The sequence below is a fragment of the Gymnodraco acuticeps genome, unplaced genomic scaffold (assembly GCF_902827175.1).
Source record: "Gymnodraco acuticeps unplaced genomic scaffold, fGymAcu1.1, whole genome shotgun sequence".
Taxonomy (NCBI): domain Eukaryota; kingdom Metazoa; phylum Chordata; class Actinopteri; order Perciformes; family Bathydraconidae; genus Gymnodraco; species Gymnodraco acuticeps.
Genome location: NW_022992285.1, coordinates 266,819 through 327,550, shown reverse-complemented (window position 1 = coordinate 327,550; position 60,732 = coordinate 266,819). Strand labels below are relative to the sequence as shown.

General features: G+C 40.5%; 2 protein-coding genes across 2 annotated transcripts; one reads left to right on the top strand and one right to left on the bottom strand.

Moving 5' to 3' along the window:
- Nucleotides 1-1,853: 1,853 nt before the first annotated feature.
- Nucleotides 1,854-31,750, bottom strand: pcbp4 (poly(rC) binding protein 4). The gene is given in 15 exon segments (XM_034207602.1): nucleotides 1,854-2,826; nucleotides 5,037-5,206; nucleotides 8,304-8,353; nucleotides 8,852-8,927; nucleotides 9,008-9,064; nucleotides 10,786-10,857; nucleotides 12,181-12,255; nucleotides 13,396-13,524; nucleotides 14,855-14,884; nucleotides 14,886-14,987; nucleotides 17,900-18,016; nucleotides 19,453-19,485; nucleotides 20,814-20,837; nucleotides 20,993-21,182; nucleotides 31,406-31,750. Coding segments are annotated over 14 exon segments (1,389 nt in total). The 5' UTR covers nucleotides 21,101-21,182; nucleotides 31,406-31,750; the 3' UTR covers nucleotides 1,854-2,480.
- Nucleotides 31,751-45,805: 14,055 nt separating this feature from the next.
- Nucleotides 45,806-59,671, top strand: LOC117540773 (dystroglycan-like). Its single transcript, XM_034207613.1, has 3 exons — nucleotides 45,806-46,085; nucleotides 54,116-54,682; nucleotides 55,755-59,671. The coding sequence occupies exons 2-3, from the start codon at nucleotides 54,260-54,262 to the stop codon at nucleotides 58,059-58,061; spliced, it is 2,730 nt and encodes a 909-aa protein (XP_034063504.1). The 5' UTR covers nucleotides 45,806-46,085; nucleotides 54,116-54,259; the 3' UTR covers nucleotides 58,062-59,671.
- The last annotated feature ends 1,061 nt before the right edge of the window (nucleotides 59,672-60,732 follow it).

Genomic DNA, 60,732 nt, shown 5'->3' with positions numbered 1-60,732 from the left:
TGCTCTCATTGGGTCGTTTCCTGCAGCAGGCAGCTGATTCAGGCAAAAAGCTCTAAACATATATATATATATATATATATATATATATATATATATATATATATATATATATATATATATATATATATATATATAAGAGGGTGAATAACTGGACTAACATTCACCAGGTGGCTATTAAAACAAAAAGGTAAACAAATAAATATGTGTTTTAACGCATTAATAGTATTATTATGAATGCATTAACATGTAAGCAGCTCTTCCTGGCTAGCTACAAATAAAAAGTAACTGGAGCAGTGAAATCATTGTTTACTAAAAAGTAACTAGATTACATCTAAATTAATATATACAATATAGCCGTATAGGAAATGGAGTTTAAAGAGGCCAAAAATGAAACATCTTAATTGTAGAGAAGTAAACTACTTACTTTGATTTTTGCTGCATTTCACCACTGTTGTGCTTAAAGTGTGTGTGAGAGAGAGAGTAACCACATCTCGCACAACCCTTGGGTCCACCACAGAAGAAGAACAATGTTTAAAAAAAGAGAGAACTTGTCAGTGCAGTGACAGCTCAGGACCCTGCCCCCGCCCCCCCCCCCCCCCCCAAGCACAAGCCTCAGACTGTCACTAACGTTACTTTGATATTTAAATGCAGCATTTCCTTTAATGTGATATATGATAATGCAGCGTTAGTTTAGGGGGATGTTTTATATAAATAAATAAATGTGGTCTATATAACAAATGTGAGGTTATATTAACAGATCTTCCAGCAAATATCCTGATCATGGATCTGCTTCACTGTCTGTTGACACCATCTTAGTAATGAGAAGTGATGTGTGGCCTGCAGGTGGCACAAGTGACCCATTAATAACTCCTGTAGGATGATAAGAAAGAATCCGTATCTAATCTGTTTGGAAATAAAGCACTGAAAATTTCATCAAAGTAGAATAGCTGAAGGTGAATAATTATATTTGAGCTTATTTAGCAGCATTAGGGCTGTTTATTATATTTTCTTTGCCGTTCAAATGTTGAAGTGTCAGAGTGAGAAGACAGATAAATACAAACGGCCTTTCACGACAAAAGATGAAAGAAGAATTTCAAGACTTCTCCGTGTTTTAGCCTTGCAGCTCGTTGGACTCCAGTTGAATAACACTGAAGTTGTATGCATGCAGCTGTGGCTTTTTTCCCTCTGAAATGTCTTTGGTAACAATGAGGAGTGTGCACTCTCCGTGTCTTGCATATCCATGATGCAGTCACAGAAAAAAAGAGAAGTTAGGATGAAAGGATCCTCGCTGCCTCGCTGTGATGATGCTGTGGCGCATGCTGATGCAGATACTGGATTTCATTTTTACGGCATTACTGTCTTCTCTCCCTCTCTTTTAATGCTCCTTATCTTTTTTAATCGCAAACTCCCACCCTATTTTGTCTTCAGGGACAGTGAGTGAGTTGTGTATAGTATGCTCTCCACACTGGATCTGTTTTTGTGCACCTCCATGCATGTTGATACTATGGAATGGATACTGTGGAATGCGGGCAGAGCTCTTCCCCCTTCTGGGGTTGCATCGTGTCATTGTGCTGTTATTGTTTGGGGCACAAGGGCACAGTAATGTGAAAAGCATCTCTCATCAATTATAGCAAGTGGAATGACAAGCTGCCGTCCAGCCTCTGTTTGGAAGAAAATAAAAAATAACTAGGATCTGGCACCGCATCTCTTTGTGTCCACAGTGTTATTGTGCTGCAACATTAATTTGACACAAGTTCAAGGGCTGTGTCTACTCTCTGAATGTCTGTGAAGCGAATGAACAGATGGGCAGCCTTTTGTGCACCAGTGTGCAACAAATAAGACAAAGACAAATACATCAGGAAAAAAAAGACTTTTAATAAATGAAACAATACTAATAAATAAAGATTAAACAAGTTGCACATTCAAAATAAAATCCAACAAAATTAACATAACACTGAACAGTAAAGTACAGTACCATAGCACAGATTAATAAAAAACAAAAATTCCCAACCCCCCCAGACATTTACAAATGTTCATCAAAACTTCAAGAAGCAAACATAGACATTGTAGAAAAGCATCATACAGTAGAGCATTTTTCATCTGAGTATAATTTACAAATGTATTGAAGGATAAATACTTAAAAGCTGATATCTAACATGAAATACACATGTGAAAACTGGGATTTAAACATGTGTTTCTCAGGTGAGGTTCCAGCCCTTTTTTTTGTGTGATCAATAACAGTGATGAGGTGGCGATGAAAGCAGTCCATCAATTCATGGGAAACTCACAAATGATCTATAACCGTAAATAACTTTTAAAAGCTTTATCCACATCTCCATTGGTCTCTTCTCTGGTGGTGCATCAAAGAACAAAAGTCAAGAGCATCTCTGCCAGCGGATATGGCTACATCAGGCGTTTTGTGGAAGAACACTGCAGCTGTCCTTCATCTGACTCTTCAGACACGGAACCCAGAGGCTGCATCAGTAAGGAGCAAACTTCTGTCTCTCTGGCTTTTTGATGCAGTTGGCTGAGGAGATTTTGGCGGTGTAGGCGGCCAGAGTAGAGTGGGAGGGTGCTGCGGAGACGGCTACAGTGGGGCCGGGGCTGGATAGAGTCAGAAAGGGTACAGACTTCATCCCCAACAGGCCGGAGAGCGGCATGGCACCGTATGGGTTACCCAGCATATGAGCCTGAGTCAGGGCGCCCATGGTGGCCAGGGTGGGTGCGGGGGAGGCAGCTGGGGAGGCTTGCTGGGTGAAGGCCATGTTGAGGTCGACTGGCGCTGCCATGCCGGCTGCCTGGGCTGTGGATTTGGCTGTCTCTAAACTATAAGGGCAGAAATAGGAGTAGGGAGGACAGGGAGACATGTAGAAATGAGAGAGAATGAAGATTAGAGGATTATACTGTTGCTACAACACTGGCTGAAGCTCCTGGAAATGTTTGAAGGGGGAAAACCTCCAATTGTACACATCAGTCTTGGTCATGGGGAGTCTTACTGCATATGTGAAAGAAGCTGAATAGAGCCTTTTGTCGCTTAAAAGGGAGAACATCTAATAAATTGCCCCAAATGATGTCACATGAGTGTTGGTTAGGGCTGGAAACTTCAAGTTTGAAGGACAAATGTGGCATTAGAAAAAAAGTGAGTTTATCAAACCTCTACAGCCCCCTCCTCATCTCTGCTTGAGGCTAGAGGCTCAAGACACATTAGTAACGGCTAGCATATGTCCAACCCATGCAGGTATAAAGAGGTCCACAAACTGTTGCCTAAAAAGTTTTATTTTGGGTGTTGAAGGCGCCGTCATGTCTTGACAAGAAACTAAATTAGTTGAATGTCAAATAAGATTTCTCTGGTCTGCTGCAGAGATTTTAAAGCTTAAGATTTAATTTAAAACATTGTGAGTCAGGCAGTTAACAAAAATAACAAAAGTGGAATGCTAAATCAGTGAAGTGTACTCGATTTAGCATTGTACACCAGTCAAACTTAAAAAATGGGACCCATGGAAAGCCTATTGGAAATTTAAAAATAATATCGCCTAGCATGTAGCGTAGCCTGTATTAGAAAAGATAAGCACCCTCTTTCACAGTTGCTTCATTAAAAGGATGAATGCAGTATAATTGAAATATTGATAAATAAATCATAAACAATATTCTGAAATTCTGCATGACTACTTTTATACTACTTGTACTTGTATATTATGATGTGAATACTTGTACTTTTTAACTATTTAATAAACGCATAAATGAACCGCTCCACCCTGCTAGCACGTTAGGTGACATTCAAACATGGCATCCACAATGTTACTTTGTGCGCGATTGATGTGGCTAAATGCTCATTCCTAATGGCACCTGGATCCTCCAGATTATAATGTTTTCACTCAGGAACCTTTACCTGCAGTGAGGTGTGTTGACATACTGGGCTGGTCTGTTTGAATAGGCCAACAAACTGATAAATTAATCCTGGAGCAGATTGAGGAGGAGTTAGCGGTGCACACAACTCCCATTCAGGTGAGTTCAACAAGGAGAACTCAGTCGTGTTTTGTGTAGGCCTTCTGAAGATTGTTTATAAACCGTGCAGCTCTCTTTTGCTCTATGTGTTGGTGCGGCACATAGAGTTTAAGACATCTATGTGCTGTCTGCTTGGTGATGTTTTATACTATTATGCGAGTGTCAGGTTGTTTATAAATGTGCTTTAATAATGAAGTTCGTATCACCCCTGCCATTGTGTTCATAACTATTTTATTTATTGGATCATTTTTGTTTAATTGTCTCAAATGTTGTCTTCTTTTATGTTTGTGTAATTGTGTGCACAGGCTGGAAAACGCCAAAGTATTGTATCAGGGTTACATAAATCATAAATTGCCACAATCTCCCCAGCTGTGTAATTTAGGAGGCATATTTATTTTTCTACAGGGTTTATTCCCACGTGAAGTAATAGAGTAGTCAGTCAGAACCTGATTTGATGAATAGTTCAAATTAATGACAGTGAATTGCCTCCTTTGACTCTCTAATAGCAAGGACTCGTAATTACCAAGGGAAGTTCTATGAAGCCTGGTCTCATTGTAATAACAGAAGAAAGAAACATAATATGCAGTAAATATTCTTTTTACTGTGAAAATGTGCTGCACCATTTATGTATTTTCACCTTTTTATTATTATTTTCTGACCAATTGTATTCGTATTGACTACTTACTGTATAAGTGCAGATTATTCTGTCACCTGTTCTTCAATGATTTACTCTAAGACTTAATTTCGCATAGCATTAATATGATCTCTACATATTGGGAAAGTTAATTAAGAAAAAGATGCCAGAGCTGCGATGTTAAAACTGAATTCCAACAAGACACTGCTTTTCTGTCTTACAATACACCCAGGCTCCTTGTCATTCCCCTGAGTCCAATTACCAGCTGCACAGGATATACCTCATTATCACTTATGACTCTACACAGCGTGACCTTTGATCCTTTTAAACCAATGTCTTTCTCTCAGGGCTGCACATGTAGTGATTCATTATGAGATGGCTGTACACTGGGCCTTACCAGGAGGTAATGAGGTACTGGGCCAAGTTGATGCTGACCGGTGTTCCTGTGATGGTGACATGACGGTCACTCGTCCCGTCCAGCTGGCTGCCAATCTTTATCTGGGCTCCCGACACCTGCCTGATCTCGTTGATCTTAGTGCCCTGACGGCCGATGATCGAGCCGATCAGCTGTAAAAGAACAGAGGCAAAGATGGATAAGTTAATTTGAGGGGAAAAGAGATATGCCTTACTAGATAATAGTTCAATAAGACATACTGATAGCGGCTTTTTGTTATTGTAGTTGAAATGCCGATGAAATTGATTCAGACGAAAAGGCCAAAAGCAAAAACACTCGAACAATAAAGAGTGTGTGCTGTTGTTGGTCTGGAATAATGCAGACCACTTCGAATATTGCATTACATTGTCTTCAGTGGATTGGTCATCCATCATTCATGTCAAAAGCGCTTTTTTTCCCCCGGAGTCTCCCTTAATTGCTACTGCGTGAGCACCGGTAAAAGAGACGAGGGGAGGCACATTTGCCTCTCATTAATCTGAGTGGCTAAAAGGTTATTGATTCCTCAGAGTGGTGATGACTTCCCAAACAAATCACTTCCCAAACACATGCCAGCTAGATGCATCTCCTCACTAATGGAAAACATAATGGGAAAATGATTCAAATATATAACATACAGTGGGCTTCAGCTATCTCTCTGCTGAAAGTAGATTAGACGATGACATGAGTTTTATTGCATTCCCAAATACATTATCACTTTTGTTCTGGTTTCATTACGCAACCCCCGTCTATGAGCGACAATAGATGTTGAACAGGGCCAAAGCTCGGGGGCTGCGTATCAGCTCAAGTTGAGGGTGTCAGGGCTCAGTGACATGGTTAGGCTGCCAGATATATAGTGAGTGGGACAGACAGTGATGGAGTACTTGTAGTATGCATGTGTGCTGGCAGCTTAGCAGGGACTGACGTAGGTAGGAATACACAACACACACACAAACATGGTGCTGCACTCGACCCTGGATTTCACATTCCTTTCCTGAGAAGTAAGCAGCCTGTTCCACAATGTCTGATTTGTCACACAGCGACCTGGTTGGTCCGCCTGGCTATTATTGGCTCAGCAGTTATCCGTGGGGGGTGGGGGGGGAGCAGCCAGCCTAAAGAGCAACTCTAGAGACAATGGCCACAACACACCTCAAATCACAGATAACGTGTCCCTCCCACTGAGACCAAGAATCTCCACAGGACTCTGGCCTTTTACACCAGCTGTCAATAGACACCAGCTGTCAACAGCTCACCCACTTTGGTGTGCATGACCTCAGACAACAGCATTCCTGTCTCAACAACCTTAAAACAATGCACCCAGACCTAAATGACACAGGAGACACCGCAGGTATGCTTGCAGTGTTGATTATTTTTTCACGAGCATTTTAATACCATTATTGCTGCACTATATTCCTAGGCTTCAACTAAAAGTGGCCAACATATTGTTTAGTTCCTGCTGAGGCAGTCTTTTGAAAGGACACAGGAAGAGCGATGGGATGGTTAGGGCAAAGCCATTTCTCTTCCGGCTAAATCTTCCTCGCGCAGAAGTACTGTACATACTGCTGACTTGGTGTAAGCAATTTCTCAATGCATCTGTGTGTGTGTGTGTGTGTGTGTGTGTGTGTGTGTGCGCACAAGTCTCCTTCTGCGTTTGGTGTGAGCACAGAGCAGGATTGTGTGGCCGGCCTGAGGGGGGACGGAGGGCTGAGGAGACTCAGTCATGGTTATAAGTCCTCTCTTCTGGAACAATGGCTGGGGCTTACAGCTGTCCCTGTCACATATAGCGCTGGAGTCCCTCATTTCCCTCATGCATTGTGCCACTGGATATGTGGGGGTTTGCTAGGTTAAAAAAGCCTTCAGACATTTTAGAAATGCTGTTGAAGGGTCGTGGCTATATTCTATACAGTACAGTGAAAATCTAATCAATCAATCCTTTCTTATTTTCTCTCTATTGCACAACATAGGCAGCAAAGTAAAACAATTATTTAGTCTGGGATATTTCTTTACCAATATGTGTAATTGAAGTAGTGTTTTGAAGTGAATTCCAAGACAGTTTAAAAGATAAGAACAAAATCAAAATTGAACAAATCAATGAAAAGACCTACAAAAATATGAAAACACACCAGTGAGATACACTGTTGCACTGGGTTACATATCTTAGCTGTAGTTTATTTTTGAGTCATTCCCACACACACCATCCTGCTGCTGTAAATACTCAGGCGGGTATAAATCTGCAGTTGAAAAATAGTCCCAGCAAATGCGTTATTCAGTCTACTCCAGGTTGAGAAATGTTCACTAAAAACGACAGGGCCTGGCTGTTTTAGGAAATTCCGTAGCCTTTTAAAAAAATGATACCCTAGTCTGTGACCTGATTTTAAAGATTTACATCCTCGTTAGGAAGTAATAAGCTTGAGGCAGTCATTGAGAAACACATTTTCACAGGATTTGTTGACGGTGATAAAAAATACAGAATAAATGCCAGCCTTATCCTTAATTTTCTTTGCAGCATTAATTCTTATGGATTAATGTGGTTATGTTTTTATACTTGATATAATGCCTGCACATTACTTCCTAAATCCTAAATGCTTTCATTATACATTTCTCTTAAAAGAGAGCTTTCTTTCATTTTTTACCAAATAAAACCATTAGGATGCAAATTATTACAATTAATAGACAAATGCTCTCTGTCCAAACCAAGCAAATGCAAAGCTAGTGCTCATCGGAAGGGAAATGTAGTCCGTCTTTATTTTGAAGTACATTTCTGCATCGTGATTTCTTCTCTCAGATTTGAGAGACGTTTCATCAAACCCTGGCGGAGGCTAAGTGAAGAGGAAAAGGATCTTTGTCTGTTTTCTTATTGGCTGTTTTGACAGCAGACAGCCTCTAAGTAGGTCAGGGAACATGAGAGGATTTACTGAGCACTCATGGGAGTCAATCTAAGACACTGCAACTGCAGCACAGACAATAATGCAAAAGGATCCATATCAGCTCAGAATCCCTTTAACCTTGGGTTAGTCTGAGGTTAGAATAATGAGGATAATTAGTAAGTTGCCAACATGTCTCTCATCTCTTTGAAGTCACATCCGCCATCTTTGCAGTTGCAGCAACCGCATCCAAAGTCACCTGCTCCTGCGCTGTGTTCATGTGAGAGGAGCGCTGATTTGCTCTTGTTTTTCTCGTTGTTCAGATGGGAAAATACGAAAACAGAAATAATAAAAACTTGCTTCTGCTTACATCATTGGGAATAAGCAGCTCCTGAGATGTCTGAGAGTTGGAGTCCATCCCTGATGAGAGAAAATGCAGGCGTCGAATTAATACAATTGACATATCATGCATTTTAATATTCATTCAACTCCTTTTTGGTTAGTGAAGCCACACAATTTGGCAGTTATTTGCTAGAAAAACCCTTTGAGCAGGGAACTGCAAGATATAATAAAGCAGTTAATTTCCATTTTAATGGCCTGATGTTTAACACGACACTCATTCTTTTCCATCTCCGAATTCTCTGACTCTGCTGAACGTATCATTTCACTTAATAGTTTCTATGTGGGAGCTATAAAGGCGTGTCTCCTCCTTCCTCACTGACACAAGCACATTATCAGTGCAGCTAATGACTGCACGCCTTTATTCCTCAGGTCAAAGGCAAGTTGAAAATCTATGACAGGTTACAGATGGAGTAGCTTTTTTTAATTGCAAACTATTAAATGATTTATCTATTTGCTTGACTGTCAGAGGATTGGGATACAATCCAGAGCAAATAGTGACTATTGTTAGGGCTTTACCAGGCATGATAGATGAAGCAGGCTGGGCCATAGGGCTCAGGCCTTGCTGCATTGACAGCTGATGAAGCTTAGCCATCTGTAAGAGAGAAAGCAGAACTTAATGCAGTTAAACACAAACTACACATTTGATATGACATTATAACGGTAATACTGTACCTCTGAGTGTGGAATGCCATATTGGTTTTGCAAAGTGTAGGCCTGAAAGACAGCGTTCTGTATTAGATAAATCACAGCAATAAAACATTATTCACAGGCAATACATCTGCATCCTCTTAATGGAAGTGCTGTCAATACATAATAGGATAAGAGAAATACGGGTTTGTATAGTTTTGCTCTGAACTGACTGTACACTATACTCTCTGATTTACTCCTCTTTCTTCCAATGCTGGTACCATAGGTTTTGGTTTTATCTTTCCAGGCTTTGATTTATCTGTCTCTGAGATTTCTGCTTCCACCCAAGTACAATAAAGGTGAATTCCATTTTCTTGTGGTTCGAGCAGTGTTAAAAATAACATATAAAAGATTGAACAAGAACATATCTTTCCAAACACACAGTGTCCCTGTTATACTGAATAAACCACAGACTTCAGTGTGAACAGTTACGGACTATTTGTCTCTGAAACTGGACCAGCACGATCAGTGCCACTGCTTCATGTTTGAAAATAACAATAATAATTGTAAAATCACTTAAAAATACAAAAAGTTAGCATCGTTAATACACTATTCTGTACCAGTTTTATTTGGCCGAAAAGTATTGGAGTAGACATGTTACATTTCTATACCCCAGAGAAATTACTCTTTTGGATTTGGGAGCAGTAGTGCAGCATTACAAACAAAAACGTCAACATCAATAACAGATACAGAGAAAATGCAAAACCATGGTTTAAATGTTATTAAATAGAAAATCGTCTTTATAATCAAATCCTAAAAAAATCAGGACATTTGATTTTTTTCATTTATCAAGTTTGAGCTAAGAATCTTCAGGACCTCAAACTGAACACCTTCAGTGTATTGGGATGGCAACAAACCCTCCAAAACAGGGACACAAAAGCTATATTAAGCTATACAAAAAATATATAATTGTTTCTGTAATTAAGGTGATTCAACCCTTTTTTAGAAAGGACTTGTTAAAAACATTTATTACTCAAAAAGTATTTGTGCACTCATGCTTGTTGCCTGCAACATTTTATTTCTACCTGCAGCCATCCCCCATCCCCCCATTTTCTTAAACAATGCAGACTCACATATGCTAACCCCTATTTTCTCTGACTCCACCCATTGATTCTCACTTTAACCATATATCCTTCTATCCATCCATCTGTCTATCCATTCTAACTCAATTCTGCCTGACGCCAGCTGTCTGGATTCTATTACCAGCCCTTATGGTCATAAACATGTCATTATAATGCATCAGTACATTAGGGCTTTTTAAAGGAAAGCAGAAACACACCACAAATTAGTAGCAATAATCTTTCAATTTACAGCATGACTGATCTAAATCATAACATCTTTATATTTCATTACCCACAATTACATTCTTTTCCAGTCTTAGGCTGATTTTTCAGAGATTGCTGTATCCCTTTTGATATCAGGACAGTATCTGTTGTCATTGGAGTGTTTTCCTAAAGCCGAAATGTTTCTGGTGCAGAGCTCAGTAGGGCTAAAAAAGAGACTGTGTTGGTGGTGTGTCATGGCATCGTGTTTCAGGAGAGGTTATAGCTCTAATGACAGGGTAGAACAATAGCTGCAGCTTACACTCAGCTGTTGTTTTTAATACCTCGAGCCAGAGAGACTGTGTAAATGTGGACATAGCACACAATCATCAGATCTTCACAGCCATGAAAGGCTCTCTGCGATGGAGTTTAAGACCAGCTTCCAGACAGATCTTTTAGATTTTATATTCAGAATGGAGACCTTAATGAGTGTCCAGTTACCTGCTGGAGGTCCAGGCCACCTTGGGTGACGGAGTACATAGGGTGGGGTGCATATTCTGACGCTTCATACACCTACAAACACACAAGAGAAGGAAAAAGTAAAAATAGCACATTATTGAAATACCTTCATGTTTATAAGTCCAGACAGTCATTATTATTGCAATGGAAGAGTGATTATTGAGTGTAAATGTTCTCCCACCAGCTGAAATCCATGGTAAATGTAATGTAAAATAATGAATAAAAACGCCCAATTACATATTTTTCCCCTTTTTCTTTTGCCACGGATCATATTTGGTCTGAGATAGGCTCTCCAGGCTGCTTTTCTGACACTCTATTACACCTAACAGGCTTATAGCCCATGACTCATCCGCACACCCTTTTCCCATTCCACTTCATTTTCTCCTCTGACAAATTATACAAACATCCCTCATCACAGCGCTGCCTTCATTAAAGCCATCTCCCAGTGACTAGGACCTCACCCGGGTTTAATTTGATAGCTTATTATTGGGAATTTCAAAAACACAAAGCCATTCCGTAAATTGACCAGAGTCTGAGGCAGCACAAACACTGTCAGAACTGCTGACAGCTATGCAGAAAATCTGACTCTTGCTACAGCCAGAGCCGACGGCAGGTCTCCAGTCTCACTTGCTAATCTTGTGACTTGCTCCATGGGGGGGGGGGGGGTGGTATCTATAGGGTATCTATCCCTTCTCAAACAGCAACATCTATACCACTCAACCCTACACTCACTCACAAAATAAACACCCTCACCCCCAACAGGAAGCACCTAGTCTTGTTTTCCTAGTTTGAGCCAAGAACTTAATCGTTAATACCTTCCCATTATCATTTGTAGTTTGATTTGAATCGGGAAGGTGAGAGTGTCAGCACCCCAATGCTAATCCAGTTGTTCTCAAACATTTCAGATATGCGAGCGCAATGGCTCTTGTACAGGCATTTATTTAAATCCACAAGCAGGTCAAAGTTCTCCCTTTTCTTTGTCTAGCACAACTGCCATTTGTTTTGATTGAAATGCCTTACAACCTTTGGATGGACTTCAAAAACTATATTTAGTGTTGGAAACATAAGTGAAAATCAGGCTAAAATGTATCATTGTACCTTTTACATGAATATATGTTACGCAAATTAAACATTGAAGTTACACTTGGCTAAAACTGCAACAAAATAAAGAGTTTTCTGACAGTATTAGCAGGACACACAAGAGAAGGATCATCATATTTTGTTGAACTTCTCTTTTTATATCTTGTAAGCGACAGTCTAACCTTTACCCGCCTCTAAAGCTTCTATGGCCCTAAAACGAGATTCACCAAACAGCTGGAGAATAACTGTGCTAGTCTATCATTTATAAGCTACCCAACATGCAGTAAAATCTCTCACCTGGTTCCCTGCGATGAGGAGGGCAGCTGGTGAAGGGCTTGGTCGATAGGGGATAGTGGCACCCTTCGGGGGAGACTAAGGAGTCAGAAACAAAACAAGTTGTAATAAAACTTCATCATAAATCTCAGGAATAAACTCACATTGACTCAAATGAATATAGCAATTAAGTGAAAGAGTGAGACACTAAGTGCAAATGGTGTGCAACTCTGGTACATTACAATTAATGATGAACTTAACTGCTAATGACACATACATTATTCCCTTCCTTGTTTTCCTTTTGATAATATTAGTCATTCATTGAATAATTGAAGCAGTGGATAATAGCTCTGAGTTTCAGTTTGCCTCGGAGCGGCTGGCTCTGCAGTGTCCCTCGCAATAAAACACGCATCCATGGACAAGGAGATATTTGTAGGTAAAATGTAATTCAAACACCAATGAGAAAGGAGATTATACCGAGTGCACAACACCGTATATCTTATCAAGTATAACTGCACTATTGGCGTAACCGTTTCTGGCTTCAGAATGTAGAGCATATTTTGTGCGGAAGTAGTCACAGCAAATTCTTTGTATAACTCTGCATAATTTAAATCTTGGAGCCAAAAGCAAGAAGCTGCTGGTACAGAATCCCAATGAAACCAAGCCTTTGAAGAAAGCCCTGCAAAACTGGATCAAACTAGCAATTAGTCAGTCAGGTCCAGCTGCAATGCTAAAACAAAAAGGACTTGTGCACTTCCATGAACACACAGGGAGAAACTGTGCTTGGGGTTGTTTTTCTCTCATCTCCTCGATTTTCTCAAGAGAGCTGTTGTCTAAAGGTGCACAGATATTGCTACAGGCCAGTTTGTTTTGTGTTGGCAGCTTAGAGTCCTCCCCAACAGCTCTGACCTGAGAGCAGCACCTTTTCGACTTCATTCAATGTCTCGCATAGTGTAAGAGGGCGTGTATTATTTATTATTTTGAGCGATTTCCTATGTTAGATGATAGGAAATACTGTGGAATCCGTGTTCACAAGCGGGTTGATTCTAGTTAAAGGTAGCATTACATAACAAGGAAGACAGACTACTAAAAATGCATCATTAATTGCAGCTGCAGTGCAATGAAACATGCATATCAACAGCAATTATTTACCTCCCGTAGCTACAGCAGCAGAGCCCTGACAACATGTCAGCTAGGTGTGGGTATGTGGAATAAATAGAGGAATAGTGAGCTTCCTACCTCCAGGATTACTGTGCAGATGAGTCTGACACACTGGATTACAGACTCCTGATTCCCAGATATCGTCACCCCTCGCTCTGTAGAGTTGGGCAGCAAATCCCCCGCCACCTGTATCTGAGCTCCGGTGCTCTGCAAATGATAGGGGTTTTAAAAGAAGGATTAGTTTGATTCCAGAGATAAGACAAGCTGTTATTACTCTGCCATGACTCCCACCCTGCTGGCTACACTGACCTTATATCACTTCTCTTTTACTGACTAAGACCAACCATGCTGCTGTATTTTTATTATCAAATCCTGTCAGGTTAGAGATAAATGAAAAGTCACTTATGGTCAGCAGACATCATTCTCTCAATTTAAGCTGATATATTCATGATAAAGCATGTCTGCAGGCAAGGAGTGCTTTTAAAGATGTATCTACATTTACTGATGTCTCTATCAGACTGCAGGGTTTTTTGGGGATTTTGTTGAACCAAACATATCACAAGATCCAAGTGTAAGTGAGCATGTGTCCTGTGGCAACCAAACAAACAAAACACATCCGTAACTGAAACTAATTTGGGTTATGAACACAGCGAGAAAATCCATCTAACCGCAGAAAATCCACTGGATGCTATTGCCAGTGAAGGTAAAGTCTAAAATGAGAGAGATACTATTTGTAGTTGGGTACATCGCTAAAGTTATAGTGTCAGATGTCTCTGGCAACAGATCTGATATGTTTAATCCTGATGTTTCAACTGGGCCTGAAATTTTTCCTTTCAAAGTTGCCATTGCTGAGTCATACTGCTTGTTGTGCTAAGTGTTCTTTCCGTACCGCATTGTCTCACTAACTTCCTGCCTTAATAGTCCAAATACAATTTCACTATGGTGCCAACCTAAGTGCAGATATTACCACTTTGGTCTAGAAGGAAATATCTGAACTACTGCTGGATGTATTGACGTGAATTGGTGTTCAGACATTCATGAGTATGAATTGTAAGAGATTTTCTCTGGAACCGTCTTTAGGTGAAAATGTTAAGTTCTCTGATATTTGGTTTAGGATAAAAAAAACAAAAAACTAACAACATTCATCAATCTAAGCTCTACTTTGGGTTTGCTGCTAATGACATTTGTTTTGCATTTGAGCCAGCTAAATTAAGATGGTGAACATGGTAAACACCATACCTGCTAAACATCAGCATGAAGTATTTTTATTGTGAGCATGATATTATCTTACATAAGCATTTAACTCCAAGCACTGTTGTTCCTCACATACTCACAGAGCTAGATAGATTTTCATGCTTGATCTTAGTACAAGCAGGATGACTTATTTTTTACAGAATTGTGAAAATGAAATATCTCTCGCTTTGAGCTGCAGTTTATATTCCCTCCTCTTCAGGAGCACATTTGTCCTCCTCATTTTTCAGTGTTCCTCCAGCATTGGGCAGGGCGGATGGGATAGATTTGTTTTCTGGCTGCTCACCTCTCTGATCTCCTTTATCTTTGCCCCCCCCCTTCCCAATGAGAGAGCCACACTGGCTGGCAGGGATGACTAGCCGCAGGGTGACTGGTGGCTTGGAGCTGATGGTGCCGTTGGCCACCAGCGTAGTCAGGTCCTGGAGAGAGATGTGGGGAAATATAATGTGGTGAGAGTCGGCATAGAGAAAGGGGGGAGGGAGAGAGAGAGAGAAACAGAGAGTCCCAGAGGGAAGGATCAGGCAGCAGAGGTCAAGGTGGAAATGGAGGGAGAGAAAAGCCACCAGAGGCAAACAAGGCTTTTATTTCCAATAATGAGGAGTGAAGAGATGTTAAACTCATAGGTCGAGATGAACCAATTCATTCTGTTAATGGCAGCTGAAGCTAAGAGTAGTCCATCCTCTGCACCTACAGCCTCCTGTTTTTCTGTGTTTCATTATATGAGTTCAATTGCTGCTGTCCAGATATAGGAGATGTATTTCAGTCTGATGTGGGGTCTTTAAAGGATGTTCAATCACTTGTGTGAAACTCTGAATTCTCCATGAAGGGGAACATGAATCGCAGCACTGATTGCTTTGAGATTTTCACTAGCTGCATAGAACTGAGTTGAACAATTCTAGCACATTGAACCGATTCACCTTGGTATTCCTTTCCACAAATCTTTTCAAAAAGTAAGGCAATGTAATATGATGATGTACAGAAACATACAATTATTTACATCATTTTAATTTGCTTAGTCTGCTTTGCTTTGCCCATGAGATGAGGCTTCAGTTTAGGGGATCAAGGAATAGTTTGGACAAAGGTGTATTTGTTATCCTGCTGAAAGTTAGTTAAAAATATCAACGTGTTAAATATGAAACTATAAGCATTTTATTAAGACTGGAAAAAGCTCCATCCCAAGCTTAAGTAATCGGCTTTCTTCCAAAGCTCAGTAATTAAGTTGTTTTATCTTTTTTAATTAATCTGTACAAAAATGTGAAAACAACACCATGCTGTTTTAGGGATGTTTATGTTCTCAACGACAGGAATATTGGACTCACACTAAGGAAACAATTAAAACAAAAATCCTTTCAGTTTTTTAAGTTTGGTAACTGCTAAATTATTTAACATTAACCTCCCAGTGGATAAAGTTTAAATGTATATATGCGACTGACAAAGCCTGATGATAATAACAGCCCAAGAAAATGTTTAGAAAAATGTGTTATCCAGATGTGTATGTGGATCAAGAACCGCACTGAGCTGGGTTTCACAGTGCAGGTAGCTAACATCCTGTGCCTGCTCTCCTGTGGGTGGAGATTGAGCTTTTAATTAATGAACAGTGTGTCTCTGTGAACCTTTGAAATGTAAATGTGCTGCGCTGTCTCTCTTCCCATCAGAGTTCATCCCACAAAATGTCTGACAGAATGCAAAGCATGCAGCTTGTTTTCCAACGGTTTGTGTTTGCTATAAAATTAGCTTGACTTAAGAAAGTGTGGATGTGTGGATGTGTTGCCTCAAGGGATTTTACTTAAGACGGGAACTGCATAATGTTTCCAATAACTGTGAACCTTATATTTGAAAGGCATATTTTGACGTGGCTCTTGTGCCTCTTTGCTCCATGTCTATATTTAGTGAGGCGGATCAGGCTCTTGACGTCTCGTCTCATTACAAGAGGGGCACGCAGCTCGTCGCTGCAATCACAAGACTCTGGGCTTCTTTTTCTTTATTTGATCTAAAAATACGAGCCACATCTTAACTATGAATGTTCCCATTCTTCCCTCTGACATCCTAGCCAAAAAAGAATCAAACTCTCAAAGCGCATTGGCGAGAACAGACACAAGCACTTCTCATTCAAAGAGTTGTTGGTCTTAAATCCCCCAAGCATATTGTGTTGCTTGTGAGATACGAACACGGACAGATTATGTGGCTTTCATGCACGCTGAGACTCGACACCTGGGAACAGAATACATGTATGATACTGCAGTGTAGTGCTACTGCATTGTATTGTGTTATTGGAGAAATCGTTTCAGATTATCACATCACTTAAATTGCTGAAGAGTGTGTTTTTGCAATCATGTGGCAGCAGTTGGGGAACGCTTCCTCCATAAAACAGGCGGAAACACACACAAGTAATCAAGTGCTAAATGAAAGGACTAAGTGCGCCGGTGTAATCATAAACTGTTGAGACAGAAACAAATGCCAAGTCTAATACTCCGTGGCCAAAAAGCTGATTATTCCCCCTTTGTTTTTAATTAAATGTGTCACAGATACGATAACTCAACTTTGGTGGATGTGGCGCGCAGTGGGTCAGCCAACACGTTGCCATGGAAACTCAAGAGTTTCAGGGTTGAAAAGATGTGAGTGCGAAACGTCTTTAATGAATACCGCACTGCTCTCCTAGCCAGCGTGTGTTTACTGAAGGCTGTCGTCCTGAGCAGGGAGCACCTGTTTAGTTGCCAGTGTCTGCTGTGATGCTAAATCTGAGTGAAGACGACTCTCATTCCACCATATTAATTAGCGCAGTGATGGACAGTCACCATGGGGATTAATAGCAAGAAGAACCTGTCATCCACAACTCATTAGCAGATGATGAAAAGGTATCCAAATCCTTCTCATTAGCATTATTTGTGATTTTGATACAAGTGGACTGTGTTGCCAAGTAAAACACATTTATATGACAAATAACTTCCCGGATAAATGCACAACAAGCATCACGTCATTCCAATTACAACAGCAGCTAAATTCACTAATCCAAAATGTTCATCTGCAGCGTTTTCATATCTGTAAGTGCTATGAAACGAAGCTAAAGCATTTCCTTCCATCACTTAAATTTAGAGTATAATCGATGGCGATAAAACCACATTAGTGGTAATGTGCAGATGAGATGGTTCCTTGTAATGATGGTGAAATGGCATCTCTCACCTTTTTGGCTCTACTATGACTTCCAAAACAACTTCCAAAAGCTTGCTTTGACATTTGCAATCGCACAGTGCTATGTTTGCTCAGTTGTATGGACACGATGAGCTGATTTCACCAGTATGTGACACCATTTAGTGACATGCAGGACCGTTACCTCCTCCAGTTTGTAGGTGATCATGGTGAAAGCTCTGAAGACGCAGTCTGTGGAGCCGGTGATGGTGATGATCCTCTCTGGACAGGAACCCTCTGAGATGTTTACGCGAGCGCTGCTCTGTAGGGACAGAGGTCAAAAGGTCAGTTAATGGTCAACACTGATTAACATGTTTGACAGTTGGCATTAAATGCTTGTAAGCTCTCTTTCTTAGACTTAAAGGAGAAGATCAATACCTGTGTGCAGTAACTTACTGAAAGTGCTTGATGGTTAATTTTGTTCAGCTTTCACCAAAGCCAGGCTAGCTGTTTTCCCTGCTTACAGTCTTTATGCTAGGCTTAGCTAACCAGCTACAGAATGTACCTACCAATATACAGACCATTAACAACATGAGAGTGGTTTTGTTCTTTTCCTCTAACTTTAGCAGGAAACCAAACAAGCCGATTTGGTAAAATATCAAACACTGTTTTTAATCTTCTTGTGGTTGGGTTTCCATCTAAGAGGCCAGAGATATACCTTACAGTACAACACATCTGTGGACAGTAGTAGTCAAGTGACATGATTTAAAAGGAAGTGAGACAGAAAGCTCGAGCGCCTATCCCATATCCCACACTGATAACATCATGTAGTTTCTTCTGGGGGAGTGAATGACAAATGTCCTGCCCTTCTCCTTCCATTTTGTGTCCTTGAGGTAAAGTCACATGAGACAGGCTCTGAGCTTCAGGACGATTTCTCCCGTCACTCCAGTGAGTCATGATCCCACTGGGACCGTTAGGCCTGGGGAGCAGGTGGCTCGTACAGTTGGAAAGTAAAAAGGCCAAAACTGGCTGGCTGGATGAATGGGTAGATGACTACCATGGGTGAGTGGTTTATCCATCAGCTCTGCAGGGCTGCATTGTCCCATGACCTCATTGTTCCCCTGTTTATCCCTCTGCCTCATAAAGTTCAACATTAAACCCTAGCAGCCAGAAAAATAATCAAATGTACAGCCAAGGTGTAAGCCTAATTACTTTTTAATACAAAGAGGTAACCAAGCGGTGTTAGTTTGGCTGCACCCTTGGGATTTATAAAGAGAGAATGGAGGGGAAGAGAAAAAGCAAGTTGTTTTAAGCAGGAACAGATAAAGGATTTGGTTAGCAGGCAGCTACAGGAGGGGTAGGTCAATGATGGGGAGAGAGAGAGGATTTAAATTGAAAAGGTGTCGTTATTGCCCAAAAGGCAATCTGGACAATGTTCCTGCTCTGTATGCTTTTCAGACTCAAAGATCATACAGAGAGAACTAAGCTTCACTATTAATACATACAATGTACAAGGCCAGAGAGCCTACACAGCATTAAAGGCCTTCTGGGATTGAATTATATTTGCTCTTAAAATGAAGACGAGATGTGGTCGGTTCATGTCTTAGTAGCAGAAACAGGGAACGAAGAGGGCTTATTTTGGCTGTATTTCTTGCTGACACGCAGTCAGAAACACATTTAATAACAACATCAAATAGCATAACTGATGCAGACTATAAAAAGCTGTTGTTTTAAATCTCTAAATCATGGACACAGTACCTCTTCTCGTATTCGTTTCACAGTCTCTCCTTTCTGCAAAAGAGAAGATGAAGGACAGCTTTAAACAAGATCAAATGTGCTTCATTTAAAACATCACGGTGTCCTCAGCCTCTAAGTGAAACTGGCTATTTTAAACCACGAAAGTCAGAATTGAATTTAGCAGAACACATTTCAGCTTGTGTTTCAATGTGCAATGTATCGCAGCGGTGATCTCTGTACTGCTGTCTCAAAAAGATATCAAATGGATCTGTGCGTCTGAACGGGACGTACACCTGCTGTAATGGCTCAATATGCAGCGTGTGTTAAGAGCTCCTGCTAGGGATATGAACATTATGTCAGACTTGTGTCTCGCTGCAGCTCATCCTCTGCTGGTTTTCAGATTGTTTCTTCTCCTTTCTTCTTTGGGCTTAAGTCCATCCAAGCTGTCACACCTGTGTTCACACCATCATGCATCCACTGACTGACCGTATCAAAAACGTTATCATGTCCCACTCTTGGCTACTACACTGTTATTTATTTTATACTCCAGGAAAATGTATTATTAAGTGGTGCATTGTGATTCTGGTGTCTTCTATTGATGAGCAAAGAGAAGAGGTCTGCCAAATAGATGGAGTGGCTTGTTATTAGTCCAAGTACTGCAGATCAAGTGCCTCTCTGTGTTGAGTTGTGCCTCGCTCGTCTCTATTTTTCTTTTCTCTATTTTCTTTGAGATATTTTGATTTGCAGTCCTTTGTGGGATCTTTCTCTCCAACACTCTTTATTTTCTTGCTTTCATATTTTTTTTGTCCTGTTCTGTCTTCTATTGATGTCTTTTCTAGGTGTTGTATTACAAGGCGTTATAGCTGGAGCCAGCGAGGCAGCATAGAGCAGCCAGGCCTTTCCTAGCAGACACTTAAAGTGCCCACGAGGGGCCTACAGTAATATGTCATTGCAGCTCAGTTTCAACAGGAGGCTTGCAGTCAATGCACTTATGTTTCTGTTTGATGGATTACTGGGTTGCATCATGTGTTGGTGGGGGTGGTGGCAAAGTCTTAAGAGGGTTGGTTTAGGGCAATTACATTTAGAATGGGGATGTTCAAAACAAAACATTTTGTTAGGGAGCTTTGTGCTCTGCAATGATTTCAAGATGGAAAGGAGGAATTATTCCACAAAGGTGTATTATAAATCTACATAAAAGGCATCAAAAAGGGATTTGGCTTTGACAAATGTAAAATATAGATACATTTGAACAAGATTAGACAGAGAATAGCATTTAAAAAACATAAACCTCATCTAATAAAGCAATATAATTGGTATTTGTTATATATGCTTGAAAACATCAGCAGTTTCTGGTGTAGTAGAATACAAATAGGGATTCCTACCTTTCCTATGATGCTTCCAACCTCCTAAAAAAACAATTAGATAAAGGTTATTTCATACACTGAATTCAATTTTAAAAAGCAATAACATATATAATGCTTCATTATTTATGAAGTCTATATATTTGTGGTAATTAACGAGGCAGTTACTCATAAACATATTATGCGCCGGAGGCTCGTACCTTTCCATGCATGAGCAGTCGTAGTGTGAGGGTCACTCCCAAGCCCCCGTCTGCAAAGTCCTGCTCACAGTTCATAGTGATGTGGGAGTGGCACGCAGGGAGACGCATGAACAAGGCTCAGTCGCTGGTCACTCAGCCAAACCAAGGCCAGCACTCGTTCTGTGGCTCTCCGGTGTCTTTCAGTGTCGCTCTGAAAGAGAAGAGAATGAAGTTAAAATACATTTTGTATATTTTCAAAAGAATTTCCATCCTACAAAAGTCACAAACGTTTGCATTCATGCTCACACAGACATCATTGTTTGCACTCAAGATCTCACTGATGTCGTGGCATAAGAATTTCAGTCATACTGAGCATTATGTGCAACTATTAATCAAATAGCCATTTTCTTTAAATTCTTATATGAAAATATTCATACTGTATCAAACTGCATTGTTGGCTAAATGATAATTCCTTGAGATGAAAGACATTCAGATGAACAAAGGACAATTCTTCCCCATCAAATACATCTATATTTTTAAAGGCCTTTGAAAAAACATCAAATCAAGAATCTGTGTGAGGAACTTCTATAGAAGTATGAGTCCGATGTACTATTGATGGTAATTCATAATGAAGACCATCGTGTGCAGGATATTGTCAGCTTTGGGGTCCTAACAGTTTGTGGGTTGCCATCGGTGACTAACACACTATCTGTGCGTCTTCATTAACTGACAAGCAGTTCCTCTCACAGCCAGTTGAGTGATTAGTGAAATTGGTAGAAAAAACAAATAAAGTATGTCCTCTCCGTCAAGCCAGGCGTGAGTGTTATACAAAGTGAATCAAATTCCATTCAAATCCAGTTTTCATAAAATTGGAAATGTTTGGAATTTCTTTAGGGACCTGACTTCTATCTACTCCCTCTTCATCAGTCAGTCAGAGAGAGAAATAGTCTTATGGGCAGAGTTTATACTCAGACAGCAAATGAGGAACATCTGTGTTGATCCCAGAATGACAATGTGGCAGCAGCGACGTGCATGTCAGTAATGTGACATTGGGTATTATGATTAATGTGCGAGTCACCTGGCGGCTCAGTCTCAGAATGATGTGTATAATTAGTTCATGGAATCATTCGTGTTTCCTCGTGATTTATATTTGCTTACATTTGTCAGCCTGGACAGGGGAAGTACAGTAGATGGGATGCACACATATAGCTACTGTACACCATGGATGCTGTGTGATGAGCAGAACATAAAGGAAGGAGATATTCCTTTTATTCCTGATTTTTTAAAGGATGTGACAAATGCTTTCAATTAGAGTTATACACCTATTTTATCTATTGATGATTACTCAGATGATTATTTCATTTCATTCTGCCGGAAAACATCAACAAAATATTTGGAAACATTATGACTTTAAATGTTCTGTTTAGTCTGAACAACAGTCCAACCCAAAAATATTCAGCGTAATTTCTCATTACTGTAGCTGGATATAGATCATGTTTGGCATTTTTATTTAAAAACTACAGTTGCATCTATCAGAAGCACTTGGATGAAAAGTCTGAAGATTTATCATCAGGAAACTATGAAAATGTTTTCCAAATGTTGTGAAATTCATCAAGTTAATGTAGAAATATATTGGCCCTGAACAAAGTGGACCTGACAAGTGATCAACATGTCTCCCTCTTTAGCCGCTAGCGTAGTTATAAATAATTATTGAATTATCAATTCATTAAATTACTTATCCTCAGCTCTGCTTACAACACTATATATAAAAAGCCTTTGATTTTAATTAGGCTGTTCAGACTTTTGAGATATCAGAGGAATTCTTTATCACCATAGATCATGTTAACCACTCCTTTTCAGTGACTCTCCTCCTTGTTGACTCATCAAGGCCACTTGTTTGTCTGCCAAGTGAATTCCAACCAGCCTACAGAGCCACCAGCAGCCCACTGCTGCAATCCTACTGACGCCGCCTGGCATATGTTTGTGTCTTTTCTAAATCTGCATGCTGTCTGTAGATTTGGTGAGCTATGTGAGTAGATCATGTTTAATAAATGGGTGTTATTTTAGATGAGATTCAATTCCTGAGAGACTTGTTGTAGGCAGGTTTATTGCTTTTGCATAGTGCACAAGGCCACTGCTGCTCCGTTGATTTATTCATGCACTGGATGCTTGCAAAGAGACGTTAGAATGCTCACACACATCCTTCTTAAGATCCTACAGAGCTTGACGGCCTGTGTGGGCTTTATATTCCCCTCCACGGCCTCGGTGCAGTCTGACATGCCAGCCCGTCAAAATGTGGTAGTAAATGGAGCAAGTGTCTTTTTCTTGTATAAGATTGCACCAAATCAGACTTCCTTTTCATTTTGTTGAGAGATGCTCAATGGATTAACTTATAAAACTATCAGTTTGACGCTCATCTCCATGCAATTTCCATAAATATCAAACAAACCTCAAGGGTGACTTGAGAAAAACAAAATATGGAGCATTTTGCTTGCGGTTAGCTACAGATATACTTTAAGACAGCGTAATTGTGACTTTAGGCTTGATCGATGCATCCTGAACACGTGTTATCACAGAGCACATTTGTGCAACCCGTGGGCTAACTTCATTATGTTAAGGCACTGAAGGGCAGTCCTAAAATGTTAGCGTTTTATTGCATTAGGAGCTAATGGTTGGAGGCATCATTATGTTCTGCTCTGTGGGTTGATAACAAGGCATGTGCTCTGTGTCTGTGTGAGGGCGGAGAGTCTCTGAACTCCTCATTTCCAGAATCCCAAGCAGCAGCGTTCCAGGATGAACAGAGCCCCTCTGTTCTAAATTAGACCTGGTAACTCAGAACAGGGAATTAGCAAAGTGCAGACTGCAGCACCCGGCTGCCAAAATAGTCCGAGCAGGAGAGCGGGGCAGAGAGCATCGACTGTCCTGCTCCACTGTCACTGTGTCACCTTGGTCCTGCTCTGCCTGACTGAATCTGTCTGCAGGAGCTTCTTGTTATGAGTCACTGCTTGAAATCATCTTTAAATACCCTGAATGAAGCATGACATACAAAACCAAATGACTGACACAAACTTAAGGAATGTTTTTTTGCCTGTTTAAAAAGTGACTAGGTTTAAAACGTTTCTATAAGTAAAAAACATAGATTATTTGCCTGGGCAATATGAAGAAAAAACAAATATCCACAACAATATTGTAGGGTTCATTCATTCACCATTGGTGCTTTTAGAAAATATCTTATAAATGTGGCATTGCCCCAGTAACACACTATTCAAGGGGAACATAAACAGCATCACTGCCATAAGTCATGCTGGGATTCATCAGTAATATGGCTTTACGAGCCGAGACGAGTAATTATGTTACTGCAGCCAAGAGAAGACTGTATGCTACATAACACTCTTGTACAAATGAAGCACATTTTATACCTCCTCTCCCACTTTCATAAACTATATATTATGCTCTATCAATTGTCAGGCAGTTTGATCTTCCCCAATATCTGAACATAAAGATTAATATAATGTGTGATAAACAACAAAAGCTGTTTAATTGTGTCCTTAACTGGTTCTTATAAGTACAATTTTACAAAAATGATTCCTGTCAAAGAAACAAGTCACGATTCATTACCGGAAAATTGAAAAAAACAAAATTATCCTTTAGGATATCGAGAGGTGTTTTTCTCTTTTGGCCTTAGTGTAGCATACATCAAAGAAGTATTGGATAAAAGCAACCAGCGTATCCTTGACAGCCACCAGCAATATTTAGCCATGTTTTCAGGAGCATCCACTCCAGAGAGTCTGCGAGATGAAAAGGATGTTGTGCAGCCCGCTTGTCTAGAGGACTGGACACCTGTTCAGAGGCAAACATGTCTCTCTCACACGCGGCAAACAGACGGCTCGGGGCCGGCTTAGAGAAACTGAAGAAGGAATGGGGTATGCCTGATCTCCATGGTGAAAGATAGAAACAGGGTTCCCCTCTGCATATAACGCAGACAGGGGGTCGGGGGTATTGAGTGTCCGCTCGATAAACACACAGAGGCAGAGAGGATAGGGTGTCCCCCGGGTGGGCACATAGAGAGCAGTAAGTGCAAGGGTGTCAACGTGTGTACACGCGCATGGCAAGGGCAAGAGGTGAGAGACCATTTAAACCCATAGAGACTGCCACGCTCACAGGACCGTGTGCAGAAAACAAACCCACATACAGCTGCTGGGATGAAAGAAGGAAACAATTCACACACACTAACACACACACCGGCAGAAATCGTCCTGTTGAGCGAACAAAAGCTTTGATCTGCTGAGAAGCTCCGCAGGAGTCAGATATCTGTCATGGACAAACTCAAAGTCCTGCCATGTTTGAGTACATGGGATGACACAATGAGAGCGTCATTTCCTGAGATGATGATGATGATGATGGACAAATGGTTGAGTAAAAGAGAGGAGTCCTGTTCTTCACTATAGTGGTCAGTGCTAAAATAAGACCCTCAGGGAAACGTGTACCCACCGAAACAAATGTAAATAGGCCATTCGGAGCTTCTTTAAATGAATTGTACTGCGTGCTGTACCCAAAAGCATGTGTAGAAGCTCTAAATTGTGGAAAATATTGGAATAGCGACTGCCTATTCAAGAGAGCCTGCATACGAACATTTCAGCAGAGTTACGACTTAATGCAGAGGCTTCTTGATAAATGAACTATTTGAGGCTGCATGTTTGAATTAGCTTTAACAGCATCACTGCCATAAATCATGCTGGGATTCATCAGTAATATGGCTTTACGAGCCGAGACGAGTAATTATGTTACTGCAGCCAAGAGAAGACTGTATGCTACATAACACTCTTGTACAAATGAAGCACATTTTATACCTCCTCTCCCACTTTCATAAACTATATATTATGCTCTATCAATTGTAGCTGCACTAAACCTGAATCCACGCTGAGCCCAGTTGAAGGGTTCTTAGGGTTTTATAATAACACATTTGAGCAACTTAATACAACACAACCACCGTTATCCGATTTCCATTAAAATATTACTCGGATTGGTGCAGAGAATATGTGAGGTCACTGTTTTTCTCAACTGAACCCCCACTTAAATCTACAAAAAAAAAGTAAATTCCATAACGCTTTGACGGGTAAAGCGCACAACTTTAACACTTAAAAGCACTTGATTTGAGTATTAAAATGTTACTTTACCATGGTTGCACTTCAACAACATCATCACTGAGATGAGAGAGCGAGAAGAGGAGAGGCTTTAGTTGTGAAACAGGAGAGGCTTGAAATTAAAGAGCAGTGTTTTATCTCTCAGCGTGTCTGTCTCAGCTCTGTCACATATTATAGGAGGGGTCAGCCCTCGGGGCAGAGGGGACCGTCGTCCAGGATCAGCCCCCCAGCTTCAGATGGTGTTAGAGCATAACAGAGTCGGCCTGCAGAGCGAGCCGCCTGTCAGGCACAGAGCCCCAGAGAGGGTTATCAGACCCCTGGGCAGATCTACTTCCCTACAGCCAAGAGGAGACCCACAGTTCACTACAGCCATTTCACAAAATGTGGGCTCATGCTGATAAGATTACCCAAAAGCAGTGTGGTTTAAAGTCCATAATCTGTGGCGTTTTAGAGTGAATACAACTACAAGATATCCTGTGCTGTGACCAAAGGTTCAAAGCATCTTTCAAAACTGTACTAGTTTGATTAATTTGGAGCACAACAAATTAGTTATTATACAAATCAAACATATTTTTTCCTAAATCAGAAGTAAAAGTCTCTATACAAGAGCAGATTATTTTATTCACAGCTGTCATTCCACTCTCCGCAATATGATGACAGCTCAGACGCCTCAGATCATTGACATCAGAAACGGGTGCATTTGCAAAGTCTGTCATATCTCAAAGTGGCCAGAATCAATACATTCGTGGCTTATTGTCACGCCAACTTAAAATGTGTCAATATGGAGCCACAGAATCTGCCTCACTAAGAGTGAATCCAATAGCTAATGAACAGGAGTGTAATTCACATTTTTATGGCAGTCTACTCTAAGCAATCACTTCCTGTGAGTGTCAGGAAGTAGTTTTTAGTTGATTCTGGCCCAATGGTGTTTACCCTTGAATGACCACTGTGCAAGAAACATACATTGATCAAGTGTTGTTTCACAGAGGATCCTGTCTCTTCATTAGCTAAACCTGAGTTCCTTCCTCCTTTTTCTCATTACTGCCAGCAGGGATGAGAACAACACAAACATACAGATAATGAACCTTATGGGGCCGTGTTTCTGGGCTGTCAATTGTTATCTCCCAAGAGGCGGCTGGTTCCAGACACAGAGTGACACTGTCTGAGCCTTTATTTACACTGGCTTTAGTTAGCATGGGGACTGTGAGGCTCAAGTCCTTAAACGGCACACTTTTCATTCCTATCTCAGTTTTAGGCTCATACTCACTTTCAGTATCAATTAATGTGCCGATTATTTTTCCTATGATTTGTTTTGTCTCTCAAATATTAGAAAATGAGTCTGGTGCTCTCTTCAAATGACTTGTCAGTATCATACATAAAAAAATAAGCAAGTCATCCCATTTAAGAGACCAACTCCAAAGAGATATCTGGCTCTTTTGCTTGAGTGATTTATCGTTTGGCAAAAATAATTGCTGATTCATTTTTGGCTGGTCGCATAATTGATTTATTGTTGGAGCTCTATTTTTCATATTAAAGATCACCTACAATATGTTATGGAAAACATCATGGCTTTGTACATCACGTGCTGTTTGCATTCGATTATACACTTTGAGTGTTTATCCCTGAGGAACATTCTGATAATTTGCCTTGCCTTGACTTACAATTGAATGCTTTTTATTAGAGAGCTTCTACTAGAACCATATATCATTCTGAATGTTCTTTTTTGGCATGGCGGAGAATACATTTTGGCAGGGTATTAACTCCAGCTTTTATCCCATCCCTCTTGCTGGATGAAGGTCACTCTCTATCTGCAAAATGACTTTCCTCTCTTCCCTTTCATCCCTGCTTTCCTCCCATCCTCCACACCAGGGCACGAGTCAGAGAATCTGACACCTCAGAGAAAAAGGAGGAGAGGAGATGGTGGAGAACAGTATACAGAGAAAGGAGACAAATTAAGGAAAGAAAGGGGGAGAGATGAGGACAGTTGCAGGAAGAGAGATGAGTTGATCGATATTCCAAAGAAACAAGTAACCTGAGAAGACGGGGCCTGGTCCTGCTTCCTTGAAAAACAAGACACCGTTTTAAAAACAGGAATTAAATCAATCGAAGCACAGACGGTGCAGGAGTCCTTGTTCCGATTCACCGTACAGTATCCTTCATCGTGGCGTACAGTATATCTGCAAAGTCATAATGTTTACACCATCGCCACGCTTAACTTAGCCGAAAGCTGGTGTGTTATTTGGTATACGACAGTACCCGCGCACGTTGAGCTGAAACTACCTATTATATAAGCTCCTCAACAAACCGAGCGCAAACCCAAAAATAGTGCAGTCCCTGTTAAATATTTCAGGCACTCGGCAGCTGAAGAGGGGGATAAAAGGCTTCTCTCCTTCTTGGTCGCTATACAAAAACACACACACATACACACACACACTGATGCAGATGGCCAATTGAAAAAAAACCTCAATTTAGGGTACTGTTTAGTGAAGCGGATTACTGTTGAGAAGGCAGTCTTTTTGCTTGTTAGCTTGATACACAGCACTTACTAACAGTAGTTTAGCATACGCCTTCCATATTATCCATATTTCTTGAGAGGGTTTCTGTACATTATTTATGAAAGAAGCTCTTTGAGAGTAACTTCTGAACTAAATAAATCACGCTCATGAGACTCTTTGCGAGACACAACAGGAGAGTCATGGGGCCTGCTGGGTCAATCTTTGCAGCTCGACACAGAGCTATCTTTTCATAGCGAGGACAGCCTGTGGCTCTGTCAGCCACTGGGTCAGGCTTAAGAACAGCAGCGAGGGTCACATTCTGCGTCAGAAAGAAAGGCTCTCTTCATAAACAGGACAAGACGCTCCAAAACAAAGGAAACAACACTGTTCCATCATTAAGCATTCATGTGATTTTGCTTTCCAGACCACTTCCTGGTAAAACATTAGGATTATGAACTGACATCTAATGTAATCGACAAAGCTGAATGAGAGGAAATGGAGCCTCAAGAGTCTGTAGTTATTAGATAGCGACAAGTACCGGTTAATTGCTCAAATGCAGGTTAATTGCTACAGGGGATTTGTCTCAAATATTGGAGAGAAAATTAATTTGTTTCACAACAACGCTCCTGTCACAACAACAACTAAATTACCGCCTGAGTGAAGAAGATACTGACTTGCTACATAGAGTCCAAAAGCACTACAAGTTATTACAGTCAACAGGGTGTAGAAAAGAGAAGAACAATTATGTAGGACTAATTTAACGTTGACATGACTTTAGTAATCAAGAGAATAAAACGTGTTTCAAGTATTTTTGTTAATTGCTCCCTGCTCCCATGTGTTAAAATTATCTCAGGAAGCTCTTCTTGTACTCTCCTCGTCAGTAAAACCTGATTAAATATCCATGATCTCGTTCTGGAGAACTGTTTATAGAGTAAAGCTTCTGCAAGAGACTGCATTTACTTGATGACTGCAAACTAAAACTAAGCATTGTTTCTGTTTCACCCTACTCTGCAAGAACAGCATTTTAGTAGATGAGAGGGATTATTGGCAGTTGCCAGACGTTGGAGCAGCACGTGTCAGGTCTGGCTTCTGTTATTTATGAAGCCTCTCGGCCCCAGCCCTCACTCTGCAGCAGAGATGCAGGTGGGGTTTCATTATTGAAGATGCTCTTCCACTTCTTATTAGATCTCTGGCTCGCAGAGTGCATTAAGGAATTGCATTTGGACAGAGAGTCAGCAATACACGATGGTCTGTGTCTGTGCCCCCTGTAGTTCCCCAGGCGGATGTGAGAGGGACACATATATTTTAAATGTTATGTCTTATTCCCTTTTTAGAAATAAAGAGTGTATTTGCACTCAAGCAGATGCCCCCAATACCACACATACATACACGTAATACAGTTCTATTATTTATTGATCTCTGTTATGTGGCTGGTAAGATGAATCTGAATCCTTTTCTCCTCCTTCCTTGGTAAAGTAGACACACAATGCATTAAACCTGAATGAATTCGCCTTACAGTTACACCCTACTGTTAGTGCTGTGCAATTCTCCAATTGTGTCCTATTTCTCTCCATGTTTGTTTGAGTGGTGCACATGCAAGATTCATGAGCCTCTCCAGGCAGCAAGAACATGATTTCCTGAAAGTGGCAGCTGGTCCAGGCTGCTTTTTTTTTATTGATTTTTTTTTACTGATGAGTCTAACGATCATCAGTCTCATGAATTTCATAGTGGCCTAAAGTAGATTAGGCAATCATATGCAAAACATGTTAGGGTTATTAAGTGGAAACTTAATCATTCATTTATTTCCAGCTATTACAATCAAGGGAAACATCAATGATATGTTTTACTGAGGCCTACAGTATGTTAAATTAAGATGGTGATAAGTTTGTTTGTCTGTGGGTGCTCAATTTAAATAATGCTTTAAAAGACTATTGTTTACAAGCTCTCATGTCTGGCAAACATCTGGAATCTGTATTGAAGATGAACACAACCGGTTGGTTTTTTTTACATTACAACTAAACTAGACACGAAAAAGAGTCTGAAAGCTAATGGTAGAATTGAATAAAACATGTCCAGCCAAATTGCATCTGCTCTTGGTTTTGGTTTTCATTTGGGTCAGCCTAACAGGACAATTTTTCTTTCCAGTGTAAGACTAATGTAATTAGGCATCTTGGTGAATAATGGTGCTGTCACACACACTCGCTGCCTCAGCTCCAAGCAGGCGCCCACAGTACCGGACTTGTTGAGAATGATCTTTGTGTGTCCAGGACTGGCCTGGCCAACTGGGTCCACTTTCATTATCATAAAACCGTCAACACACAAGAGGCCAATTGTCCTTGGTCTTACTGTGTCCCCTGCTCATCTGGCGACTTTGTGCCATATGCCTGATTTAACAACACAGTCACTTTATGGCTTCATTAATCCAGCTCCAGCCTATGAATCTAGCATTTCAGGATAGGATTTCAGTTTATAAGTAAAAACCCTAGACTGTATAAAGGTAAAAACACAAGGGGCTGTTGTGATTTAGAAAAGACAGTATGAATGTAATTTGTTAAAAGCGCCTGATTTTAGCTTAATTTGTTTATTGCTAACGTTTTATTGCGAAAAGAGCAGTTTGTATGCTGAATTAAGAAACACATATCTATTCATGTAGTATAATACGAGGAATAAGACACTAAACATGACAGTGGATAGCGATCAAGAATGTCACACAGGGTGAGAGCTCTTTCAAGTTTGAGAATAAGGAACATGCCGTCCGAAAATGTGCCTTTCCAAATAATAACTAAGTCACTTACCTGTTCTCATGTAAATGGTCTTGGGCTGCAGTTGCAACTAAATTATCCCCATGGATGTGTGTTGTGACCGGGCTTTGTATCCACATAGAGTCCAATGACGCGGACGTGTAGCGCGGACTGTCCTCGCGGTGTGTCAGCAGACTGGAGTGCAGGGCGCCTGTGCGTGGAGGAGAGACACGCACACACTGAGAGATAAGCAGGCAGCGACCACCCCGCGCACCCTGATCAACATTAACCGAGGCAGAGAGCTCGTGGGAGAATACCGAGTGCTCTCTGGGTAATAAAGTCCTTCTTGGCTCAGCTGCCTTTAAAGACTCCAGTAAGAGCTTATGTTTGTATCCCCGTGTCGGCCGGTGTGTCCCTACTGGACCTCAGTGCGCCTTTTCCCTGTCGCACCGCAGATTGACACATTCAGGATCATTGAGCCTCTGTGAGGTGTGAAATCAAAACATGATGAGAAATTACATTTGCGAAATGTAATCAAACTGAAGATATCTGCGACATTACCTTGTCTCAATTATAGTGGAGAAATTGACTACACGGGCGTCCATTTGTCTAACCCCACATATTTTTGAGAAATTGTCACAGGGTTGATGCTACTCCTCAGCGATGGGACAAAACATAGAGATGTTATTTAAAAACACTTGAGCCAAATAAAAAAATGCACATTTTAAAGGGCGTTGGCCTGATTAAATTGGCAGTGCAAATGTAAAATGTAAGCTCTTGGAATTTTCTTTTGAAGTTTTGGTGTGTATGAGACCAGTAACTTTCTCTCACATAGCGCCATCTAGTGTACTTTTGTTGATGTTGCAATTATTCCACTATCTCACCAAGAAGCATATTTGTGGATGTATGTCCACTCCTGTAGTATAATTTATCATTATTCCATCTTATCTTGCACAGGCTATGATTTGTAGTATTATCGTCCAATATATACTCCAGGTCCAGAAAATAGGCTGACATTATTTACCTTTGAGACAAGTTAAACAAAGAATATTGCAGAAACAGAATGACGTTACTCTGTCTTTTTCACACCCCGCATAAATGTGATGAATCCTCATTCGACAAAACGGCTCATTAATTTACAGACATTGAAGGAAGACATCAACAGACAGCTCCCACTACCTCCTGTGTGAAGGAGAGAATGTCTGGGTAATTTAAGCATGACATCTCTATCTATTTCACAAACTAGGTGCTGCTCGTTCACCACAATAGAATGCATTTAGACTCATATTTATATTGTTAAATAAATGGCCTCTGTTTATCACTGCATGACATTTTCACCACCGTCTCTGTAAGGTGTTACATTTAGTTCCTTTGTCTGTCTGATAGTTTCTCTTGGCTTGGAGTCAAAACAGAATAGAGAAATATAGCAGACACATTCACACAGTTTGTTATTGTTAGCTATGTATTTCAAGAATATATGATGAGAGTGTTGACTTGCTGGGTATCAGCACAAAGAGGTAATTATCTGTTATGATTACTCTCCCAGTGCAGTGCCACCAGGCGAATAAAGCAATATTACACCCTAACCTTAGGGGAAGAAACATTACACTATTATGTCTTTAATCTCTTGACAGGTTAAATATTACTTAAGGCAAGCTATATAATAATACTCCGGCCCATTATTGTTTAATCTGTCACCTCTGTGTGAGTTTCTACATAATTGTAACTCTATGAATCATTCACTTTACCATATACAAGCTTTACTGAATGAAAAACTTGCTGTGGTCCATCTGGTCCAGTGTCAGAGTGAGGTGTTGTTTTTCAAACAGTAGGAGGTGCTGTGTGATTTCAAATCCATCTTGCAGACAGGCAAGAAAAATGCAACCACCACCACCACTAGGGGTGTGTGGGTCAGACGACTGCCAGCCATCACTCATGTTGATGTGGCTTTAAAACAGCTAAGGTGCACTGTCGGATGTGACTCAGCCATCAACTGAGAGAGGGAATTGTGATTGCTTCAATACACTTGCCACATATAATGCAGGGATATAATAAACAGAGTGAGCTCTGCACTGAATCACGGCTGGACAAGCTGAGAGAGCGCACTAGGTGTGGGAGTTCTTAGAAATCACATTTCCTCCATGCTAGTTGTGTGTGTATATAGATGTGATATTTCTGCCATTGGAAATGTGTAATGATAAGAAGGGGAGACATGCTGATTTTAATTAGATTTTAGGTTTTTGAATCATTTTTTGTGACTGAACCCCACACCGGGGATATGCATCTGTATTCAGAATACATCTAATTAAGTTTGGTTAAGTCTGAGATGCTCACATGTGTTTTTGTTGTAAAATCATTGAGCTGGAAATGAAATGATGTCAAATTCATAAAAGCCTTGCTTGTGCTGATTTCAACCCATGGTATACACAGACCCCCCACTTGCTTTGGCAAACACAATGTATATCATCCCTGCTTGTCTCAGAGTATTCAAGCTTGACAAATACCTCTCATACTAAATGGCACTGAAACAAGGAGAGATGACAGAAGGGCGACAGCTACAATTACTCAGCCGTGGAACGTCTCTCTTCTTCCCTCCAATCCTCCCATGCACAAACAAACATGGCTTAAAAATCACTGCATTGGATTTCACAGTGCTTCTTAACTTTGTTCTGACAAACGGTGATTGAAGACGTGTTCTGCTTTTCTCTGCTTCCACAAGAGCTCAGAAAAGGTCATAGAAGTAGTCTTTCACTTTGCTTTTGCAGTAGTTTGATCCTCTTAAAAGCTGAAATAGTCTTTGAGCCATGGTTCTTCTTTTACGTCTTCATTGATGTTAATTTATCAAACATAAAACCTGCCTAAAAATGTCCTTTAGATCTGACAGAAGTCTACAGGAGCTACAGGTGTGTCAATGTCTGCATGATAGAGACACACAAATAAAATGCTTGCACATGCACATTTGATTCCTATGTAGTGTTTACCACTGTGGCAATGATTTGCATTTAGATGCAGAATGGGGATGTTTATTAGAAATTACATTTCCATATATCTTCCTTTGAAGATGTATGGCTTTGCTTTGAAGTGAGTATATTATTTTTGAACAATGGGTGTGAAGGAGACATTGGACGGAACAGACTGTAGTTGGAATACTAATAAGATATTTTGTAATAAATAGCTTACAGGACAAGGATTATCTTAGCTATGCTTTTAAGTGTCTGTTTTGTATGTGCCGGGCATTGAGGAAGGTGAGCTACCAATATTTCCATTTACCTCGTTGTATAGTGTGGCACAATCAAACATCCCTTTATATCCACCCGTTGTTTTTCAATTAGCCAATATAAAAATAACGCCATCCATAAAAAGCAATGAATATACTGCAGACACATAGTATGAAGTAAAGAAATAAGATAAAATTAAAAAGGAGAAATTAAATGACAGTTTATGAGACAAGGCTTAAGCAGAAATTTGATTTGTTTAAAAAGTCAGACAGGCTACCGACATTTTAAAAATAATGTAATAGACCCCTTTAGATCCAGAGGTGTTCAATGTGATAAGAGACACTTTTAGTTGTATTTTTGATAGCTGTATCAAAGCTCACAGAAAGATCCCTTTCCAAGAAAACCATCTGATATTCATCAAAGCGTTTATTTTTTTCAAGCTGTCAGTGACTTCATTTGTGTGATGAGGTTCTCTGCTTGCCAAGTTTCTTAGAATTGACTGCTGTAATTGATATTTTTATATCAATGATTATGCAAAAAGAATGTGACAATATGAAAGGGTGCACTTGTAGTGATCCTAGAGAGAATTATCGGCTAAAAAAAGCTACAGAGTTTTATAGAAAGTTCCAGCTCGTCTTTGCTCGTTGTAGTTCACTCTCGCTGTCTCCTTTTCGACTTTAGCATGCAGCTGTTTCCGGAAACAAACCTCTCTATTTTACAGCACTGGCAGACACTGTTAGAGCTAGCTGTTGAACCTAGTGGAGCAGCGAACAGCTTGAGAGACAGATATTTCTCTCAGGAGTTGGTAAACGGAGACAAAAACATAGCATCACACTACATAATAAAGTAACTGCTTGCTATCCCCATTTACACTTAGAAGGGGATGATATGTACATTTTGTGTTCACAACTTGTGCCCACTATCCACAAATGTTATGTTTTTGCAATGTTGCATTCTGCTTCCTAGTTACTGAAACGCATTACCACAATTGCAGTTGCTGTGCTATGCAATATTGAACTAATGTTATTAGTTTCTATGTAATTGGAAAATATCAATATGGCAATGTACAGTAATCTCCTTTTGTCTTCTGTTTTTTAAGGAGAATCGCCTGGTGGTAATGTTAACAGTGAGGTTAAATCACAGCATGGCCAGTAAAATGTGGGTAAGAGTTGTATATAAATACTCTCGCCTCTCAGCTATCATCAATGTATCCAAAGCTTGCTTGCCTTAACACAGTGGTTCTCAAACTTTTTCGGTCAGGCCTTTGGAGAAAAAAAAAAGTCGGGCCCCCCCAACACAAATAGTCAGGCTCAGTGGCGGCGCCAGAGATTTCTTTTGGGGGTGCTGTGGGGTAGCTTGACCTTTCATAGAGCGTGCTCAAACATTTAGGGTTTCCCATTAATGTACCGGTCGCTACAGTGGAATTTTCTACTGCAACACTCCCCACGCACATACACTATGTACCCGCGACTGTTACAATGAAGGCTCGATATCAAGTCTCGGCATATAGGTGTAAGCAGGGGTAAAGTGCTATTTTTATAGGTGGTGTGTGGACCTCACATAGGGGGGTCCGGGGGTATGCTCCCCCGGGAAGATTTTTAAATATTGAAGTTGAAAGCATCAATCTGGTGCACTTTGAGAGCAAAATGAAGAGATCTATGGATACATCTCTCAACACCCAGATGAAACAGAATTGTAAACAGATTTACTATTTCTTTATGGATATTTTATAAATCACTCTTTTAAACTGTATTCTTGTTTTACTGTCATATAGTATTTCATACCTGTTTTTCATTTATTCTCTTATTTTTGTATAACTATAATGATCATATAAACGTGTGCCTCGGAAATAATTGTTTACATTAATGGTGACCAAAACGTTTGAGACCCACTGAGATAACACTGAGAGTCCTTTAGCTCACTGAGACTCTCAGTCTGACAGGAGAGGACTCTCCTCCACTTTGTTGTTAAAAAAACTCCTTATATCCGTTAGCATAGCTCGCTAGCACCAGAAGCTAACATCAACGATCTCCGGTACCGGTGCGCTATCTCTCTCTCTCTCGCTCACGCACGCACACAAAATGGCTCGTTCCACACACACACACACACACACACACACACACACACACGCACACACACACACACACACACACACACACACACACACACACACACACACACACACCACACACACACACACACAGAGCCGAGCTTTAATGAAACACAGAGACCCAGACGTAATAGTACTGTATCATATTATTTTCGAATCAATAATTTTTCAAAATATGATTTATTTTTATTTTTTATAATCTTTTATTTTTTTTTAATAACCATTTTTCCTCCTGGTCTCTCGTGCCCCCCTGTCATGCCTCTGCGCCCCCCACTTTGAGAACCACTGCCTTAACACAACATGAACACAACTAAATGGTTTATAACTGTTTGCACGTTGAAACCACAGTAAAAATATTATTTACTGATTTCTACACCATGCAGTTGATAAAGTGATTATATCTTAATTCATTGCAGCTTTTTTTAATTGGCTCCACAGATCAGAGATTGCATTGTTTTATGTGAAATGGCAAAGAATCCTAACTGAACAGCTTACTATGACACCACTTAAACATCATTTAAACATAAAGAAGGGAATTTAAAATGATTGTTTTAGAGTCTTGTTGATGAAAGACTTGTTATACCCTCTGTAGATTAATAGAAAAGACAGATCACTGCTTAATTTCACTTTCATTTAAGAATAATGAGTCTCTTTCTGCAGCCAGATAAATGAAGCTTTGTTCAATACCGTATTCTAGTTTGAATTGAACCACTTAAAAAATGGAAATTACATGAAGGTCCTCTTCTAATTGTTGTGATTATGCAGCAAAAAGGAATAATGTAACTGATTTATGTCTCTGTAACAGGACCTCAGCCGTGGCCCAGGGTTGTAGGTGCCTTATATCAGTGTGTTAAAACAAATAGTGAGGATGAGATCATGACAGATGTAAGAGGGGTTGCTCCTCCAGGCTATGTCTCTATGGGCCAAAGGATATTCTGTCATCGGCAGGTGCACACATATGCAATTTAGGCCACATTATGATGGTATGGTTTCTAGTGTTGTGGTTGGAAAGAGCCTGTAGGCAGGAACCTGATCTGATAAGTATTGTGGAAACTGTGGGAAGTCCTGGAAATCATTTCAAAGAGGCGCAAAAGAGGCAATAAGAACTCAAACTGCATAGATAGAAATCTAAAGATGTCATGTGAATGTGAATATTCTTTTTAATCCTGCATTTTCTGTCCCTCAAATTATCTGATTGCCATGTTCAACTTTCATTTGATAAACAGAAGTAGGAATTAGCATTACATAACTTACTGATAACTTAATATGCCGGGGCCCCATTGAGCTCTTGACGGTAACTTCAGAGACGGGTTTATCTTCGTCTCATGTAACAGGTATGAAGACCTTCAAACAGCTTTTGATCTTGAAAAGTGCACTGAGGTGGGGACATGGGGTAATATAACCTCTGCTGGAGCACAATCCTTCACTTGTACACAATTACACAGCAATATGGAAGTTATTTTGTATCTTTGGAAAGTCCTTAAGTACAAAAAGTTGAACTAAATAGCTTGCATTTGTTGACGTTGAAATGAAACATAATATTTAATTATGACTACATTTGCAGCACAAAATAACATGACATCCATTCTCAAGCAGCTGAATAATGAGCTACTATGATACTTATTTGTGTCATATTTATTGAGAGTATGTTTTTTTAGTGTCAGAGCTCCCTCAGCGCCAAGGATTTGCAGTGAAAATGCCTGACATCAAGAATAAAGTCTGAATGTTTGTAACTATAGCCTACAGTACAAAAGGACATAAGCAATTACAGAGAAACCATCTGTCTGAGTCTGAGAGCTGGTTAGCGTGCCAGTTTGTGCTTGTTTCTGTGACCTGGGCTTTAATTATTGCAACCATTCATCGGGTTTTAACCCTTTGTTTTTCCAAACAGTATGTTGCTGAGCAGACGTAGTTGCGTGCAATCAACTAAAGGCTAACTAGCATATATTCTCCTGTTGGGAATAGAGCAACTGGAATGGGAATTAGCTCTTGGATATTAAACCTCGAAAGGATTTAGTAATGACTAAGGCAGTGAGTAGAAAAGTACTTTCAAGTTGTTCATTGTTGTTTGATCAGACACCCATGATTTAAATCAATCCGTTTTATGCAGCCAACATGCATGTAAGGCTGATAGTGTCTTACACCTTAGAGCTTTTTATTTCACTTTTTTTTTTTTTAAAAGGGGGTTTAGTAGAAAGAAAAATGCTGATGTTTCTGAAAGTAAGGGGTTGTAAATTGTATTTTTTGGCATTTTTGCTCAGGTATTGTATTGGCTGAAGTTTTCGGACCATTCCCAAGTCTACTGGGGATTCATCTTGCTCAGAGTCAAATTGACTGAGTGATGATTGAGTAAAGACGGAGGACCCTGGCATGATGTAAAGGACATATCATTGCATTTTCCTTCAGCAAGCCTGAGCCCAGAAGTATTTTCCACAGTATTTACCCACCCATATTGTAAATACTCATTAATTCCTATTTGAGCTCTACAATCTGTTTTGTGTTGGACACTGATTAACTATAGTATTACAAGGATATTTGTACTAGCATTGCTGTGCTGCTTGGAGCTATGATTGTTTGCTCAGTATTATACTTGCGGATAAAAAAAAAGGAAGGGACAGCTGTAATTTACATATGTAAGATTAAAGATAATCCAGGCAGATAAATAGAACAAATACATTGTGATTTACATTTTATAACAACTCATCGGAGCCTCAGGGGATAAAGGAAAAAGATCCTTTAGGTTTTTGTTTGGCTGCAAATGCCTATACACATCCCAGGAATGTGGAGAATGGCGAGAGAGCGACAAGAGAGGCCTTGTATTTGTAGGTCTATCTCCTGCCCACCCTGTAGATTAGCCTCTTATCTGTTAAATGAGACGGTGCCGACGGATTTGGATAACAGGACTTTGGCATCGGCACTATGCTCCCTGCACTGAGGGCTCTGCTGTATCACAGAAAGTCCCTGTGCCAGAGTTAAGCGGCACAGACAGCCTTGTACCAAGCAGTGGGTGGATATGTGGAGCCACATAATAGGCAGCTTCAGATGCTGCCATTCCTTCTGCCTGAGCACAGCTGATGCTTTTTTCCTTATTTTTCCTGGTTGTCTCTCATCATAGATATGAATGTAACATGGGACAATGAGTGATACACCTCAGAGTTTAGATTTAATTCACACTTTCCCACATTTCAGGATGTGTTTGATTCCCGTAGCCATTGACTCATTCCATCTCTGTCTGTGCTGCTATCATGTGACTAGCCGGGTAATAAGGCAGGCTGAAATGAATCCTCCAGCTCTGAATCATGATTTGATCTGACTTGTAGTCGCCCTCACCCCGGGCCGGAATTGATAGGTGGCGTTAAGTGCACACCTGGGACCCAATGTTGGGTCCCTGCGCTTTCTCCCTATTTCCTTCCCCCCTAAGCCCAGGGCCTCAGACAGATATTAAACAGGAGTACTGCTCAACTTGGCTGCTCATGCAGACTTACCGAGACAGAGCTGCGTGAGTGCCAGTCACCGTCAGGTTCAATGGACGAAACTGGAACACATTCCTGAGACCTTACACATTGCTTGCTAGTTAATAAATCTCTAAGCCTGCATAGGAAAAACCAGTGAGGTATTGGGAGAGGAAACAGAGTTTTGTTACACTGAACAGGCTTGTCACTCTAAGCAGAGATTTGACTGTTCCAAAATCATCCAAAGGGGGTCATGGATATCTAAAGCTTCATGACCATCCATTCAACAATTCTTAAAAAGACAAACATTTTAATCTTATAGTGGTGCTAGAGGACAGGACATAGAATCAGTAATGTCAGTAGGCTTCGTCCTCTCATGACCTCAAATGAGTGAACCAAGTGTTATGGCAATCCATCAAATAGTTGTTGAGATATTTCAGTCCTGACCAAAGTGGTAGACCGATGCATGAGTACATTGCCATCGATAAAGCCATGGCAAAACAAAGTGTATATTTAGATAATATGCTGTATCACTGTCCAATCATTGTAATCCAGGCAGTCACACCATTCAATTATTCCATTGAAGAGTTATAGTCATCACTAAACTAAGCGTTTCAAAGGTCATAGCTATTAGACGGAATTAGTTGCAAAACTTGTCTAAATAAGAAACTAATGAAAACTGGTGGCTGAATATGTTATCATAGTTTAAATGTTCATCGGGTTTCCGAGGAATTAAAATATATGAGGCTGTAACCACATTACAGCACGGAAATACCCGTAACTGATTTGGTGACTGGGATTTCTAGGCAACTGCTAAAGAGTCACAGTACACATTTAGGGGCTATTGAGTATTCAGTAATCAGGTTTAGAGTTGATTTCTGCTCTTCATTGGGGTCATCCTGAGACTATGCCATTTGCTAATTTCGGTATTTGCTGACGTCTTCTTGATGTGTTTCATAGTCATTAGACTTGTTTTTCTCTGATAAGAAAACTAATACCTCCGCCACAGAGGCCATTAGGGGCTTTTCCTCACACCAGCATTTAGCATTAGGTGTCCTCAGGAGCTGTGTGTTAACCCTATAATGGAGTGGCCTGATCTGCCATTGGATGAATGTACTGAAACTGCTTATGCCCAATCCCATGTAATTGCCTTTGGGGTCTCTGATGGTGGATTAATTATGCAGTGTAATTTGCAAATTATCGGCTAACTTGACTCAGCAACACTTGGATAGGATTCATTTACACGACATGTACATATACATGTGACAAGATGAAACTGAAAGTGCCAATTTGCATTATACATATTAGACATAATGATGTCATGATTTGTTCTTGTCTTACAGTAAATAGGATGTTTTCACAGCTCAGGGCTTGTGTACAATCAATGTTCGTATAAAGAGCACTACTGATGATGGTACCTCTTGGAAACCCTTAGTTGTGCTGAGCAGTGAGAGCAGATAACTGGGGGCAGGCACAGACAGGAAAAGTACTCTAGTCTAAAGTCGCTGTGCTGAAAGAAAATCCTCCTTCTTCCTGTCCTATTATCTGCTCAACATAACAAATGACGGAGTAAGCAGACACCCACTGCAGACCAAAAACAACACTTTAAACAGGTAAATAACAACTTCGAACATTCTTGTAAGCATTTAAATTCTTATTGTTACAAATGGGCCTGCAAATTACTGTTGCCCCTTGAGAACCAAAATAGTATTACAAGGCATATGTTCTGAGCTGAACATATAAAAAGCATAAAGGGGCTTTCCGTTTGTTATTGAGTGAAACCGAGAAGGGTTGTCTAAAGTAATCTACCATTGTGAGAAATGGGATATTGGCTCCATTGAGGGTCTCACTACTCAACCAACCCCCCTCTGCGGTCCAACAGTTCGCTCAGAATAACCCTCCTAATAAGTCACTTGGAAGAAAATGTGGAGAGTCAGCTGATTCGTAATCCGCTCTCTTTCTCGCTCTGTGCTCACACATCAAGAATCAGATTGATATGTGCAATCACATGAAAGCCCTTCTGCGGTGGGGCCATCATGGTCTAGTAGGCCTGCAGGTGTTTTTGTGTATGTGTGTTTTGACAAAATAAGAGCTAGCTGACGCATTTGCGATGGAAATCCCTCATCCGTAATATGCCTCAAGTGTAAATAAAAAGACAAGAGAACATCAACTGCTAGAAAACACATGTACTGTATTCTTCTCCGCTGACATTTAAAACATTTGCATATTAACTCTGTGCTGATGGTGTATTTATTAGATTTAGAGACGATTAATAGCTATAAAACAATAATTACGAGAAAGTGAATGTAACTCTCAATGTGAAAGCCATAATGTGATTAAAGAAGGAATGTGAACATAAATGATTTACATGTAATTTAGAATCAATTGTATTACCTGTGCACATTCAATTAAAAAAGAAAATGAATTATGATAGGCAATTTCAAATATGTTCTTCGTAGTCTCCATGAAGATACAACATGCATGCTCTTTGTTCACTGTTGCCTAGCAGGGGTGAACAAAGGGTCAGGGGGATTCGGATGATTGACTGGTCGGTGAACTACTACAGGCTCCGCTACTTTAAAAAAAAAAATCCTAATCACTTGCCAATGGTTTTACTAGTATTTGAAGGCTCTCTTTTGTTTCCATGAACATCAAGTCAATTCCTGCTCCAAGATATTTACACAGTTTATAGATCATGATAATGTATGATGATGGAAACACATAAATGGCATCACATATTTCACACAAATATGTTCAGTGCAGTAAAAGCCATCTTGTTGGCAAAGGGAATGATAAGAATGACCATTTCCACAGACACATTTGGCAGCATAATGACATCTGTGATTGTGGTTTCATTTTTTTGTAATACTGTGCTGTTTTCTTTTTTTCAAAACTGGCTGTCAGTCTGGGAGACTATTCTTTTTTCTTCAAACTTTTCCTTCCTCTTTCAAGTATTTTTTCCAATATAGCTCATGCCCTATTTAAACCATAATAACGCAGGGTAATACAGTACATCAGTCATTTATGTAAGCTCATAGAGAGCTTAACAAAGAAATGTCACCTTCTTTGTATGAGTCTTTTCCACCTTGAAAGGGGAACGTAGGAAGTCGTCAAGGTGAAGAAAAGTAATCTCAAGGAATATTTTGCAGTGCAGAATGCTGGAGAGCAGGACAGGGACTGAGCAGCTGCTCCCCAGATTCACAAAGCGAATCAAACTGTAGTGTACAGTATGAGTATACCATATATATATAATATAAGCTTTCCAATGCATGTCATATAATTTCCAATTTAGGTAACAGTAGTAGTTAAAGGTTACTTAGTACTTTTAGTTAAGTACAGGTTTGAGTTATCTTTTACTTTTCTGAGTATTTCAAAGTTTTGCTACTTTTACTAGTCCACTACATCTCATTAGAAATACTAAACCTTTTTACTACATGCAATGTTTTGTTGAGTTAGTAGTTACCTTACAGATTGAAGATTTTATAAACAAAATCAATTATTTATAAAATATGATTAAATGTAAAAGAATAATGGGAAAGAAATATGTCAAGTATATAGCTCTATGAGAAAAACCATCTTGCCATAGAAGAAAACTTTAAGTACATTTTGCTGATTTTACTTTTTACTTTTACTTAAATGTAAAAGTATATCCCTTGTAACAAAGCCTTTTAAGGGAAAGTGGTATTGTTACATCAATTGGTAACAGACAGTATTAATTGGGGAGAAGTTAATATATTAGGAGACTCAAGGTTCACTTAATATACTTTAACTATAATAATTGACCCTGAAAACACTTCATCCTTGAAGTTTCGAACTCTTGAACCTTTAAACAACCACATGCCTGAATCTTGTGACTAATATCACAGTTGCCTTAACTCAGCTGCCTGAATGCACTAATGCAAATACACATTATTGCAAACAGTGTGCAACATGGTTGTATGATGAGCCTTCTCAACTAGAAGCACGTTGTCAATAAAATGATACAATATTCCTCCTTCAGCTAATGTTTCCTCTGAAGTTGGATTTCCCCTAAGACATTGTACGTTATGATACCAAAGTCAATATAAGATTTTGTATTGAAAAATCAACTAAAATAAAAAAAGCTTTTGAAGGTAAGATACAGACATCATGTTGACCTACAAACACTGAAAATAAGTCACTTATCATGTCAGCACAGTTCATTGAACAAATATAACCTTCGACTGTGAGCGGTATACATCTGAACTGTGTGACTTTGACTTAGGATGGGAGGCAGTTAACTTGTAATTCACAACATATTTATTTTGGCAATCACAATAATATGGAAGGCTCTATGAAGCACAAATAGAGTTTGGGGAGATTTCTTGAGAGGTGTATTTACATTTCTGTATACAGAGCATTAAAGTAGGTGCATGTTTCTTTGTGTTCAATTTGTAATCCTCATCATAAAACAACAGGCTCTTTTTTTCATGAAAATGTAGATAGATTCAGGCTGATTGATTCTTGTCTTCACTCTCTACGTTTTTATGTCTTTATTACAGGGAAGGCTATTAGGTTAGATTTTACAATAACTTTACGCCATTTATATCTTTCAAACTTGCTATTGTGTGTCTTGTGCTTTGTTAAATTCCCTTTGTTGCGTGCTATCTCGCCTCGTTTAATTCTGTACTGACTTCTACTTGTAAGATCAAAGAAAGCATATTCTCTGTAAAGTCCTTTCAGATATACTTATGATCAAGGGCTGAATAGAAAAAACTTGACTTTTAAAATCAGATACAATGGATTTCATAATACGTTCTTTGAGAAAGACAGACGCTTGAGAAACATTTACCAGAAGTAAATTGTCAAATGTGATAAACCGTGATGACATAAGTGAGCAAATGTTTTGTACAAGCACAATTAACTAAATTAACTTTCATGTATGCTTACTGTATTTAGAAAATACACACATTAGTTGTGTGTGTCTATTGCAGGAAAGCTACGAAGGTCCTGGCAATATCTGTTGGCTGATGGTTGCTATGCAAAGTTACAAGAGAAGAATGTCATCTAAATATGAGTAAAACCACAAACAAAGACACCTATGGTTGCTTTTGCATGGACAACATGTTAATACATATTTTTAATACATACTACATTCTACCCCACTACAACTCAGAGGTTAGTTGAATACTTTTACCCCACAACATTCATTTGATGCCTTTGCAGATTTGGATTAATAATATGAAATGTAATCGACAGTTAAATAATATTTTTGTTACACTGGGAGTAAAACACACAAGTTACCAAAGTAATTACAATTATATGCACTTTTGCCAGCTTTGATAAACACATTTATGCACCAATAGTTATAATCAATACAAATATATTATTCTGAAATGGGCCATTCTTGATGAATATTTAAACTTTTTTACTTGAAGTACATTTTGATGCTCACACTTTTGTACTTGTCCTTGAGTTACAATGCTTAATGCAGGACTTTTACTTGTAGCAGAGTATGCTGAAGTACAAGGTCTGAATACTTTGTCCTGCTTTGTGTACACAATTGTGAGGTGATGCACCGACACAGTACAGGCAAACAATAAATCCTTTCAGTGATATTTTATCTTTTTCACCTGCATGACTCTTAACGAAAGAGGGGCGGAGTCATGCTGGCTCACACACACACACGCACGCACGCACAAACACGATTGGCCTCAACCTGTAGACCTGTCTGCGAAGAGGACAGAGGCAGTCAGGGAGGGGTTGCTGCTACCGACATAATTACAATACAGAGCAGTGAACTATCTGTAGACTAACTTCACCAGCGCGGCATCTGTTCCCCTTCTACTGTGCACAGATACTCTACCCTCTAAATGCTAGATATGCGTCTGTGGCGTTGAGGGGAAAGCGCATGTTTAATGGCATTTTGGAAGTCTCCGCGGCACAGAAGAGGAGACATTACGGCGCGGGTTAGCTAACGTTAGCTCGCTAACAAGGTCAGTTTGAATTGTCTTCTATCGCCGTTTTCACTATAGCATCGTTGAAAAAGCAACCCTTGTCATCCGGTCTTAACTTGGCTCATGAACAAAATTAGATCGGATGCCCGTCCACAGACTGGACAGGTAACCAGCTATTTGTGTCATCGGCATTACTCTCTTGACGATAGCTTGTTAGTTAGCCTCCACTCAGTGGCTATCATTGCTCAATCCGTTTGCTCTTATTCGACTTTGGTGTTCGACGTTTGAAAGTGAATGCCTTAATGGAGGGTATTGTGAAGAAGCGAGCTTTGTCAGTAACATCAGAAATAACGCAGTCTGACTGAGCTAACGTTAGGGGAAATATTTGTATAGAGCTAGGCACTTGTGTAGTGGCGGATGCCCCAGCAGAGCAGCAGCAGCTTGCTAGAATAAAACAGGTGCATCCCTGCGCTAGCGATGGGCAGATGCAGGAAAGCACTAAATGCCACTAGTTAGTGAATTTGCGGCTTTCAATTTTAAGGCAGTTTTAGGGATGTATTATCCAATAAAGACTGCGTTTACTTATTTTGGGTTGTTAAATGATTTATCAAGGTTGAATGTCGTAGGCGGCGTTATCATTTACAAAGGCCTCTTCTACATAGTCCAATAGAAACGGGGGCAACTGAAACGGGCCCGGTAGCTAACGTCTGAGTTAGTTAGCTAGCGTAACACGGTAACTGGCTGTGGGGACAAAAATATCAATCCCTCAAACTGTTGAGTTAAATAGCATTTACGGTGTTGTGTTTAATCACACGATGAAAAGGGTATTTTTGTGTTATCAACCACATGGTATCTATCGCTGCTGGTGTTACATTGGGAAGGGCTGGTTTAGCCTAACTTAGTATTAGTTAGCTTGGATTTTCCAACGTGTTTTAACGTTAGATTTAACGAGTTTGTGTGTCTTATAATGTCACAATCATTAGGTATAATGTGTCTTATAATGTCACATCATTAGGTGTAATGTTAATCAGTTTACACGAATTATGAACATCTTTATGACGGATAATGTTCAGATACAAGTTGTTGGGAAGCTTAACAGAGCAGAGATTTGGTGTTGTTTTACAGTTAAACCTTTACTTTGGTTTCATGCTTCAGAATCCCTTTAATTCGCAGAAAAACACATGGGAGATGTATTGACTTTAAACAGTGGGTTTTGACAGCATACAGTAGTTTTCTTGTAGCGTTAAACGAGTTGCTCTCGGGTCATCATGCCAGGTTAGACTTTCACTCAGCCAAGGCCGACTTCGTGTTTTCTCTCCACATATTTCATTAGTTGGTTGAATAGTGTAGAGGGCAACACAAGGGAAACATCCAATTGCAAAGCAAGCTTGTCTTGTGGATATGTTTGTTATTCAGCTCATGCACTATCTGGAGGCTGCTGGATGTGGTACGTCAATTCAATTGGCCCTGAGTGCCACTGTGCATCTAAGCCCTAATTATTTTTGACGATTTTCAAGTTTTAACTACTGCTGAACTGCAGAAAGCAAGATACTGTGGTTGTAAACGGTTTTGTCCCCCCAGAAGTGCAGGGCGTCTTTGTGAAATGGCCAGAAATTACCCACACTTGAGCCTGTGTCCTTGTACTGTTTACCCTACATATAAAGGCACAGTGAGGTTTTAATAGATATTTTATTGAAAATCAAGTTATATTATACTCAACTCCAAAAAAAAAATTTGCAAGAGACCCTTTGTTTGGATCACTTGGGCTTTTGAAATTACGTCTCTTAAATGTATCAGTAGAATTGCCACATAGCTTAACTCCAGTGCTCTTAGAAGTTGTTGTTATGATGATGACAACAAGGAACAATTATTTATCTCCTTCCATTAGCGGTGTGCGATTTGATTAAGTCAGGTTGTCTTCAACACATATTCTTTTTGTGCTCTCTTAGAATGATTGTGATGAAGTACATGATATACGTGTATATGTTTAAGTCTCAAATAATGCGTTTAAGGTCAATCCTATAAACAACAGGCAATATGGCTTCATCTTATTATGCATCCTTTAAATCTTGGCCTTTTCTTTAAGTGACACATCCTCATTACATGTTCCATTATGCACATGTTTCATTATAGTATTGTTTTGTTGTTAATTCGATCGGCGTGTTGGAACACTTTAAATCGACTTATTAAAACGTTTCATATTTCCTAATGAGATGTTGTTTAAATTGGATTCTGAATTACTAGCGCACTGTGAAATGAGAATGTGATATCATCTAGGCCACATTGTGGAGAGCTTACTTTGATGCTCAGATGTGGGTTTTGTTCCACCCCATATGTATGTGGCAACTGCCTGAGGTTAGGTGTGCTCGTTCTGAATGAAATTAAGCCTATGTGTCAAACCTATTTTCATGTTAATGTTTTTGTTTTACATATAAACACACATTGATAGATGAATCAAGCAATACGTTTTGCTTTTACACTCAGCTGGCATATTGTAGCCCATTGAAGATTCAGCCTTTAAAGATGTACTGCACACTTAAACATGTGTTTTGAGCTGTAAAACTGAATAATGGTATACTGATGTAATGCACAAATACTGATGTTAATATACACAAACAAATTATAAAAATGTTCTAATACTATAATTCACCCCTAAACCTTGAAAAGCCAATGCTGACAGATTCCGCCAGTTTGGACTTATCTGTGTCGTGAAATTATTAATATTAAAAACTAAAGTGGATGCCACTTTTTCTAATGGATAATGTTAGTCTAGGACCTGGGGTGAAATTAGACTTAAAAGAGACACTTTTTTGTTCTTTATTTTTTGAAGTAAGAGAGACTCCTTGATCTTTTTGTCTAGGATCTTCGGAGTCACATGAGGGTTGATCCGGGGGAATGAGTGATGGGGTAAAAAAACAACTGAACCGGCTCAGTAGATAAATATTCCAGACGAGGTGCATGTCTCAACCTGTTTAATGGTTTAGGTGAGACATGGCTCTGTACTCTATTTACAAGGAGTTGACAATGTTGCATTGGCACAACTGGTTATCAGTTTGTTACTGCTTTTAAAACAACATGTTTACAGTGACTCTTCCTGTTGATGTAATCTGTGTATTTAACGTTATTTATTTGATAAGTCCATTCATCATTTAAAACTACATAGAGCATAGTGTAGGACACATCAGCCTTGTGAATGTGAATTGATTGTATGTTCTAGTTTTCCCAGCTGGCAGTCTAGTCATAACAGTTCCCTCCTGTGCCAGAAACCCCACATATACCTGCGGTAGATATCGATCGTTGCCATTTACAATGAAAGCTGCATACAAAGTTTCACACAATGGTCTGCATTGTTTAATCTCTCAAGTATTGGCCATCGTGCTTTTATTAATCATCGAGTGTAGATGATCTTCTGACACGATTGATATTCCCACAAACATAACTGACTGAAGCTGCCTTTTTAGTATGTAGGTTTGGTCCTGTGATGAGTCATACATTTTTGGATTTTCATCAAAAGCAGTGGGTTGGCATGTCTCAATAGCACTGGCTCACTTCTACACCACTATGGAGGTACAGGCTTCTTACTATTGTATGATCAGATCAGAAAGTGCAGTTATTCGAAAAGGAGAGCCAACATTGCAGAAAGTAGCTTTTGGTGGTATGACCACACTGGTGAATAGAAGGCTGAATTTAGCAGATAAGGAAGATTATTTAAACGTGTGCTTATCCTTAGTCTGAATAAGGGCCCCTCAATGTCTGAGGCCAACGTCTTAACACAAATGAGAAGAATTACATGTTGTTCATTCTTATCCTTTGCGACATATGCTATCAAATGAGAGGTCTGCACAGACTCTGCATGAATTCCCACCATTACTGCCAATTCCCACAGAGATTCCGATCACTCCCACCTGCAACAATGTTCTCTATTGAAATTCTTTCTTCCTCCTCAACAGTGGAAATACAGTCACTCAACTGTTTTGATAAGTCGCCTTTTAGAGGACATGAATTGCAAACAAGCCTAATTAAATGGGGTTTAAAGCTTAAAAGAACTGCTTCAGATCCTGGGAACTAAAGATGAATGACACTGTTATAGATTGTCCTTGTTTTTAGGTACTCGATGTCAATTCCCGCAGGAAGGAATACAAGCCACATGTTTAAATGTCAGACTGACTCCAGGGCAGCAGTGATAGTGTTATTTGAATGTTATTCCTTTAAAGACATGTATATGACCAATTGTTGGGGTAGAGAGGTGAGCGAGAGAGACACAGCTGCGATGAGTGCACTTGCAAACTGATCTTCAGAGTTTTTGCTACTGCATTTAGAGGTGTACAGTTCTGCTGGAAGAATAATGGCTATCTAATGTGTTCATTAACTCCATATCTTATCCTAAAACAATGAGTTTGAGTTTCAGTGTCTTCCTGTACATTTTTTAACTGAAACATTTGTGTTGGTTTCCATGAGATCCTGCAGTGCAGCCTTTTTTACTTGCTGTGTCTTGAATGAATCATCCAAATATTGTGGGGTGAGTTCAAACTGCATTAAACTCACTTTGAAACATTGGGTTTTGTATAAATTCACTGATTTCATGATGTGGGTTGTTGATCGAAAGTTAAACCCCTGATTGACATGTATTTTAGTCAGATCCTCTGTAAGAAGGCGCCTGGGTTTAGGGCCATTTAAAGGGGCAATCATTTGTATAATTTGACGTCAAAGCCTTCTGCCAGTCAGGCATTAGGATTCCAGGCGATTGGATGACCCTCCTCTGCCTGTTTCTGAGTGCTACAGGATTGAGGTTGGCTGGGTCAGCACAATGGAGACTCTAATTCCAACCCCGAGGGCACCTAATTAAAACTTACAACCAAGACAAACAACCTTTGACACGCATGCATCTCGTGAGAATTGCTATTACTGAAAATGCCATGTCAGAGAAGTGAAGATCAGTAGGGGATCAATATGTCCATTTTCTAATACTGTTTATTACTTTGAAACTTCACGTGTAGAATCTATTTTGAATGCTGTTGGCACTAGTGTTGTCACGATACCAACATTTTGGTTTCGATACCAAGTCAAGAATTGCGATTCCGATTCTTTTCTAAAAAAAAAAAAGGGAAACAGTCTTAAATGTAATTATTGTGCTTTATTTCACACCAGAACCATAGCCATAACACAAACTTTTAAACAATAAACAAAATAAATGACAATAATTAGTATTAAATAAAATTAAGCATCATCTCAAACACTCTAAGGTACTCGAAAGGCGGGTCAGGCCGATTGTCGAACCTCAGATTGAGGAGGAACAATGCGGATTCCGTCCTGGTCGTGGAACGACGGATCAGCTTTTTACTCTCGCAAGGATCCTGGAGGGGGCCTGGGAGTACGCTTATCCGGTCTACATGTGTTTTGTAGACTTGGAGAAGGCGTATGACCGAGTTCCCAGGGAGTTACTGTGGGAGGTGCTGCGGGAGTATGGGGTGAGGGGGTCTCTACTCAGGGCCATCCAATCTCTGTACTCCCAAAGCGAGAGCTATGTCCGGGTCCTCGGCAATAAGTCGGACCCATTTCCGGTGAGGGTTGGCCTCCGCCAGGGCTGCGCTTTGTCACCAATCCTGTTTGTAATATACATGGATCGGATTTCGAGGCGTAGTCGTGGGGGAGGGGGTCTGCAGTTCGGTGGACTAAGGATTGCACCACTGCTTTTTGCAGATGATGTGGTTCTAATGGCTTCATCGGTCTGCGACCTTCAGCACTCACTGGATCGGTTCGCAACCGAGTGTGAAGCGGCTGGGATGAGGATCAGCACCTCCAAATCTGAGGCCATGGTTCTCAGCAGGAAACCGATGGACTATCCACTCCAAGTAGGGAATGAGTCCTTACCCCAAGTGAAGGAGTTCAAGTATCTCGGGGTCTTGTTCTCGAGTGAGGGAACAATGGAGCGTGAGATGGGTCGGAGCAGCGGGAGCGGTACTGCAGTCGCTTTACCGCACCGTTGTGACGAAAAGGGAGCTGAGCCAGAAGGCAAAGCTCTCTGTCTTCCGGGCCATTTTCGTTCCTACCCTCACCTATGGTCATGAAGGATGGGTCATGACCGAAAGAACGAGATCGCGGATACAAGCGGCCGAGATGGGTTTTCTCCGCAGGGTGGCTGGTGTCTCCCTTAGGGATAAGGTGAGAAGTTCGGTCATCAGGGAGGGACTCGGAGTTGAGCCGCTCCTCCTTCGCGTCGAAAGGAGCCAGTTGAGGTGGTTCGGGCACCTAGTTAGGATGCCACCTGGGCGCCTCCCTAGGGAGGTGTTCCAGGCACGTCCAGCTGGGAAGAGACCAAGGGGTAGACCTAGGACCAGGTGGAGGGATTATATCTCTTCGCTGGCCTGGGAGCGCCTTGGGATCCCCCAGTCAGAGCTGGTTGATGTCGCCAGGGAAAAGAAAGTTTGGGGCTCTCTGCTGGAACTGCTACCCCCGCGACCCGACCACGGATAAGCGGGAGAAGATGGATGGATGGATCATCTCAAACAACTTTTTTGTTTTATAAAATATAATTTTTTTTATATTTTATTAACATGTAATAGTACAGTAATATAAATAATTATTGACAAAATGTATATTGCAGATGTTAGCCACATTGGTAAGTTAGCTAAAAAGATAGCCATATTAGACAGTTATCATTGCCATTAATTGCCTCGTCAAACTACTAAAACGTTCGTTTGTCACAAAATAAATTACTCTTGTTTGACTTAGATTTGAGGGCATGGGCTTGAGCATGATGTAATTATGTTATCTATCACATTCGCCAACCTGTCTGTCTTTCAATTCTTTAAACAGCTCTGGATTCCGGTCGGCGGGGTGCTTAGCCAAGTCTGATGTGTTGGCTCCCTTGGTTTGCAGGGATCTAAAACATGTCTCACAGACAGGCCTCGTGGTGTCCGTAGGCTTGCCCTCACTGTCAGAGATATCGCTCAAATACTTCCAAATTTCGCTTCTGGCGTCTTTTTTGTCAACAAGCCGAGGCGCAGCGGCAGCTGCACTCCCACTTGCAGCCATGCTTCTCGTTTTCTCACATGCTCTGGCAGCTAGCGCGTGGCCGAGTGCACGAGAGAGGGGAGGGACTTAGAACGTGCTTGAGAGGGGCGGGACTGCAGGCACGGCTGCAGTGAGTGGAAGCAGAGCGCTGAACACACACGGCTCTTATTAAAACGGCGCTTTCTCACCGGAGTACTTTTCCCCGTCATTCTTAAAGTACCGATACTAATGAAACGGAGGAATCGTACCGTTTTTAACGGCAGGGTATTGCGGTACCTTTCAAGTATCGGTACACCGTGCAACACTAGTTGGCACACATCACTAATTGCATGCCTTAATTTGGGACCAGTGTTTTCAGCCAGTATCTTTGTTATGATTTATGAAATATATATATTTCCTCTACTATAAATGTTAGAGGGAAGACAAATTCCCCGTCCAAAGTCACTCCTTTCCCTGATCTAAAATGGACTTCATAGACATAGAAGTTCATTTGAGACTGTCCCTCCTTCCTTTTCTCCGTCTCTATCAAATTACACACTAGTTTGCTGTATATGTCAAAAGATAGTTGGTAAACAAATGAAATGCTTTAAGTCAATTGTCAATAATGACAAGCTTGTATAGACTGTATAAGTACACTTCCTGCTTCAGAGACAATTAATGCCTTTATATTGTTAGGGGAGCACAATCTGCACAAGCCTTGTAAATATAGTGCACTAGATAGTGAACAGAGGGATTTAGGACGCAGCTAAAGTATGTTGCAGTATCAGGTATTTTAAAGGAATAGAACAATGTTGCCGCACCATCATACTCAAGTTTACTACCATAGTCTGTGATGGCGTAATACCATTTTCAAACAACTAGAATTATAAATGCATACTATGAAGTATAAACGTGCAATATAAAACTGTTGGTAACAATTGGGGTTGCAGGATGTGCTGCGATCATGGAGCAGAAACACTACTGTGGAAGCGTTTATACTAATTCTATGTTTGCACTGTGCTTTTTTGCATTCGTCACACTCATGTTTTTTTATTCTCTTCTGTTTTCTCACGTAGCTGGCTGACATGGCTGTCTAACAGGCTGCCAAGGATTTCTTCATGGATCACAGAGGACAACAAAGAGAGACCACTGCATCTGTGAGCATAGCCAATAACTAGGGAACTTGACCTACAAGCATATCATCGGACGGACGTCAGTGCATGTGGCCTCCTAAGTTGTTCATAGACATCTGTTGGGCAGCCCAAAGGTCTATTGCTATGCACTATAAACGGAAAAACACGAGCTGTGGGGATGCTGGTAGGAGCAGTTTTCTTTGGTGCAGGACTATCCCTCTGGTAGTGGTGCTTCTTGTCACTATGGCCCACGGCGCTGCGCCAGAACAGCAAGAGACACTTGTGGAGATGATATCTGTGGAACTGGAGGCTTCTATGCAGTCCTCTGTGCTCTCTGAGCTCCAGGCTGCAGCATCTTCAGTCGGTGAGGGGCCGCCCACAGCTATCCCAGATTCCTCTGCAAAGAATGGGGGAGTGCACACTGGCATCCCTGACTCCTCGGCAATCGTGGGCCAGGTGTTCCAGTTGAAGGTTCCCACGGGACCCGCAAATGCAACGTGTAATGTCAAGGTAAGTAAACAGAAGATGAGACATAATAGGAAAAGAACGTTGTTGAAAAAACACTGATTTGACATGGGAAGTCATATTGAATCTTTCTTTGGTGAAATAAGTGTTTGGTACTTACAAGTATGGAATATAAATGAGTTAATGTTCATTTTTAATGAGATGGGAATTAATCAGTCAAAGTTTTTATGTTAAATAAAGAGACTCCTAATAAAGAGGGCAGTATGGGTCGCCTTTAATCTGATGGACTGAAGGTCTTTTTTCCTGCCTTTTATTGGTTCAAACAGAAGCAGGCTAAGTGTCATTATTGAAAGGTATAATCAAAAAATGAAAAATATATACCTTAGAGTATGTAACGTCACTATCTTCTGTTTCTTTTTATATCGCTCAAGGGGAATACAGTGTTTTTCTTTGACTCTAGATAATATATAGTATTTATCTCTTCAGTTTTTATCACTGATGATTGAAGCTGGCTTTGGTGCAATTTGTTCCAGTCTTGACTTATGAATGAGATGAGATTATTATTGGCCCAATTGGTGATGCAGAATGATATCCTGTCATGCAGTAATAACTCAAAATGAAGAGTGATGACTCGCATAGTTATCATGAATAGACGCTCACCCTGCTTCCTGTTCATATTGGTGAGATTTGATAAACTGAATGTAATATGGCGCGGTTTAGGGAGATGGTGAAAAAATGTCTGCTTTCATTCTTGATATTTGAAAGTTCTTCATTCATCTATTAGGTCGGTTTAATCCTAGTTCCTGTTTGACTGGCAGCCTTAAAATTCAGGCTCACAGGCTTATAATTATGTTAAACAATTCACTCTTAAGTCATTACCAAACATTTAAGAGACCATTTCTAAGCTACAGTATATACTTCCACTTCTTTGGTTCATATTGTAATATAATTCCTACTCAAAGTCATTTTACAAAATCACTTTTGTCATGTTAACTGGCCAGTCATAACTAATAACTGTAATTTGTCACATTACAAATTAGGTAAAGTTTGATATTTGCTGACTTAAGTTACATCTGTTACTCAAAAGATTAACAATTTTTCTTTTTTCTTCCTGTAGCTCACTGAAATGGGGAAGGAGACGTTGCCCTCCTGGCTGTTTTGGGACATAGAAAGCTGCAGTCTGAGAGGTTTGGCCCTAGAGCAGGATAAAGGTGTGTATCATATCTTGGTGTCAGGAGAGGAGATAATTGGCAAGACTGGCAGCCAAGTGTTCCCCAGTACGGTGTTCTCTATTGAAGTGTACCCTGAAGAACGGGCAGACACCGAGCCAGCCCTGCTCACTCTGCAGTCTATCAGTGGCATCCAGCCTTTCACCTGTGGCTCAGAGGAGCTTGTCACTGTCCTCACTGTCATCTTGGACGCTGACCTGACAAAGATGGTTGCTGAACAGCGGGTCAACCTACTGGGCGTTATGAGGAAATTCTCTCATGTGGCCCTGGAGCACATGAGGGTGGTCCCTGTTGTCAACAACCGCCTATTTGACATGTCTGCTTTCATGGCTGGACCGGGGAATGCTAAGAAGGTGGTGGAAAATGGGGCCCTTCTGTCATGGAAGCTTGGCTGTGGCCTGGACCAGGGCAGTATCCCTGACATAAGCAGCGTCCAATCCTCAGCTAAGAATGGGACCATGTCAGGCAGGCTGGGATACCCTGTGGTCGGCTGGCACATTGTCAACAAAAAGCCCCATGGCGTGAAACGGGTCAGGCGGCAGTTGTACAATACTCCCACTCCATTGCCCTCCCTGCTTCCTCCGACTACTCACCCAGAGCCCCCTGTACGTGTTGTTCCCACCCCTACTTCGCCCTCTATTGCCCCAGCAACAGAGGTCTCTGCTCCCCCTGTCCGAGGCCCTTTGCCTCTTCCAGTGAAGCCCACTATGAGGGTTAGAGATCAGATAGCCCACACACCTGTGTTTGGACCTCCCCAACCCACAAGGGTACTCGGAACGACAAGCAGCATGCCCATTCAGCCCACCATGACCCGGCCTACAATTGTAGAGGCCACTGCTGTGCCAACACCACCAAGCACCACCAAAAGACCCAAACCTACTTCTACGAGGAAACCTAAGAAACCCAAGACATCCACCCCAGCACCCAGGGAACCCAAGTCTACCACACCTAAACCGCCCAAACGCACCACTCCTCTCTCTTTGGCTCCAGACATAAATCAAAACCCAGACATCCGCAACGCCGTTGATCAGGTGAATGTATGGGTTGGCACATACTTTGAGGTTAAAATTCCTCCTGATACATTCTTTGACAAGGAGGATGGTACTACTGATAAGCTGCGTTTGACTTTGAAGAAGACTCCCAAAGAAGCAGTGAGTGAAACATCCTGGATACAATTCAACAGCACAATCCAGCTTTTGTACGGCCTCCCAGAGGAGCAGCATGAGGGGAAACATGAGTACTTCATGTTGGCCACTGATAAAGGCGGGAAGAGCATCATGGATGCATTTGAGGTTCAAGTCAACCGTTGGTCTACTATTGACAAACCATCAGTTGTGTTTGCTGCCCGCTTCCATGGCGACCCCAAAACATTAAGCAATGATGTCCATAAGAAGATTCTTTTGATCAAAAAACTGGCGTATGCCCTCGGTGATCGCAACAGCAGCACAGTAACCCTGCGAAGCATCACTAAAGGCTCCATCGTGGTGGAATGGACCAACAACAGTCTCCAGCAGAGTCCTTGTCCAAAGGACCAGATCACAGTACTCAGCAGCAGGATCTCTGATCCCCAAGGGACACCTAAACTGGCCTTCATCAAAGCTATGGAGCCTGAATTCAAGCCCATTAACATCTCCATTCGTGGCACCAATAAATGTCAGAGCTACACGTTTATCCCGCCAGGAGAGGTGCCAATGCCTGTTCTTCCTACAGCCACTCCTTCACCTGGGACAGGTCGCAGGAGCAGTGACGATGTCTACCTCCACACAGTCATTCCCGCTGTAGTGGTAGCTGCCCTGCTGCTCATAGCCGGGATCATTGCTATGGTCTGCTACCGCAAGAAGCGCAAAGGGAAGATGACCATAGAGGAGCAGGCCACTTTCATCAAGAAAGGAGTACCCATAATATTTGCAGATGAGTTGGATGATTCCAAGTCACCCCCGTCCTCCAGCATCCCGCTTATCCTTCAGGAGGAAAAGCCCCCACTCCCCCCTCCAGAGTACCCTAACATGTCTGGCCCCCACAGTACCCTGCTTAACCAGGATCTACTGGAGGAGTATTCTATGTATCAAGATGATGACCCGAATGCACCTCCTTACATGCCCCCACCACCGTTTACTGTCCCCATAGAGGGCAAAGGCTCTCGTCCCAAGAACATGACCTCATACAGGTCCCCCCCTCCCTACGTGCCTCCCTAACGCACACTACAGCTTTCAGTTTGGAAAGCAGGTGCAACGTAGGGATGCTTGTTGAAAACTTCTACAGGAGTACATTTACACGTGTTTGATGCTTTGACTTTGTAGAGGAGCAGTCAACCATACTCATATATTTGACCGTCATGGATAAGACACTATATCGTACAATTCTACTACTGGCACAGGGCGAACGGATGGGGAAGAGTTTGTTATTCCAGCCCTCTTTTTTTTCATTGTCCTTCAGATCTGCTTTTGACCTCTTGCAAATTCTTTTTTGTCTGTTTTTGCCAAGAAGAGTCAATTTTATCTTCAATGATGTACTATTTCTATTGTATAGAAAATAATAAAGAAGCAGGAAAGACTGAAGCCCACAGGGACTTTTTGAGCAGATGTCACCATGACAACAGACTTGAGGCTCTCCCTCAGTGTTAATCTTTATGAGTTTCTATATCACTCTTATCTGTCCTTCGGCTAGGTTTACTAAGATTTTGCACCTGTTATTTCTAGAGGGGAATGAAATACAAAAAGCCAAACTGAAAGCATGAAACCGTTACACAAATATCTGTTTGTTTCCTAGACTTTGATCTTTCCCTATTCTCTCCTATGCTTTGCTCCCTCTTGACAATAACATGCAAACCTTGCACTTATGCAAATTCTTGTTAAACCTTGCACTATGTGTCTTGCGCATAATTGAACGCAGTGAGTGGTAGTCCAATAAGGAGAAAATATTTTCTTTTTGTATCCTTGAATTACCACGTGACTGAGATTCCTCTGGTACTTGATCACTAAAGACATTACACTGATCACGCCTGTTGTAGATGTAGCCTAATTAAGTTACAAAACAAATAATTACTTTTTTTTTTTCTTTGTTAATGTGTGTGCCACTGAAACCTGCCTCTGAGATGACTGGTTTTGCTGTTGCCAAGGTGATGTCTGTGGTCGCAAGGCAAACCATGTGTGGTTGCTGCAACAATAATGAAGGGGCCAATGGAATGCTGTGTTTCTCAGCAGGGTGAGAATTAGCAACATAGTCAATGAGGTAGATCCACTGTCTTATATTGAGTTGGTTTTGCCGCTATGAGGGGTGGGTGGGTGTGTGTGTGGGTGGGTGGGCATAGAGTACTGTATTATCACTGCTCTGCCTCTAGGCGTTGCACTGTTATGTTAAGTGCACTGCCTGTAGTCAGTTCAATGAGGCATGGGGACGGGGGGATGTACATAATCGTGTGCCTGTGAAATTAAACAACTCCATAATGTTAGTGTTTTATCAGTAAACCTAGTCGGGAAAGGGAGGGCCAGAGTGGGAAATAATTTTATTTTTTACTTGTATGTCTAGATTTATGATCACAATCATGGAAAAAAATGACTTTATAGTTTGTGATGGTACAAAAGAACGTTTACCTGCCCATCACAAAAAAAATAATGCATTATCTCAATATGATGGGGAACAAAGAAACCACTACAATATGTGAATTATGTACATTTCATATCTGATATCACCATAAGAAAAAATGGTTAAAAATCTAATGTTTTTACTGAGTTTTTGATACAGTCTTAAACTTGTTTTATGAAAATATATTAATAAAATGTAATACTATTTGTAAAGCCTCAAATATGGTGTAGTCCTTTTTTTGTTTGAGAAAATGGAACTGCATATTCAATATATGTCGATGTACATTTGAGGGCTGATGGACACAATTCACCAGATAAATTAGAATATAGTGAAAGTGATGTATACATGAATATGATCAAAAGTATTAATGGGCTTTTGTACAATTGGGAAATTGAAGTGAAAACATTGTGATATTTAAAGCTAGTGTGTAAAAAGGTAGGTTTGAAATACATTGAACCTGAGCTATACACTCTGTTGTAATAACCAAATACACAGCAGGCAGCCCCTGTGAGACATATTTAAAGACAAGTGCTCCCTTTCTGCTGCATTTATGTGGGCAGTTTTCTTTGTTTGGCTCTGCTCCTACCTCGCTTGGAGAAATATCAATAACAATGAGTAATATCTGCTCTCAAATGCTTTTAGTATAGAGCTTGTGTAATGATGGCTTATTTTTGGAGAGGTCAACAACAGTTTTACTGCTCGGCGACCAATGCTGCCTTGACAAATGTACATTTTCAGTATAAGTTGCAATACAAGACCTTTTGTAGACCTAAAGAAACCCTGGAACGGCTATAACCACCTCTGGATGTGAAAAGTTGCTTCAGGAATTTAAAAACAATTGTAAAAGTCTGTTCAGTTACACTTTAAGCTCCTACAGAATCGCTTATTATACCCAGATTCATCTACCATGACTTATTGCAAAGAGAAAGATTGTCTTTTATATCACAGACTCATGCCCATAGCGTTAAATGTAAGATTCATGAGGCTTTAGTTTTATGTGGAATGAGTAATGTACTTTTTTAATTCCTTCATTGTCGGTGCTTTAATAACCTGCCCTGCTCTCATTTGCTCAGCTTTATCAGTTATAATGACACATAATTGGTGATTATGAGGTGGGTGTGTTGCAAATTGAATGTCATAATCATTTATCAATTAGCCAACAAGTATGCGAGTGTGGGAGAGTAACACATTTACATATACTTTTTTATTTATATGTGCTGTTTCTTAGTGACCCTAAACTCTAAACTAACGAGTTTGATTAAATACAGATTATGTTGTTAA

Coding starts and splice junctions, on each gene's coding strand:
- LOC117540773 (XM_034207613.1), top strand. CDS start 54,260: ATGTGGCCTCCTAAGTTGTTCATAGACATCTGTTGGGCAGCCCAAAGG. Junction 54,683..55,754: donor ATGCAACGTGTAATGTCAAG/GTAAGTAAACAG, acceptor TTCTTCCTGTAG/CTCACTGAAATGGGGAAGGA.